General features: G+C 39.1%; 5 protein-coding genes and 2 pseudogenes across 5 annotated transcripts; 4 read left to right on the top strand and 3 right to left on the bottom strand.

Moving 5' to 3' along the window:
• Positions 1-2,175: 2,175 nt before the first annotated feature.
• LOC126079239 (olfactory receptor 52D1-like) lies at positions 2,176-3,144 on the bottom strand (annotated as a pseudogene).
• A 15,841-nt stretch (positions 3,145-18,985) lies between these two features.
• On the bottom strand, positions 18,986-19,942 carry LOC126079195 (olfactory receptor 52D1). The gene has a single exon (XM_049890123.1). The coding sequence runs from the start codon at positions 19,940-19,942 to the stop codon at positions 18,986-18,988; it is 957 nt and encodes a 318-aa protein (XP_049746080.1).
• A 9,560-nt stretch (positions 19,943-29,502) lies between these two features.
• On the bottom strand, positions 29,503-30,459 carry LOC126079196 (olfactory receptor 52D1-like). Its single transcript, XM_049890124.1, has one exon. It carries the CDS (start codon positions 30,457-30,459, stop codon positions 29,503-29,505), a length of 957 nt encoding a protein of 318 aa, XP_049746081.1.
• A 10,275-nt stretch (positions 30,460-40,734) lies between these two features.
• On the top strand, positions 40,735-41,682 carry LOC126080021 (olfactory receptor 51I2-like). Its single transcript, XM_049891348.1, has one exon. The coding sequence runs from the start codon at positions 40,735-40,737 to the stop codon at positions 41,680-41,682; it is 948 nt and encodes a 315-aa protein (XP_049747305.1).
• An 11,184-nt stretch (positions 41,683-52,866) lies between these two features.
• On the top strand, positions 52,867-53,811 carry LOC126079209 (olfactory receptor 51I2-like). The gene has a single exon (XM_049890140.1). It carries the CDS (start codon positions 52,867-52,869, stop codon positions 53,809-53,811), a length of 945 nt encoding a protein of 314 aa, XP_049746097.1.
• A 3,916-nt stretch (positions 53,812-57,727) lies between these two features.
• On the top strand, positions 57,728-58,054 carry LOC126079246 (cytochrome c, somatic-like; annotated as a pseudogene).
• Positions 58,055-68,031: 9,977 nt separating this feature from the next.
• LOC126079208 (olfactory receptor 51I2-like) lies at positions 68,032-68,976 on the top strand. The gene has a single exon (XM_049890139.1). The coding sequence runs from the start codon at positions 68,032-68,034 to the stop codon at positions 68,974-68,976; it is 945 nt and encodes a 314-aa protein (XP_049746096.1).
• The last annotated feature ends 3,113 nt before the right edge of the window (positions 68,977-72,089 follow it).

Genomic DNA, 72,089 nt, shown 5'->3' with positions numbered 1-72,089 from the left:
CTTGGCTCTTCAGCTAGGCTTGGAACTCTCCAATGGCCAGAACTGCAGCTTCTCCTCTTGGGTCCACCATGGTCTTCCTGACTCTTTTTCCTCTAATCTGGTTACTGAGTTGAACACTTTCTCTCTATCCTGATATTTATTCTACATATGCCTTCATCTTGACATCCCCAGTGTAAATGAAAAAAACAAAAATCAAATTACTGACTGTCTACTGTGTTTTCTACTGTGTACCAGATTTTATGCAAGGCATCTGACATACATAATCATTAATCACCCTAACAGCACTATGAGGACCTCATTTATTTATTCATTAATTCAACAAAGACTATTTAAACACATGCTACATACCAGTACAGTCCATAACATTTGATTCATAATATTTATTGAGTGCCAACAATAACATAACTATGTGTAAGGCACACACATGGTGCCTGCTGTGAAGAAGTCTTAGAAAGACAATAAACATTATAAATTATTTTAAATCATCTAAATATAACAAAAATAATATGCCTTTGGTAATTTAAGGATAACCACCCACTGCCGTCGAGTCGATTCTGACTCATAGCGATCCTATAGGACAGCGTTTAAGGATACTTAGCCAAAATATTAAAGGTCATACTTTGGTGTAGGACTGGATAGTGTTTTGTTCTGTCGTACATAGGTCACCATGAGTGGGAGGCAACTCAATGGCAACTAACAACAGTAAACCGAAATATCAGCAACTACTAAAAATCTCGATTGAGTGCTTTCTTTGTGTCAGGCTCTGCGATAAGCGCATTACTCAGACTAGGGGAATTTACGTGGAGTGTCCCAATGCGTGCAGCTAGTATATAAAGAAGTCAAGATTTAACCACAAACTTATCTGGAGCCACAGCTCATGTTCTTTCAATTATAAATTACAAGAAAATGTATGAGACAGCCATATAAATGGCGTAGTCGTAGGACTGTTAGCCTCCTTGAATCATAAAAATCATAGGCTCTTCTAAAATGAAAATAATGGCTACCTTTTTTGAAAGTTGTGAAGAGTGTCTGTGCATTACTGGCGGATTTTAGAACCAAGGTTATTAAGGCAGTGAAAACTGAAGAAAGGCACTGTGACTTTAAGCAGGATCCCCTGCATCCCTAATAAGAAATGCTTTTACGGCTAAAAAGAAACTAACCCCAAAATCGGAGGACTGGAGAAATAATAAGGAGCCCCAGTGGTGCAGTGATTAAAGCTATTGACTGCTAATCAAAAGGTTGGCGGTTTGAAACCATCAACAGCTCTGTGGGAGAAAAGTGTGGCAATTTGCTTCCGTAGAGAATTACAGCCTTGGAGACCCTATCTGGTCACTGTGAGTCAGAATCGACACAGTGGCAGTGGGTTTGGAGGAATAATGGGAGATAAGATATTTTTATTGAGCACTGTTATTTACCAAGTACTGCCTCACTATTATAAAGCCGCTTATAGTTACCACAATAACCCTGTGTGATAATGTAAAATAGTCTTAATAGGTAAAATAACTCGACTAATAAAGCTTACTAAAAAAGCTTAGATAGGTTAAATAACTTTCTTATCTTACATTTATATATTGAACACTAATACTTGTCTGGCACTGCTCTAAGTTTTCTACATTCATGTATTTAATCCTCATCACAACCTAAAGAGTTTGGTATTATTACCCCCATTTTACAGGTGGCCAAACTGAGGCACAGAAAGATTTATTAACTTGTTCAAGGTCACAAAGCTAGTAAGTGGGCAAGTCAAGGCTCAAACCCAGGCAACGAGATTTTAGACACTGTGCTTATATCACTTCTCAAAATGGTAAGAGTTCAGATTCAAATTCATTCCAAGAGTTCTTTTTGTTTTCCACTTGACTTCTAGAGGAGTAATGCCACCTTGAGTGGCAGTGTCTTCTTCAGACCAGGAACAGCCTTCCTTTTTGGTGAAACGGAGAGCTTTCTGAGACAAGAAAGAAAGTGTAAACCATTTTCTGAGAAATTCAGAGTTGCACAAGGAGCCTCAGGAATATGAACATTCAATGTGAGCATTGATATCTTCAATTCATCTCATTAGTTCTCTTCATTCCTAAGCTCTGCCTATGTCAGAAGATTCTATGCATGTAAATTCTATGCATCTAGACAGCTCCCCTACCCATTTATCTTTCTTTCTCATATTCAACCTCTGCTCAGAACTCATACTGAGTCCTCCCTCAGGTGAAGCAGTCTAAGAATTCGACTTTTAATCTCCTTGGTCCTGGCCCCATAGATGATTGGATTGAGTACAGGAGGCATGAGCACATAGAGATTAGCCAGAAAAATGTGCACGTGCTTGGGGACACGGTGTCTGCCAAAGCGGTAAGTGAAGAAGGAGAAAAAGGCAGGGATGTAGAAAATCAGGATGACTGTAAGGTGGAAGCCACAGGTACTTAGAGCCTTGTGCCAAGCATCATGAGATGGTAGATGAAAGACGGCTTGGAGGATAAAGACATAGGAGATGGCATTGAGGATGGAATCCAGACCCATGGCCAGAAGCGCTACAGTCAGCCCATAGACAACATTGACAGTTATACTGGCACAGGCCAGTTGAGCAATGCCCATGTGCTCACAGTATGTATGTGCCATGACACGGTGCCCACAGTAGGGTAGTCGCTTCAGCAAGAAGATAAAAGGGGAAACAACAGCTACACTACGGAATATTCCAACAAGGGTGATTCTGCCTATGACGCCGTGGTTGAGAATGGTTGTATATCTGAGAGGGTTGCAGACAGCCACATATCAATCAAAGGCCATGGCAAGAAGAACTGAGGACTCTAGACTATAGATAGAATGGATGCAAAACATTTGGGCTAGGCAGGCATCAAAGGAAATCTCACCAGCATGGAGCCACAAAATAGCCAGTGTTTTGGGCATGGTGGTAGAGCTGAGGGCCAGGTCGGTGAGTGAGAGAAGGCAAAGGAAGAAGTACATGGGTTCATGAAGAGTATTGTTCATCACAATGACCATTATAAGGGCAACATTTCCAGTCAGTGCCACCAGGTACATGGCACAAAATGGGATAGCAATCCAGATGTGACTGTCTTCAAGCACTGGGATCCCTGTCAGAAAGAGAGTGGCTGGAAGACTGTTATCACTGGTGTTGGAGTTTGACATCCTGCATGGCAAAAGAAGGGGTCTATCCAAGATGTGTTGTTATGCCTATTCTATAACATCAGGTGTTTTGTTCATTCACATAATATGATGACTTCCCTGGGAAATGACCTTTTCAGACTATCACAAAATAAAATAAAATAATAATACCATATACGTATATATCGTTATTCACTTTTTTAAGAATCTGCAAAGTCTCTATCACATATAATCGTTTTTTTTTTTCCATCTGCCATTTCCTACCCAGCTATAACCTGACCCTAGGAATGCCGGTAAATTTCCGTTAGTCCTTAAACTAGCCCAAGCCAGATTTGGCCCACACCACTTGCACAATAGGGCCATCTGTGACTGCTAATTAACCTCAACAGAGGATGAAGCAAAAGGAGGAATGAATCAGAAGGAAAATCATAATCCAGATCCTATTCTGAAGCGAGAGGTCTGACAAGAATCATGTCACCTCCTGTTTCCTGGCTGTCTTCTAGAATTTTCCTTCCCCAGGGCACCTGCACCGTTACCATCTTGCTATCCAAATAATGTATAAGCCCTGCTTCCTTTAGCTCAGGGAGCCGGATCTGAGGAATCTCCTCCCAGCTCCTTTTTCTGCGCATTGCAATAAAGTTACTTTCTCTTAAAGACTGGTGTCCAGATAATTGGCAAGTCTGAGCACCCAGACAAGGATCCACCTTCTAGGGTTTGGTAACACAGTCATATTTTGAGTTCTATATCCCAAGCACCGAGCTAAGCATGTAAGCATTTGCCCACTCTGACCATTCTACACTTACCTCAAACAGTATCTTGCACATAATTTGCTGATCTTTTGTCCACACGCATCTAGGACTATTTCTTGCCCATGTTCTTTAGTCTATGCCATTTCCCATCCCTAGGTAGCCTTGTTTCTTCATTCTCCTCCCTCTCTACTATTTAAATTTCTTGGCAAGTTTTACTGCCTCCAGCAGCCTTCCTTTCTAAAGCTGTTCTTGGTGATCCTTTTTTTCTTTTCTTTTTTCATTACAAAAACCCTTTTGGCTGGAAATATGTCTTTATGTAAGTGTAATCTCCACACTTTCCACGACTATCTCTGTACGTAGATATTACAATCAAAATTCTCTATCAGATCAGTTGGACAACTCTTAGTAACATACCATTAACTTTCTGATTTAATGCCATCACTCTCTTTTCTCTGTTTGTATCTTGTCTGCCCAAATATCAAATAATATCTTTTTACGTCTCACCCGAAGTGCTAGAAAGAGGCTGCACAACCTCACAGATCCTATAATTGGATATCTATATGCACTAACATGGCTACAATAAAAAGAAAGCAAGAGACAGCATTCCCAACAACAGCAAAATCAGCTTAAAACCCTGCATTGTGCACCACTGTTATGGCTGGATGTGACATCCAGATCAGCATGCCAGGTGATGATGGAGGCTAATCAAGGGACAGAGTGAAGTTTCTGGACTTGTTAAGAGTGAAGAAATCCTTAACAGTGAATCGCTTTTTGTTGAGGAGGACTCATATTATACATGCCCTCTGGTGGAGTATGAGCTCAGCTGCTAACCAAAACGTTGGCGGTTCGAATCCACCAGCCATTCCTTGGAAACTCTATGGGGCAATTCTACTCTGTCCTATCGGGTCACTATGAGTCAGAATCGACTTGATGGCAACGGGTTTCATTTGCGTTTTTAAAGTAACACTGGAGTCCCTGGGTGCCACAAACGGTTAGCTGAAAAGCTGGCAGTTTGAACCCACCCAGAGGTGCCTCGGGACTAGGGCCTGACAATCTGCTTCTGAAGGGCCACAGCCTTGAAACTTTAAGGAGCAGTTCTACTCTGCACACATGGTGTTGCCATGAGTTGAAATTGACTCAATGGCAACTAGAAACAACACAATAACATCATGTACTTAAACGAATCCTGGATATGATGCCAAGAAATCTGAATTTTGGTTCTGATTCTGTCATGAGACTGTTGCGTGATCTTGAGCAAACCCTTTTACTTCTCTGGGCTGTCTTAGTTAAGAATAGGCATTTTAGAAGGAGCCTCTGTGTGCTCATCTCAATTGAAAATGGTATCACTGAGCTTACTTACCTCAAAAGATTTTGTGGTCGAGCAAGAGTAAAGTATATGGGATTTAAAGTTTGGGCACAAAACGTAATTTCTTCCCCATATTTACAAACTCTTTATCCCCCAACAGCAGGTTGGAGTTTTCAGCTCACCCACTTGTCTATTTTTATATGGTCAGTTTTTGAATTCCTATCTCTCAAGCAAGGCATTGTGTCTAACATGAGATTCTAATGCTGCCATCACTTTACTTATCCTCTGAACTTGGAAGAGCGAGCAAGAAGTAGGGAGAGCCTCTTATATGCGTGGAGACTTCTGCCGATGGGACGAGCCACTCCTGGGCTCAGCCTGAACACTGGCCTGTGATACTAGAGAAAACTCTTGGGTGGCAGAGGATGAGGAGCTGAAGTCACTATCATCTTCTATTTTCCTTGTTTATTATTCCTATTCTTGCCCTCAGAGGAGGATTTCGTATGGTCATCCTAAGCAAGCTGCCACTCTGTGAGCCTCTGTGTATATGGGGATGACAAAGATTAGGGTGCAAGCTGGACTGGTTTCCAGGGAAAACCATGAGAAAGGAGCACTGAGATGGAGTGTCAGTTTGGCCCTCAATGGGGACACTCTCCCAAACTTTTCCATGTAACTCTTATCTCTGGGTCACTGTAATGGCTGATCTTTTGAAAGCGCTCCCCCCTCCTCCTTTCAGACCGAGACTTCAATAATAAAACTCTGAGCCATTTTATTTTACTTAGTTTTTGGGGAATCTGATCAGAAGAACATACCTGTATGGAGGACAGGCCTTTGCAGATTGAGCCTGCTTGATTCGGAGCTGTGCGAGGCTGTGTAGTATATGGGTGTGTGGTTAGAGTGTGGTGCAGCAATGGCTTGTTTAGGAGAAGTGTTTCTGAACGAAGGTGTGTTTATGCAGGTGAAAGCAATTTTTCTCTGCATGTTTGTGTGGGCATGGCATGTGGGAGGAAGGTGGGTTTAAGTGTGCAGTCTGAGTGGAAATGCCTGATCCTTACTCGGTTTTATGGGCTAGTGAGTGTCTTTAGCTCAACTCTGGATTCCAGCCTCCTCTGTCCAAGACTTGGTAGGTGGGACCATTTATTGACTCTCTCTGTGACTTTCTGGTGTGAAAACCCAAGGGAACTGCTCAAGGGATTTGATTGTGGCGAACAATTAGAGGGAAAGAAAATGAGTAGGAGTGGTAAATAAAAGGGGAGGGAGAGAGGAAAAAAATTCCAGTGACTTTTTAAAATAAGTGGAAATAAATTTCTAATATGCTTACATTTTATCCTCCCTTCTCTTACTTTCTGTCTTCTTTCCTTCTCATTTTTTCTTTCCTCCTCTCCTTTTTCCTGTGTGTTTTCTTGAAACCCCAAATGTTGTGGGTCTATTGGATTTCTGTGCTCATGGGGCAGCAAGGAACAGCAGTAGACATGCACATGTTCCACTCTCCTATCAGACTTCACTAGGAAACACAAGTTCAAAGATAAAATTACTAAGCATTACGAGATGATGACAGAGGGCATTAAACAAAGCACAGGGTCCTTCTGAGAGTGGGGCTTTTGCAATTACATGGAATGTGTGTCCATGAAGCTGGTCTTGCTATTAAAAGACATAAGTTCTCTGGCCAGATTCCTTCATCTCTCTACAACAGCTATCCATCGAAGTGTATAGCGTCAGAGTCCTTCCATCAAGATCCCTTTCCAGTGTACATTAAATTCTCCTCCATGTCTTCAGGTTACATCACTCTCTTCCTTTGTAACACTTAACACCATTTCGTAATAATCCAACCAGTAGTCTTTACATTTTTTCTTGATTACTTCCTAAAGGATTTTGAAAACACTGTAGGACCCTTCAGATACTTTAAGTCAACAAAGGAAAATTGTCATTAGAACCTTAAATAGTAGGAAAGGATGTCATTTCTAGTATATGGTGAAAATTGACACTTTAAAATAAAACTACCATACCACATCCTGTGGAATCTAAATACCCTAGAAATTTCCAACTCATACATTAGTAAGTTTTTCTTAACTGTTAGAACTTACTGCTTTGTCTCCTTGAAGTCAGTTTATTTTCCCACTTTTGTTTTAATGCTTCAAAGTGCTGTAAGGATCACTATTCACACCTGTTTGCAATAAAAATATATAAGCAGGAATTGTTTATTTTGTTTTCTAGACCAAAAGTTTCTTAGTGTTAAAATGTTCTATTATTACAATTATTGTAATAATTATAATGTTATTATAATAACATTATTTTGTTTGATCACTCACAGTAAAACTTTTTTGTATAGATTAAATAGGGAAATATTAATAATCATTATTATTGAGGATCTAGAGAAACTGCTAGATACATTCTATCGATGATCTCATTTGATCCTTACAATTACTTTATGAAGTAGTCACAGTAGAGTCTTATATTTGTTAGGAATATATTTCAATACTTTTGCAAATTCCCAAATTTTTCTAATATGGAAATTTTTTGTGCTGACACCTAGTCTTTAAACCCACATTGATTCCTTTTTTTGGAGTTGTTGAGAATACACACAGAAAAACATACAATTCAAAAATTTCTATGTGTACTATTTAGTGACATTGATTACATTTTTTGAGTTGTGCAAACATTCTCACTCTCCTTTTCAGAGTTGTTCCTCCCCTATTAACATAAACTCACTGGTGAGGGTGCATTATTAAAAGCCATATAAAAATTTTGAATGTCATAAATATTTTGTTGGTGTTGTTGTTAGGTGCTGTTGAGTTAGTTGTGACTCATAGCGACCCTATGTACAACAGAATGAAACACTGCCCAGTCCTGTGCCATCCTCACAATCGTTGCTATGTTTGAGCCCGGTGTTGCAGCCACTGTCGATGCATCTTGTGAAGGGTCTTCCTCTTTTTCACTGACCCTCTGCTTTACCAAGCATGATGTCCTTCCCCACAGGCTGGTCCCTCATAATAATATCCCCAAAGTACTTGAGGTAAAGTCTTGCCATTCTCACTTCTGAGGAGCATTCTGGTTGTTCTTCTTCTAAGATTCTTTCTTGTTGCAGTCCATGGTGCATTTAATATTCTTTGCTAATGCCATAATTTGAAGGCATCATTTCTTATTTGGTCTCCCTTATTTATTGTCCAGCTTTCCCATGCATATGAGGTGGTTGAAAATATCATGGCTTGGGCAGGTACACCTTAGTCCTCAAAGTGAAATCTTTGCTTTTTAACTCTTCAAAGAAGTCTTTTGCACCAGATTTGCCAATGCAATATGTCATTTGGTTTTTTCACTGCTGCTTTCATGGGCATTGATTATGGACCTAGGTAAAATGAATCCTTGACAACTTCAATATTTTCACAATTTATCGTGATGTTGCTTATCGGTCTAGTTGTGAAGATTTTTGTTTTCTTTATGCCCAAGTCTAATCCATCTTTGATCTGCATCATTAAGTGCTTCAAGTCCTCTTCACTTTTAACAAGCAAGGTTGTGTCACCTGCATAATGCAGGCTGTTAATGAGTCTTCCTCCAATCCTGATGCTTTATACTTCCTCGTATAGTCCAGCTTCTCTGATTATTTGCTCAGCATACAAGTTGAATAAGCATGGTGAAAGGATACAACCTTGACAAATGACATTCCTGATTTTTCATCCCCTTGTTCTGTTTGAATGACTGCCTCTTGGTCTATGTACAGGTTCTCCATGAGTACAATTATGTGTTCTGGAATTCCCATTCTTTGCAATGTTCTCCATAATTTGTTATGACCCACACAGTTGAATGTCTTTACATAGCCAATAAAACACAAGTAAACTTTTTTTTGGTATTCTCTGTGTTCAGCCAAGATCCATCTGACATCAGCAATGATATCTCTCATTTCATGTCCTTTTCTGAATCTGGCTTGAATTTCTGACCATTCCTTGTCAATGTGCTGCTGCAATCATTTTTGAATTATCTTCAGCAAAATTTTACTTGTGTGTGATATTAATTACATTTTTCAATTATTCCTTCATTCTGTTGGATCACCTTTCTTTGGAATGGGCATAAACATTGATCTCTTCCTGTTGGTTGGCCAGGTAGCTGTCTTCCAAATTTCTCGGCATAGCATTTTTTCATTGAAGCATCTCAGTTGGTATTCCATCAATTCCTAGAACCTTGTTTTTCGACAATGCCTTCAGTGCAGTTTGGATTTCTTCCTTCAGTATCATTGGTTCTTGGTCATGAGATACCTCCTGAAATGGTTGAACGTCCACCAACTTTTTTTGGTACAGTGATTCTGTGTATTCCTTCCACCTTCTTTTGAAGCTTCCTGTATTGTTCATTATTTTGCCCATAGCATCCATCAATATTGCAGTTTGAGGCTTGAATATTTTCTTCAGTCCTTTCAGCTTGAGAAATCCTAAGCATGTTCTTCTCTTTTTGGTTTTCTAACTCCAGGTCTTTGCACGTTTCATTATAATACTTTACTTGGTCTTCTCTAGCTACCTTTTCAAATCTTCTGTTCAGCTCTTATACTTCAGCATTTCTTCTGTTTGCTTTAGCTACTTGATGTTCAAGAACAAGTTTCGGAGTCTCTCCTGACATCCATTTTGTTCTATTCTTTCTTTCCTGTCTTTTTAATGACTTCCTTCTTTCTTCATGTATGATGTCATTGATGTTATCCCACAACTTATCTGGTCTTCGGTAATTAGTGTTCAATGGGTCATATCTATTCTTGAGATGATCTGTAAATTCAGATGAGATATACTCAAGGTTGTACTTTGGCTCTCATGGACTTGTTTTAATTTTCTTCAGCTTCGTCTTGAACTTGCATATGCACAACTGATGGTCCGTTCCAAAGTTGGCCCCTAGCCTTGTTCTGACTGATGCTATTGAGCTTCTCCAACAACTCTTTCCACAGATATATTCTATTTGATTCTTGTGCATTCCTTCTGGTGAGATCCACATGTATTGTTACCATTTATGTTTTTGAAAAATGTATTTGCAGTGATTAGGTGGTTGATACTGCAGAATTCTATCATGCAATCTCCCATGTGGCTTCTATCACCAAGGCTGTATTTTCCAACTACTAATCCTTCTTTATATTTCAACTTTCATATTCAATGATCAGTAATTATCAATGTATCTTGATTGTATGTTTGATCAATTTCAAATTGCAAAAGTTGGTAAAAATCTTCAATTTCTTTATTTTTGGCATTAGTGGCTGGTGTATAAATTTGAGTAATAGTTGTATTAAATCGTCTTCCTTGTAGGTGTATGGATGTTATCGTATCACTGACAGCATTGTACTTCAGGATACATCTTGAAATGTTCTTTTTAACAATGAATGCAACACCATTCTTCTTCAATTTATCATTCCCGTTGTAGTAGAGTATATGATTGTCTGATTTAAAATGGTCAATACCAGTCCATTTCAACTCACTAATACCCAGGATATCAATCTTTACTTCATTTTTGATGACTTCCAATTTTCCTAGATTCATACTTTGTACATTTCACATTCTTATTATTAGTGGATGTTTGCAGCTGTTTCTTCTTATTTTGGGTTGTGCTTCATGAGCAAATGAAGGTCCCAAAAGCTTTACCCCATCCATGTCACTAAGGTTGAATGTACTTTAAGGAGGCAGCTTTTCCCCAGTCATATTCTGAGTGCCTTCCAATTCGAGGGGCTCATCTTCTGGCACTGTATCAATGTTCTACTGCTCTTCATAAGGTTTTCACTTGCCATTTTTTTTTTTTTTTTCAGAAGCATATCTCCACATCCTTTGTCCCAGTCTGTCTTAGCCTGGAGGCTCTGCAAACCTGTCCACCCTAGATGACGCTGCTGGCATTTGAAATACTGGTGGCATAACTTCCAGTATTACAGTAACATGCAAGACACCACAGTACAACAATACTGGCAGATAAATATTTTACATAAATCAAATATGTTTTGGAAAACATTCCTTAGTGAGATTGATGGAGCTTCTCCTCTCCCTACCTAATCAGTTTATATGTCCACAAATGAGCATTGGTGGAACAAAATCTGACCCACTCTCATTCCTAATTTTATATTTTTAAAAGTTAGCTTAGAGAAAACTTGTTTACGTAAATAACTCTGGAAGTGGAAGTAGTTCTGTGTCTACAATGTAGGGAATATTACCTTAATAGAGATTTACTAACTGCTGCAACCAGTTACTGTCCTAAGGGAGGAAGTTCTGCTTATCAGAACTATAAAGAAGGGTCTTAGACTTCTGAGAGGGGGTGACCATATCTCTGGCACTGTGTGTATGAGGGGCACAATAAGGCAGGTTTGAAGTAAGAAAAAAAAAAAAAAAAACACAAATTGGAATCAACTGCTATTTCCAAGGGAAATTGGACACTGACAGGACAAGAATCAATTGCTATTGCCAAGGGAAATCATCCGTCGGGACACTGACAGGAACAGAAAGCCAACCAAAATCTTGAAACCCATTGCCCTTGAGTCTATTCCAACTCATAGTGACACATAGAACAGAGTAGAACTGCACTGTAGGGTTTCCAAGGAGTGTTTGGTGGATTTGAACTGCAGATCTTTTGGTTAGCTGCTGAGCTTTTAACCAATGTGCCACCAGAGCTCCAGAAAGCCAACAGGAAGAAGGGGAAATCCTCTATCTTCTTTCAGCTTTCCAGTCTGCCTCTAGCACCTCCTACTGGCAGAGTCAAATAGGCAGCCAGCTGGTACTGGAGAGTGGTAATCCAGAACCCAGTGTCACAAAGTAGAACATTGAAAGTCATTTTGGAACTGAGAAACAGTAGCCTAATAATCAGCACAATATTTCTTTGATGCATATGTTAATCCGTGTATATTGAACACGGGGGTGGCCATTTTAGGAATAATTAAATAAAAACCATGTGTAAAAATCAGAAATCAATCAAGTCATTTTGTTAGCCTTCATAATCAAATTTTTCTTTAATATTTAATGAAAGAAAAAATTATGTTTCCAAAAAGAGTGAATATTATATAGACTTTACTAAGAATAGGATTAACTGTAAATTGACAAAAGAAAGTCTTGATATGATTTGACAAAAATAAATTTTAAGTTCCTGTTAAATAATATACACATTACCTAACAAACACACACACTTGCATATGTCTTAAATTTTAAATCCTTTGTTTCATCTAATGAATATTGACAAATTTGGTACCACTTAAAAAATATTTTTAAATATAGTGCTTCAGCTGTTTGGAAGTATTTTTCTTTCTAGCTAATGATAAATATTGTATTATAACCACAAACATTTTCTTAAGTTAAATTTGAGGAGAAAAAATAGTGTTTGAATCTTTCTTTACTCTTCTCTCATGGAGCTCTCCTTAAAACTTTGCCTTATTTAGCTTTAACCCCCATTGCCATTGACTTCATTCTGACTCATAGCGGCCCTATAGGACAGAGTAGAACTTCCCCATAGGGTTTCCAAGGAGCGGTTAGTGGATTAATTCGAACTGCCATCCTTTTGGTTAGCAGCTGAACTCTTAACCACTACGCCTCCAGGGTTTCCTACTTAGCTTCAGGCCAGGGATAAAAGTGACAGAATTGCTCCCACTTCCCTGCCTACTCTTCAATATATCTGAATTCAGAACTTCCCAACACCTGCAAAATACCTTGATTCAAAAGCCACACATTCTTTTTCAAAATACATAAGACAGGAAAACAAGCCCTAAGTAGGTATATGGTTAGTAAATCAATTTTTAAAGAGCTTTGCTCTAAATCAGTAATTAGAACTGTTCCTTCGTCTGTAGCTTAGAAAGGGCAATGCACAGAGGAGAAAACTAAGGAACTTGGAATTTAGATAGTTATGTTAAAAACTACAGAATTTTTGAATTTGTAATCATAATTCCACTAAATTGAGAATTTAAAAACTAATTTTTTTCTACCAGAGATGGTTTATCTGATAGTTTAGACTTTGTTCTTATGTCATACTAACCGTTTAGTCCATACCCTGGATTAACTTTACCACCCAGATTCTCCATTCTTGTCCTAAGACTACTGAATATTATGGACAAAAATCACAAATATCCACCGATTAACACAATGCAGATGCATGGACTCAAATCTCAGCTTTTCGCAACAACTATTTTGCTTGATTCAGTTAATGTTATCTATTTTTTCTATTAACTTCCATTTCAAACAAAAATGGCACCTTGGAACACCTGTACTACTATTTATAGTTGCTGTTGTGGTTGTTAGATGCTGTTGAGTCGGTTCTGACTCATGGCAACCCTATGCGCTACTGAAAGAAACACTGCCTGGTCCTTTGCCATGCTCACAATAGTTGTTATGCTTAAGTCTATTGTTGCAGCCATTGTGTCAATCCATCTCGTTGAGAGTCTTCCTCTTTTTTGCTGACTCTGTACTCTACCAAGCATGATGTCCTTCTCCAGGGACTGATCCCTCCTGATAATGTGTCTAAAGTATGTAAGACGCAGTCTCACCATCCTAGCTTCTAAGCAGCATTTTAGTTGTACTTCTTCCAAGACAACTTTTGTCAGTCCATGGTATATGCCAACACTACAATTCAAAGGCCTCAATTCTTCTTCAGTCTCCCTTACTCATTATCCAGCTTTCACGTACATAAGAGGCAATTGAAAATACCATAGCTTGGGTCAGGCGCACCTTAGTCTTCAAGGTAACATCTTTGTTTTTCAACACTTTAAACAGGTCATTTAGCAAGTAGAATATATAATATTTGGTGGCTACATAAATATGTGGTATAAGTAAGAGTAATAATGTGTAGAATGACACTTGGGTTTCTAGCTTAGTCAACTACAAAAATAACGCCATTCATCAAGAAAAGAAACCTATGAAGAACAATTTTATGTTCATATTTTGGGTGTGTTGATTTTACAATGTTTATGAAGCAATTACAGGTGCCATGTTGTCCGTTGAGAAGTAAGGTATAAATTACAGCTAAATACGTAGATTGAGAGTTGTCAGTGTGTCAGAAGAAATGGAAATTTGATATTTTTTCCCCATAATCAGCCAAGGAGAGTATACAGAGTAAAAAATAAAACACAATCAGAGGAAAAAAAAAATGGAGAATGTTAATATTTAGGAAAAAAAGAAAAGAGAGCTGCTTGTAAAGGGAACTAAAGAGAAATAGCCATGACAGGAGGTGGAGGACCAGAAAAAAGTGATGTTCCTGATCTGAGAGAGGAGAAACTATCAAAAATATATATATATAATAAATCAAAAAAAAGACACAGTTAATTGTATCAGTTGCTGGACTGAGTGTGCATTACATTTAGTGATATTGAGTTCAGTTGTGCAACAATGCAAGCACTGTTTCATGCTGTGATAGTACTAAAATACATCCATTAAGGAGTGAATGAGAAGCAAGAAAGAAGAGACAGTAGGAACCAAGGAAGCGGAAGGCCAGTAAATATGACCATGAGCAGGTCACAGCGTAGTCAATCACTAGAAATATGATTTTCCTTATAAGACTCAAGGAATTGAGGAAGAAATTCAGTGTTCTATCAAAAGGGTTAATAGATCCAAAGAAGTAGAAAGATGAGTCAAGACCAATTCGTGAAGGATGATACATGCCTGAGTAATTTTTGGGGTTTTAGACAAATGTTAATGTGTCCACCTTGAAGAATTTAAGCAGGTAGATTTGGATTTTAGAAAGATCCTTCTGTCAGCCGAGGGAAGACATGGGTGGGGCTGGCACAGTTAGTGCAAAGATCAGTCAGGAGGCTGCTTTGGCAGTTCAAACAGTGAAAGGGCAACTTAGGCAGATACATTATATATGCAGTGGTAAAACAATTTGAGGAAATGTGACAAAGTGGTCTAACACCAGAGATGAAGTAGTGAAAGATGGGTAGAAGGATGTAGGTCAGGACTGAGAATGACAGTGCCCTTAATGAGAAAAGATATGGGGAGAACATACTGGACATTTACTTGTCCTTAAAGTCAGAAGAGCCACCTCATACATAGTGCATTGCTTGAGCACTCTCTTCATTCCTGCTACTGACTAAAGGAAGTAACTCTGATTTCTATACTTGGTGTTTTATCTTGGTACCAAAAGGTGAGGGGTTGATAATAGGGAAGGAAAGTAGCATGTATTATTGCATTCCTGCCATATGTTAAGCTAAGTACAGAATCCATTTTCTATAACTATCCAATGAGGAGGGTTGTAGGATATTATGTCTACTTTAAAGGTAAAAAACCTGAGGTTTAGATTACAATTATTTATATAATTGGTTAGTTAATAAGCTGGTATTTACACCTTGGTCTGATTCCAAAGACTGTGCTTTTCAAACTATACCACACCTCCTCTGTTTTTCTCTAAATATGTATCATTGTTCCTATGTCTGTCACCAAAGAAATCATAGAGAGTAAAAGGGTGTTATCTGAAAATGTGGTGAACTAAAATCTTCTGAAAAATTTCTCTTCAATAAAACAATGAGAAAACTGGCAAAAATTATAACAATACATTTTTTCATTACTCTGGAAATTAAACAAAGGTTGCAGCAATCCAGGGTCAGTAATTCAAGGAAACTGGCCGAAGTTTGATAAGAGTGGTGAGTTTTGTAGTATTTTGAGTTTTCCTAGTCTCATCCTCTAATCTCCAACTTCACCGTAACCTTGAAAATTAGTCCAGATTTGCAGTGGAGATTGATAATCTGACACTAACCAGAGGGAGCAGAATGGGGCTGGAGGTCTCAAAGTCTCCTTCTGAGAGAATTGGCATTAAATGATCTATCTAGGGGTTCTTTAAAGACTCCAGTTGCAAGAGTGAGTATATTTGACCCCATTCAGAACTCATAGAGTACAAAAAGCCTATTCCCTGGGAATGATTGTCAAAAATAATTGTAGGCAATTGATTACTTCGCAGCTGCCTGAGGTGGTGTATGATATTTGGGCAAACAATAGACTAACTAAAAAACCTAAAATGAATATTGGTTAATAGGATGTCCACAGAAGTTTTGAAAAGCTCCAAAATGTTCCTGTGACGTGGAAGAGGTAAGCATGCCCAGGATTGTGCACATGTCCTGGGCACTGGGCATGACTAGAAAACCCCTGTGGAAGCTAAGATCCTATCTCTGGCCGAACTTTAGGCTCTGCACAAGCAGGAAGTGAAAGTTAAGGAAGACTTGTAAACTGCCTGGCTGAGTGTTGACGATGTGCTTCAATATGCAGGTGGAGCACCTCAGCAAAGATTAGGGGGTATGTTGGTTCCAGGCATTTAAGAAGATCTTTGTCCAGTCATTAACTGGCCACTAAGGTAAGCAAGCAGACTCAAGTGTCTACACACAACAAAATATTGATATTATAGAATTAGTTTAGCAATTCACTGAACAAGCAACAATACATAGCAACACCAACATACTGTGAGTAGGAACGGGAAGTCTATTTCCAGGTTGCCACCTTATATCATTTAAAATACACAGGTTTCAACAAAACATCATGACACATGCAAAGAACAAGAAACTATGGCCCATACACAGGGGAACAAACAAATAACTGATAACCATCAATAGAAATTGGGTCTGATGAATGCCAAATATAGAATTTACTTAACCAAGACATTGTCAGCTCTTTTAAATATGTTCATAAAACTAAAGAAAGCCATGTTTGAAGAACAAAAGGAGTGCATGATAATGTTTTCCTCACCAAATACAGAATATCAATAAAGAGAAAGAAGCTATTAAATAACAAATAGAAATTCTGGATTTGAAAATTGCTATAAATGAAATGTAAAATTTACCACAGAGGCATGAGGGAAGATTTGACCAAACAAAAGAAAGAAACAAAAACTTGAAAATTAGTCAACTAACATTATCCAATATGAGAAACAAAAAGTGAAGAAAATCGAAGAGTGCTGCAGACCTATGAGACACCATTATGCATACCAACATATGCATAATGGAAGTCCCAGGAGAGTAGGTGAGAAACAAATAGGAAGAAAGAATATATGAAGAATTAATTGTCAAAACTTCCTGAATTACATGAAAATATTAATCTACACATCCAAGAAGTTCGACAAACTCCAACTAAGACTTCTACTTAGTAAATGAGATTATTGAGGCAGTGGGAGGTATTATAGATTGAATTATGTGCCCCCCAAAATGTGTGTCAACTTGGCTAGGTCATGATTCCCACCATTGCATGATTGTCCACCATTTTGTCATCGGAAGTGATTTTCCTATGAATTATAAGTTCTACTTCTATCATGTTAATAAGGCAAGACTAGAGGCAGTTAGGTTAATGAGGCAGGGCACAATCTACAAGATTAGGTTGTGTTTTGAGCCAATTTCTTTTGAGATATAAAACAGGGAAGCCAACAGGGAGATGGGGGGACCTTGTTATACTTAGAAAGTAATGCCAGGAGCAGAGGAATTCCTTTGGACCCGGGTTCCCTGAGCTGAGAAGCTCCTAGACTTGATGACAAGGACCTTACCCCAGAGCTGACAGAGAAAGAAAGATTTTCTTTGGAGCTGGCACCCTGAATTAGGATGTCTAGCCTACTAGACTGTGAGAGAATAAACCTCTGTTTGTTAAAGCCACCCACTTGTGGTATTAGTAGCACTAGATAGGTAAGACAGGAGGCTATGAGGAAAGGCACCTGGATTTTTAGTATGCTGCCCTACATCCTTGGTAAGGCATTTTGTTACAGCTGAAAGAAAAGGTACTTAAATGAAGTAGTAATGGCAGAAATAACATTTTTACTGAGCACTAATTATATTCTAAGCACTACCTAGCTATTTATAGAGAGTTGTTTGTAATTTATGTATTATGTGTATTACCTGTTATACGAAACAAGGTTAAAAAAAAAGTCTTGTATAAGTTGAATAACAGCTGAGCTTTTAACCACTGTGCCACCAGGGCTCCAATAAATCTTACCCTTTCCTGTTGAGTAAATTTCTACTCCTAGCGACCTTATGGGACAGAGTGGAACTGCTCTATAAGGTTTCCAAGGTGGATTTGAACTACCAACCTATTGGTTAGCAGTTGAGCTCTTAAGCACTGTTCCACCAGGGCTCCTCCAATAAAGCTTAGAGAGGTTAAATATATTTCTCACCTTACATTTATTTATTGATCAATATTTTATGTTGGAGCCCTGGTGCCTCAGAGTTTAAGAGCTATGGCTGCTAACCAAAAGATTGGCACTTCAAATCCACCAACTGCTCCTTGGAAACTCTATGGGGCAGTTCTACTCTGTCCTATAGAGTTGCTGTGAGTCAGAATCAACTCAACAGCAATGGATTTAGTTTTGGGTTTTATTATTTGCTGGGCAGTGTTCTAATTTTCTACATTTATTCATTTACTTATTCTTCACCACAAACTTAAGAGTTAGGCATTATCATTATCATTATTTTAAAAATGGCCACACTGAGACACAGAAAGACTAAGCAATTTGCTCAAGTACACAAAAATAAGTAGAAGAGTCAGGACTGAAACCTGGGCACTCCGATTTTAGACCTTAACTCTTAACTATTACCCAAATTGGTGAAGTTCAGATTTAAATTCACTCCAAGAGTTTTTGTTTTTTCAATTTTCCTTCCCAGTAGAATTCTCTTGAGAACAGGAACAGCCTTCCTCTTTGGTAAATCATAGCTTCTTCTGAGACAAGAGAGAAAATATTACCCCCTTCCTGAGTAATTCCAGCCTTGGGGACATGACAAGTTCAATGCTATCATTGATATTTCTAATTCATCCAGCTAGTCTTCTTCCTTTCAGGGTTCCCTCCCAAGTCAATCCATTCCCCCTACGTCATAGGTTTCAATGCATGTAATTGCACTAGACGGCTCCCCTGCCAATTTATCTTCTTTTCTCATGTCCAGCTTCTATACTAAGTCCTTCCTCAAATGAAGCATTCTTAGAAGTTGACTCCGGATCTCCTTGGTTCTGGCCCCATAGATGATTGGGTTGAGAACAGGAGGAACCAGCATGTAGAGATTAGCCAGAAAGATGTGCACATGCTTGGGGACACGGTGTCTGCCAAAGCGGTGAGTGAGGAAGGAGAAGAAGGCAGGAATGTAGAAAACCAGGATGACTCCAAGGTGGGAACCACAGGTACTTAGAGCCTTGTGCCGAGCGTCATGGGACGGCAGGTGAAAGACAGCATGGAGGATAAAGCCATAGGATATGGCAATGAGGAGGGAATCCAGACCCACAGCCAGCAGAGCCATAGTCAGCCCATAGATAACAGTGACGGTGATGCTAGCACAGGCCAGTCGAGCAATGCCCATGTGCTCACAGTAAGTGTGTGCCATAACACGGTGCCCACAGTAGGGCAGTCGCCTCAACAAGAAGATAAGAGGGGAAACAACAGCTATACTACAGAATATTCCGACAAGGCTGATTCTGCCTATGACACTATGGTTGAGGATGGTTGTATATCTGAGAGGTTTGCAGATAGCCACGTATCGATCAAAGGCCATGGCAAGAAGAACTGAGGACTCCAGAGCATAGATAGAGTGGACACAAAACATCTGGGCCAGGCAGCCATTAAAGGAAATCTCACCAGCATGGAGCCACAAAATAGCCAGCGTCTTGGGCACTGTGGTCGAGCCGAGGGCCAAGTCGGTGAGTGAGAGAAGGCAAAGGAAGAGGTACATGGGTTCATGAAGAGTATTACTTGTCACAATGACCAAAATAAGGGAAGTATTTCCAGCCAGTGCCACCAGGTACATGACACAAAATGGGATAGCAATCCAGATGTGACTGTCCTCCATCCCTGGGATCCCTGTCAGAAAGAGAGTTGCTGGGAGAGTATTATCACTGATGTTGGAAGCTGACATGCTGCTTGCCAAATGAAGGGGTTTATCTAGGGAGTGTTGGTATGTCTGCCCTGTTGGTCTTTGGTTCATTCAGATGAACAGATGATCTTCCTGGGAAATGATCTCTTCAGACTGAGAAAAAAAAAAAAAAAAGACTTGTTCAGCAATCACAGACTTAAGCACATACATTCTTTTTCTTTTTTTGCATCTGCTTTCCTTTCCAGTCATGTTTTGTGTTTTGTATTCCAAGCACCAAGTTAGGCATGTTAGCCCCTGCACATTCTGACCATCCCAGTCTTATTTCCAGTTGTATCTTGTGCATCACTTACTGACCGTCCACGTGTATCTGTGGGTATTTTCACCAACGATCTTTTTCACACCATTGCTCACTCATAGTGAGCCTTCTTTCTTCATTTCTCCCTTTTCTATTTTTTAAGCCTCTGGGAAAATTTTATTGCCTGCAGAAGCCTTCCCTTCTAAACCAGGCCTTAGTAAGATTTTTTATTACTTTCATTCTTCCTTTACATGTCAACATCCTTTTCAGTGAGACCATATGTAGTAACCTTCACATGCTGATGACTAACCTATATGTAGATCTTTTGATTAATGTTCCCTAAAAGAGTCAATTTTGACAACTCTTAGTAATATGTCATTGACTTTTAGACATAAAGCTGTAATTTTGTGTTCACTTTGTTTTCTCTGTTTTTATCTTATCAGCCCAAATATACATCAAATAGTTTCATTTTCATCTCATCTGCTGTGCTCAGGAAAATGCTAGGCATCCTGAATATACTCACATGCTTCATAACTGAATATCTGCAGTGCTTTGAGGACTCACATGAGCATAACAGAAGAAAGCAAGAGATTGTACTCCCAACTATGGCAAAGCCAGTTCACAGCTTTGCATACCTACCACTGTAATGTCTCAATGTGACATCCAGATCGAAATGTCAAGTGGACAGAGAGATTTCAGTATCCTGGAGAGGCCAACAGTAAATAAATTCTGAGAGGTTATTTTTTATTTTTAAGACAATTTATGATATACACCCTCCCTCAGTAACGTAGTGTACTGAATGGAAATCTCTATGTGATGCCAGGCAATCTGAATTATAGGTCTGATTCCTTGACCGAATTGTTTTACTTCTGTTAACAGTATTAATTTAGAAAAATCAATAAAATTCACAATCTCAGCTTTCCAATGTCCTCGTTATGTTGCATTGCAGAATCCTATAAATGTTTCCATCTTCAGGTTTGTCTTCTCTAAATTGGTAACATCTGGCCTACTTACCTCGTAAGGTTTCTGCAGTTTAACCTAAAGTAAAATACATGGGATAAAATAATGCCCAAAATAATGATACTCCCCATTTAGAGGCTCCTTATCGCCTAACAGAATTCCAGAGAGGATAGAATATAATAAGTAATTTCACTTTAGTCTAAACATTGGGAAGACCACCTCAAGATGGGAGGACTGATGCAATCCATATCACAAACATGTTATGGGCAGAACTGAAATGAGGTCTTAGGTCTCCTGATCAGTTTGTTCTTTCTACCTTAACTAACTTTCCATTTACCTTGCTAAGGTTTGAACTCCTATCTTTTTATGCATTGTGTAATATCACTCCCTATTGCTGCAATCACTTTACTCATCTTCTGGACTCCAAAGTGACAAGTACACCCCTCCTGCTTCTAAGACAAGTTCACTGATGACACCTGCTGCACTTGTGCTCAGCCTGAACACTGCCCTGTGACACCTGGGGAAAAATCTTGGACTGTGGAGAGTGGGAAATTGGAGCCGTATTACCTTATTTTCTACCCTCTTCCCATCCATTTCATGCCCCAAAAGGAGGATTTCAAATGGCCACTACAAGAAGACTGCTACTTTGTGAGCATTTATGGGTATGGGGACCAGAATGATTGGGGTATAAGGGAAGTTGCTTTCCAGGAAATGGAATGACAAAAGGGCTTTCAGCTGGGAATTCACTCTGGTCTAGAATGGGGGAAAACTTGCCCCTGTTAGTTTTGTTTCTGGGTCCTGCGATGACTGATCTTTTGAGGCCCCCTTTCAAACTTAAAATGAAAAAAAAAAAAAAAAAACCCACCTTGTTACTGTCAAGTCAATTTCAACTCATGAAGACCCCATGGTTTACAGAGTAGACCTGCTCCATAGGGTTTTCTTCATTGTAATCTTTATGGAAGCAGATCACCAGGTCTTTCTCCCACAGAGCTGCTGTGTGCCTTCAAACCATCAACTTTTTGGTCAGTGGTTGAGTGCAAAAGATTTGCACCATCAAGCTAACTCTTCAAACCACCTAAGTTGTAGGAATCTGATTTCAAGAACATACCTGTGTGGAGACATTCATTTGCAGATGGAGACACTTAGGATGGAGCCCTGTAAGGGTATGTAGTGTATGGGTGGGAACCATATGTGAGCGAGGGTGGTAGAGTCATGGTTTCTGCTGGAGATGTGTATCTGAATGAAGGTGTTTTTAGTGAGAGTAAAGTTGTCTATCTGTGAAGGTTTGTGTGGGTGTGATAAGGGGAGTTATGGAGTCTAAGTGTGTAATCTGTATTGAAATGTTTTATCCTCCCTTGGTTTTCTGAGTACAGTAAGTGTCTAGCTCAGTTCTGCTTCTCAGCTTCCTCTAAACAAAAGGCACGGTAAGTGAGATTATTTATGGCCTAACTCCTGTGTGAAAGCCCAGGAGAGCTGCCCTAGGGATTTGAGTCACTGTGCACTTTTTGAGGGAGAGAAAAAAAAAAACATTGTCATCGAGTCAATTCCAACATATAGAGACCCTATAGGACAGTGTAGAACTGCCTTATAGGGTTTCCAAGGCTGTGATCTTTATGGGAGTAGACTGCCTCATCTTTCTCCCATTGAGCAACTAGTGGGTTCCAACCACTGACCTTTTGGTTAGCAGCTGTGCGCTTAACCACCGTGCCTCCAGGACTCCTAGAGGAAAAAAAAAAAAAATAGGAAGGGTAAATAAAGCAAGGAGTATGGGGTTGCTGTGAGTTGGGGCCGACATGATGGAGCTAACAACAAAATGAGGAAGGAACATTTTCAGGACCACTTTTCAAGGAAAGTCGTGGAAATATACTTCTAGTACGAGTGTTTTATCCTCTTTTTTTCTTCTCTTGCTTTCTTTTCTCCTTCTCCACTTTTTCTTTACTTTTCTCTGTATTTCTTTGTGTCTTCTTGAACTGTCAGTCACTGTGTGTCCACCAAATTTCTCTGCTCACGAGGCATCACAAAATCTGTATGTGAAACTCTAGCAAGGAGTGGTGGAAGACACACACATGCTCCATTGTATCATTAAACTTTATTAGAAAGCACAAGTTTAAAGATAAAATTATTAACCATTTCAAGAAAATGACAGAGCATTTAATAATGCACGGGTTCTTCTGAGCTTGGAGCTCTGTGCCACTGCCTGTGTTGCTTGCCCATGAAGTTAGCCTTGGTAGTGAAAGACACCAGTGCTCTAGCCAGATCCTCATATCTCTTGACATTAGCCATCCATCAAATCTTCTTGTCTAGGATTCCTTCCATCAAGGCTCCTTCCAGGAGAAATTAATTCCACTGTAACACCTATCCCCTCTCATAGTAACTCAGACCAGCAGTCTTCTAAATATTTCTTGGGTACTCTCTGAAAGGATTTTGAAAATATATATATATATATATATATTTTATGTTGTTGTTAGCTGCTGTCCAGTTGATTTCGACTTATTGTGACCCCATATGTTATAGAGTAGAACTACTCCATAGAGTCTTCGATGTTGTGACCTTTAGGAAGTAGATCTTCAGGTACCTCTGAGTGGGTTTGAACTGCCAACCTTTTGGCCAGTAGTTGAGACCTTAACCATTTGTGCCAAATAGCACAGACATTTCTAAATCACCATAATCTATTTAAAACAGGAACAACCTGTTTGACTGTCAGGAATTTAGTATTATTCCTTTGTCTCCTTGAAGTAGATGCCTTGTCCTCTATATCTACTTTTATGCTTAAAATTGTTGTGATGATCACACTTTCATATTTGTTTGCAATATAAATATGTTAAAAAATGTAATTAGAAATTATTTTTCCTGTAACTAATAGGATACAAATGTCAAAGTATTATATTCTTAGTTTTTTAAATAAATATACAGTATTAAAAGCAGTATAAAAATTTAAATTTTATAAATGGTTTATGTAAACCTATTTTGTTATAGAAATATGTTCCTTAGTGTATTGATGGAATTTTATCCTTTTCCCATCAGTTCATATAACCCCAACTCAACATTGATGGAATGAGACAAGGTTCACTGTCAGTTATTCTTGATTTGATTTTTATAAAATAATTTCTAAGAAATCTTTGTTTATACACATAACTTTACTGGGAGTGAATGGGGTCTTGTATCTGCAATATACAGAACAAAGTTATCATACAGAATTAGTAATTCCTGAAATCCATTACTGTCAGAAGGGAGGAAGTTCTGCTTATCAGAACTTCAAAGGAGGGTCCCTGCAGAGCTGGGATAAACACTTCTAAGGAGCAACCTCAAGTTCCTGGTGCTGTACGGAGAGGCATGATGAGGCTGATTTGAAGTAAGGGGGGTGGGGGCAGAACCAAAAGCACAAATTGGAACCAACTGCCATTGCTAGTATCAATTGCTGTTGCCAAGGAAAATCCTTTGTTTGGGCACTGACAGGAACAGAAATCAAATATGAAAGAGCAATCCCTCTGCCCTCCTTCAGCTTTCCAGTCTGCTTCTAGTGCCCTTTACTGGCAAACTGAAAAAGGTAGCCAGCTGGGACTGTAGAGAGTAATCCCAGCTCTGGCTTCACAAAGCAGAACACAAAAACATAGTTTTCAAACTGAAAAACAATTGCCTAATAACCAGCACAGTATCCCTTTGAAGGATTATGTACACATAAGTATGCTGAATTTTGGGTGTGGGCATTTGGGAATTATTAAACAAAGAAACAAACATTTCATAAATTTAGATAAGACTCCAAATGACTATAAATTGCAAAAAAAAAAAGTATTAACATAATTTGATAAAAATAAAATTTAAGTTCCAGTTGAATGATACACACCTTCCCTAAAAACAAACATATACACTTGGACATGACCTAAAATTTTCATCCTTAAGTTTCATGTGGAGTATACCGAAAAATTTGATAGTACTTTAAAAAATTATAGATTATTTTTAAAATATTATACAGTTCTTCAGCTGTTTGAAAGTATTTTTCTTTCCATCTAACAACATGTACTAATGATAAATATTTTATTATAACTGCAAAAGTTTCTTTTTGAATATGTGAATAAATTTTTTGTTTGGAATCTTTCTTCAATGTTCTCTCATAGAACTCTCCTTAGAACTTTGCCTCATTTAAATCTAGACCTGGCATAAAAGAGACAAGATCACTCCCAGTTTTCTGACTGCTCTACAATATACTCAAATTCAGAACTTCCCAAACTTTTCAAAATTCAAAACCACACCTTCTTTTTCAATATGTATAAGACAGGGAAAGCAAGCGCCAGGCAAGCATCCAGTGATTGAATCCAATACGAAAGAGCCTTATTTTAAACCTGTTGTGGTTGAGTTGATTTCAACTCATAGTGACCCTATAGGACACAGTAGAACCACCCCATATGTTGTTTCCAAGAAGCAGCTGGTGGGTTGGAACTGCTGACCTTTTGTTTAGCGGGCAAACTCTTAACCACTGCACTACCACAACATTAGAATTGTCCCCCAGTCTGTAGCTTAGGAAGGGCAAAGCACCATAGAGTTACCTGAGCACTCTCTTCATCCCCACTACTGACTAGAAGAAGTGTCTCTGATTTCCATCCTGTTTGTTCTCTCGCAGTCCTCAAAGATGAGTAGATGATGGTGAGTAAAAATAAATAACATTTATTGCATTCCTGCCATGTGCCAAGCTAAGAATCCATTCGAAGCTTGCAACTACCTGATGAAAAAGGTTGTAGGATATTATCATCTCTCCTTTACAGATGAGGAGCCTGAGGTTTAAATTACAACTGAAATCATACAAAAAAGTAAAACCTGTGAGAGCTGGAACTTGACTAGAACGCCTTGTTTTTCTGGGCCTCGCAAATTTTCTGTCTTAGGGTGCAGTCTTACTACTTTTCTATCACTCATTGTAATGGAAAATTTTGAAGTTTTCCTTCTCTGACAGGTTCCCACCTTATCTAGGTTACGGCATTCACAGGTTTTACCGTAACTGGTTAGTGACCAAGTTGATATTCATACCTGGGCCTGATTCCGAAGATTATGTTTTCCCAACTATGCCACACTTTGTGCATTTTCCCCAAATGGATTTCTCCATTCCCTTACCTGCCATGTTAAGTGTGTCCACTGTGCATCACATTGGTAATGGCCTACCCATGCTGTTCATATCCTCTTGTCGATCCTTTACCTCTTTGTGCCTCCCATGCTCAATCCTATCATTTATTCCACAAAGACCAAGGAGATATACCTCAGGCCTCTAAAGATGCTCTTCAGTGTAAAGGTCTGACTCTCTGGCAGATCTAGAAGCTCTGGATGATCTAGTGTTGGGGGTATAGCCAGCCAGACCCCTAAAGTTCAATGGATCAATCCAGGGATGTTGGTGCTGCACTACAAGTTCTAGTTTCAGGAATCAATCATTTAGTCTAATTCACTGGGCTAGCATTTTCCAGGACCATCTTGGGTCTGATGCAGAAATTAAACTCATATATCAATGCCCTCTAGAGGCAGAAAAATTGTCTCTCTTCAAGAATCACCAGAAGAATGTCAAGTATCACTACAGAGTGGGACTATTCTCTGGAAGAATTGGGAACTAGCTTTAGGATACTTGGTGTTGCGTCTGGACTTTTTGGTTATTGGCCTAGGCAACTCTGAAAAAAGCTGAGGCACAGGTAGAGGAGCTTATGGGCTAGGTGTCACATGATTATCAACATGCACGTTTACCTTGGGTGGTTGATTTCAGATGTTTCCGGGAGCCAGGGTCTTTGCAATCATGGTGTTTGAAAAGTTGTGATGTTTTGGAATTTAACAACTATGATAATTAGGTAGTCAGGATTAGATTCTAGGATTACTGGTTATGTTCCTTTCACATGGAGAAATCGAAGACATCTGCTAATCTGTAACACAAAGTCTTTTGCTTCTCTTCTGTGACTCTTCCTTCAATCCATCATTAGTGCCATTAAGTTCATATCTATGTGCTTTCCTCTGAGGGACTGTTAACTCCCCAAGGCATCAGTCTTGCCTTGCTCAACCCTGTCCATTGATATCAGACCTTCCTAGGCCTTCCACCTGGATAATGTTCAAAGATAATGTTCAAAGACAGTATAATAATAAGGAATGAATAATTGAAAAAAAAAGGAGAAATAAGTGAAGGAAATAATGAGTAAAGAAATTAATGAATGAACATATGAACTAATAATGACTTCTGAAATCAGAGTTTCATATTAGAAAATTTTGTTTCCTTTCCTTCTGTTCCCCATAATACCCCCCACTACATTCCTTAGTTCCTGAATAAGTGGACTGAGCCTCTGTGTTAATTTCCTCACCCATAAAATGGACACCTATCTCTCACCTACCTACCTCATTAAAAAAAAAAAAAAAAAAACCTCATTAGCCTGTTTAAAAGAGGGAATAAAATAAACTGCTCTAACTTATATGATAATACATAAGGTGGCTTACTTACTAATGTTATTCATCAAGGGTAAATGCAAAATATCATTTGCATAAGCCATAGAGTAAAGAAAGGTTTTGTGTAAGATTTTCTTTCACCACAATTAGAATTGTTCACTCCCTGCTTTATATCCCAATATACTTGGAATGTGTTTTAGTCAGGTCAGTTACTTCAGTTAATTAGTCTCTTCTAATTTTTTTACTAGACTGTAAGGAGCCCTGTTGGCACAGGGCTTGGCTGCTAACCAAAATGTTGGCAGGTCAAATCTACCAGCTGATCCTTGGAAACCCTATGGGGTAGTTCTACCCTGTCCTATAGGGTCACTATGAGTCGGAATTGACTCAACGGCACACAGCACTAGATTATAAGAAACTCATGCGAAGGAGTCATATTTTGTTTCTCTTTGTACTCTTCAGGCCCTAACGCAGAGCCTGAAATACACTAGGCATACACACAAAAATAATAGAAGAATGAATAAAAGATTATATTTGCATATAAAAGTGCAATGTATATTTGTGGCACGTTTGAAAATGTCAAGCACAAACCATTTTGTATTCATTGTAGTCATATCCATAATGCATATGTAATTGAGACTATGGGATCTTAAGGGGCTATAAGGGGCCATCTAGGATACTCCACTGGTCTCACCCCTTTGAGAGCAAGGGGTAATGAAGAAAACTGAAGATACAAGGGAAAGATTAGTCCAAACAACTAATGGACAACATCTACCATGGCCTCCACCAGACTGAGTCCAGTACAACTAGATGGTGCCCTGCTACCACCACTGACTGCTCTAACAGGGATCACAGTAGATGGCCCCAGACAGAACTGGAGAAAAATGTAGAACCAAATTTTTACCCTTCAGCCAAAAAAAATTGTTTGAAAAAGAAATAGAAAAAAAGATAATTATTTAACCATCTATTAAAGAACATATATATATATATATTTTATTAAAGAACAGGCACAGTGCTAGTGGTCAATTTAATTTCCTGTGGGTACACTTTGTGCTATTGGCACGCTCTGTGCTATGGGTACACTCTGTAGTACATAAGGTGCAAGAAATAACAAAATTCTCATGTAAAAATTGTTCTTAACTAAAATTATGATCTATTTTAGAGTAGACCATTTTAGGATGTGATTTCTCCTAATTCTTCCAAGTGGAAGAGACAGCTGGGATGGAAATATATGCCTTGGACAAGTTGTGCTAGCTTCTCCAGTATTGTGTACCACTTATCTATTGTCTCTCATTTTGTTTTATGGGCCTGTATCCAGCTCTGCTTCTTGGAAACCCTATGGGGCAGTTCTACTCTGTCATATGGGGTCACTATGAGTTAGAATCGACTCGATGGCAAGGGGTTTGATTTTGAATTTTATTATATTTTGAGCAGTGTTCTATGTTTTCTACATTTATTCCTTTATTTGTTCCTCACCACAAACTTAAGTTAGGTATTATCATTATCCCCACTTTATGACTGGCCAAACTGAGACACAGAAGGACTCAGCAAATAATTAGAAGAGTCAGGATTGAAATCCTGTCTCTTAACCATTACTCAAATTGGTGGAGTCCAGATTCAAATTCACTCCAAGAGTTTTTGTTTTTGATTTTTCCATTTTCCCTCCCAGTAGAATCTCCTCAAGACCAGGAACAGCCTTCATCTTTGGTAAATCATAGCTCATTCTGATACAAGAGAGAAAATATTATCACATCTCTGAGCAATTCCACTCTCGGGAACATGACAAGTTCAATGTGATCACTGATATTTCTAATTCATCTTCCTAGTCTTTTTCCTTTCAAAATTCCTTCCCAAGTCAACCCATCCCTTCTACATCATAGGTTTCAACGCATGTAATTGCACTAGGCAGTTCTCCTGCCAATTTATCTTTTTTTCTCATGTCCAGCCTCTATACTAAGTCCTTCCTCAAGCGAAGCATTTGTAGAAGTTGACCCCGGATCTCCTTGGTTCTGGCCCCATAGATGATTGGGTTGAGTACAGGAGGCACAAGCACATAGAGATTAGCCAGAAAGATGTGCACATGCTTGGGGACACGGTGTCTGCCAAAGCGGTGAGTGAGGAAGGAGAAGAAGGCAGGAATGTAGAAAACCAGGATGACTCCAAGATGGGAACCACAGGTACTCAGAGTCTTGTGCCGAGCGTCATGGGATGGCAGGCGAAAGACAGCATGGAGGATAAAGCCATAAGATATGGCAATGAGGATGGAATCCAGACCCATTGCCAGCAGGGCTACAGTCAGTCCATAGACAACATTGACAGTGATACTGGCGCAGGCTAGTCGAGCAATGCCCATGTGCTCACAGTAAGTGTGTGCCATGACACGGTGCCCACAGTAGGGCAGTCGCTTCAGCAAGAAGATGAAGGGGGAAACAACAGTTATACTACGGAATAGTCCAAGAAAGCTTATTCTGCCTATGACACCATGGTTGAGGATGGTTGTATATCTGAGAGGTTTGCAGATAGCCACGTATCGATCAAAGGCCATGGCAAGAAGAACTGAGGACTCCAGAGCATAGATAGAATGTACACAAAACATCTGGGCCAGGCAGCCATTAAAGGAAATCTCACCAGCATGGAGCCACAAAATAGCCAGCGTCTTGGGCACTGTGGTCGAGCCGAGGGCCAAGTCGGTGAGTGAGAGAAGGCAAAGGAAGAGGTACATGGGTTCATGAAGAGTATTACTTGTCACAATGACCAAAATAAGGGAAGTATTTCCAGCTAGTGCCACCAGGTACATGACACAAAATGAGATAGCAATCCAGATGTGACTGTCCTCCATCCCTGGGATTCCTGTCAGAAAGAGAGTGGCTGAGAGAGTGTTATCACTGGTGTTAGAATCTGACATGCTGCTTGCCAAATGAAGGAGTTTATCCAAGCAGTGTTGGTATGTCTGCCCTGTTGGTCTTTGGTTCATTCAGATGAACAGATGATCTTCCTGGGAAATAATCTCTTCAGACTGAGAAAAAAAGATTTGTTGTTATTCACTTGTTCAGCAATCACAGACTTTATTACATATATTCTTTTCTTTTTTTGCATCTGCTTTCCTTTCCAGTCATATTTTGAGTTTTGTATTCCAAGCACTAAGTTAGGCATGTAAGCTTCTGCACATTCTGACCATCCCTGACTTATTTCCAATTGTATCTTGTGCATCACTTACTGACTGTCCACATGTACCTGTGGGTATTTTTGCCGATGCTCTGTAGTCATGCCATTGCTCCCTCACAGTGAGGCTTCTTCCTTTATTTCTCCCTTTTCTATTTTTTAAATCGCTGGGAAAATATTATTGCCTGCAAAAGCCTTCCCTTCTAAACCAGCCCTTAGTAAGATTTTTTATTTCTTTCATTCTTCCATTACAATCCATGTGCTTTTCAATGGGACCATATGTTGTTGTAATCTCCACAAGCTGATGACTAATCTGTATGTAGATATTTCCATCAGTGTTCACTGTAAGAGTCAATTTTGACAACTCGTAGTGATATGTCATTGACTTTTGAACATAAAGCTGTAATTTTGCATTTACTTTGCTTTCTCTGTTTATATTTTATCAGCCCAAATACAAATCAAAAAATTTCTTTTTCATCTCACCTGAAGTACTTAGGAAAATGCTAGGCATCTTATATGTACTCATAAGCTTCATAACTGAATATCCACAGTGATTTAAGCTCTTACATGAGCATAGTAGAAGAAAGCAAGACTGTACCTCCAACTATGTCAAAGCCAACTCACAGTCCTGCATATTTACTACTGTAATGTTCGGATGTGATGTCCAAATTGGAATGTCAAGTGTTGATGGGAGCTGACTCACAGAGAATTTCAGTATCCTGCAGATGCCAACAGTAAATAAACCTTGAAGAAGTGAGTTTTTTTTTTTTTTCCTTTTGGAGAATTTATGATACACACCCTCCTTCATTAAAGTAGTGTACTTTAAAGAAATCTGTCTGTGCTGCCAGGAAATCTGAATTATAGTTCTGATCCCTTCACTAGATTGTTGTGACCTTGACCAAAATGTTTTACTTCTCTTATGAGTCTTAGTTTAGAAAGAGCAATGAAATTCCAATCTCAGCTTTCCAATTTCCTCTCTATGTAACATTGGACAAACCTATAACATTTTTCATAGTCAGTTTTGCCATCTCTAAATTGGTAATGGCAATGCCTGGCCTACTTACCCCATAAGGTTTCTGTGGTTTAACCTAAAGCAAAATACATGGGATAAAAAGTTTGATGCCCAAAATAATGATACCCTCCATTTTCAGAAGCTCTTTCTCTCCTAGCTGAATTACAGAGAGGAGAGAATATAATAAGTATTCTCACCCTAGTCTAAACGTTGGGAAGACCGACTCCAGAAAGGAGAACTGACGCAATCCAGGTCACAAACATGTTATGGGCAAAACTGAAATGAGGTCTTGGGTCTCCTAATCAGTTTGGTGTTTCCATCTTACCTAACTCTCAATTTACGTTGCCAAGGTATGAATTCCTATCTTTTTAATGCATTGTCTAACATCAGTTCCTATTGCTACAATCCCTTTACTTATCTTCTGAACTCCAAAGTGACAAGAAGAGCACTCCTCCTATTTGCAAGACAGGTTCATTGATGACACCTGGCACTCTTGGGCTCAGACTGAACACTGCCCTGTGACACCTGGGGAAAAATCTTCAACTGTGGAGGGTGGGAAATTGGAATATTATCTTATTTTCCTTTCTCTTCCCATCCCTTTCATGCCCCAAAAGGAACAATTCAAATGACATATGTAAGAAAGGTGCCACTCTGTGAGGCTCTATGGGTATGGGGGCCAGAAATGATTGGGTACAAGTGAGGTTGCTTTCCAGGAAAAACAATGACAAAAGGGCTTTCAGCTGGGAATTCACTCTGGTCTAGAATGGGGGAAAACTTGTCCCTGTTTTGTTTTTGGTCATACACTCACTGATCTTTTGAGGCCCCCTTTCAAACCTAAAATGAAAAAAAAAAAAAAAAAACAACCCAACCTGTTGCTGTCAAGTTAATTTCAACTGATGAAGCCCATGGTTTACAGAGTAGATCTGCTCCATAGGGTTTTCTTGGTTGTAATCTTTATGGAAGTAGATCGCCAGGTCTTTCTCCCACAGAGCTTCTGGGTGGCTTCAAACCACCAACTTTTTGGTTAGTAGTTGAGTGCAAAAGGTGTGCTTCGCCCAGCTACCCCTTCAAACTCCCTTAGTTGTGGGAATCTGATTTCAAGAACATACCTGTGTGAAGACATTCATCTGCAGATGAAGACAGTTCGGATGGAGCCCTCTAAGGATGGGTAGCATATGGGTGCGAGCCTATGTGGGTGAGGGTGGCAGAGTGATGGTTTCTGCAGGAGGTGTGTATCTCAATGAAGGTATTTTTAGTGAGAGTAAATTTGTCTATCTGTACAGGTTTGTGTGGGTGTGATAAGGGGAGTTATGGAGTCTAAGTGTGTAATCTGTATTGAAAAGTTTTATCCTTCCTTGGTTTTCTGAATGCAGTGAGTATCTTCAGCTCAGTTCTGCTTCTTGGCTTCCTCTAGTCAAGAGGTGTGGAAAGTGAGGCTATTTGTAGTCTCAGTACTATGTTTAAACCCAGGAGACCTGCCCTAATGATTTGATTCACTCTGTACGTTTTGAGGTAGAGAAAAACAAACAAAACAAAAGCAACAGAAAAATTGTCATTGAGTCAATTCCAACTCATGGATACCATATAGGACAGGGTAGAACTGCCTTATAGGGTTTCCAAGGATATGATCTTTATGAGATCAGACTGTCCCATCTTTCTCCTGGTGAATGGCTGGTGGATTCCAACCACCGACATTATGGTTGGCAACCTTGCAGTTAATATGTGTGTCGCCAGGGCTCCTAGGAAAAACAAAAAAAAACAAAAAAAACCAAGCCCCGTGCCGTCAAGTCGATTCTGACTCATAGCGACTCTATAGGACAGAGTAGAACTGCCCCATAGAGTTTCTAAGGAGTGCCTGGCTGATTCGAACTGCCAACCCTTTGGTTAGCAGCCATAGCACTTAACCACTATGCTACCAGGGTTTCCAGAGAAAAAACAGAAGGGATAAATTAAATGTAGGAGAATGGGGTTGCCGTGAGTTGGTGCCAACATGATGGAGCTAACAATAAGGAAGGGACATTTTGAGGACCACTTTTCCAGGAAAGTCCTGGAAATAAATATCTAGTAGGCATATGTTTTATCTACTTTTTTTCTTCTCTTGCTTTCTGTCTTTTTTTCCTCTTCACTTTTTCTTTCCTTTTCTCATTATTAAGCTGTTTAAAATATGAAAAACCTCCTTTTGACTGTCAGGAATTTAATATTATTCCTTTGTCTCCTTGAAGTAGATCCTTTCTCCTCCATCTCTATTTTTATGCTTAAAATTGTTGTGATGATTATGCTTTCATATTTGTTTGCAATATACATATACATGTAATTAGAAATTATTTTTAAAAAAATTTTTTTAATAGGATACAAATGTTAAAGCATTATATTCTTAGATTTTTTAAATAAATATACATTATTAAAAGCAATATAAAAGTTTAAATTTTACAAGCCATAACTAACAATGCACAAAGACCAGAAGATAAACTAGATGACTGGGGGCTCTTAAAAGTCAAACACCCATGTTCATCAAAAGACTTCACCAAAAGAGTAAAAAGAGAACCTACAGACTGGGAACAAATTTTTGGCTGCAACATATCCAATAAGGTTTTAATCTCTTTAAAATCTACACAATACTGCAACACTTCAACAACAGAAAGACAACTCAATTAAAAAATAGGCAACGTATATGAACAGACACTTCACCGAAGAAGGCATTCAGGCGGCTAACAGATACATGAGGAAGTGCTCACACTGATATTGCATAACGGTATGTATCGAAATTTTTGTATGAGAAATTAACTTGAGCTGTAAATTTTCACCAAAGGCACAAAAAAGCAATTTTATAAATGTTTTAAGTAAACCTATTTTGTTGTAGAAATATGTCACTTAGTGAGATTGATGGAATCTTACACCTTTCCCATCAGTTCAGATAAATTCAACTCAATATCGATGGAATGAGAAAAGGTTCACCATCAGTTATTCTTGATTAGACTTTTGTAAAATAGGTTCTTAGAAACCTTTTTTTATACACATAACTTAGTTGGGAGTGAATGTGGTCTTGTGTCTGCAATATAGGGGATGATGTCACAGTAGAGAATTAGTAATCGCTGAAATAGTTTACTGCCAGAAGGGAGGAAGTTCTGCTTATCAGAACTTTGAAGGAATGTCCCCACAGAGCTGGGATGAACACTTTTGAGGAGGGACCCTCAAATCCCTGTACAGAGATGCATGGTGAGGCTGATTTAAAGTAAGGGAGAGAAAGAAAACACACACATATAAATTGGAATCAACTGCTGTTGGTAGTATCAATTGCTGTTGCCAAGGAGAATCACTTGTTTGGGCACTGAGGAACAGAAAGCAAACATAAAAGAGCAAACCCTCTACCCTCATCCAGGTTTCCAGTCTGCCTCTAGTGCCTCCTGCTGCAGAGTGACACAGGCAGCCAGCTGGCAGTGCAGAGAGTAATCCCAGCTCTGGCTTCACAAAGCATAGTCTAATAACCAGCACAGTATTCCTTTGAAGGATATGTATGCATAAGTATGATGAACACTGGGGCAGGCATTTGGGAATGATTAAACAAGGAAACAAACATTTTATAGATTTAAATAAGGTTACAACTGACTATAAATTGCAAAAAAAAATTAATATGATTTGATAAAATTAGATTTTAAGTTTCTGTTGAATAATATACACTTTGCCTAAGAAACTAACATACACACTTGTGCATGACTTAAAATGTTTATTCTTAAGCTTCATCTAGCATATGTTGAAAAATTTGATAGTATTTTAAAAAATTGTATTTACAATTAAAAAATATTATACAATACTTCAGCTGTTTGAAAGTAGTTTTCTTTCCATCTAACAACATATCCTAATGATAAATATTGTATTATAACCACAAAAATTTCTTTGTAAATAGGTGAACAAATTTTTTAGTATTAGAATCTTTCTTTACTGCTCTCCTTAGAGCTTTGCCTCATTTAAATTTAGACCTGAGATAAAAGAGGCAAGATCACTCCCAATTTTCTGCATTCTCTACAATATATTTGAATTTAGAACTTCCCAGCATTATCAAAATACCTTGGTTCAAAAGCCACAAGCTCTTTTTCAATACATATAAAACAGGGAAAGCAAGCCATACGCAGGCATATAGTGATTAAATCAAACATCAAAGAGCCTTACTCTAAACCAGTTATTGGAATCGTCTGCCAGACTGTAGCTTAGGAAGGGCAAAGTGCTACAGAGTTGCCGGAGCACTCTCTTCATCCCCACTATTGACTAGAAGAAGTCTCTCTGAATTCCACCATTTGTTCTCTTCTGGCACCCAAAGGTGAGTAGATGACAGTGAGGAAAAGCAAATAACATTTATTGCATTCCTGCCATGTGCCAAGCTAAGATCAATTTGATGCTCACAACTACCTGATGAGGAAGTTTGTAGGATATCATCACCCCTACTTTAAAGCTGAGGAGCCTGAGTTTTAAGTTACAACTAAAATCATATACAGTGAAACCTGTGAGAGATGGAACTCGATGGGACTGCCTTGTTTTTCTGGGTCTCTCAAGTTTTCTCTCTTTGACAGGGTGCAGACTTACCACTTTTCTTTCACTCATTTTAATAGAAAATATTTGGTTTTTTTTTTCTCTGACAGGTTTCCACCTTAAACAGATTCCGCCTTTCACAGGTTTTACTATAACTAGTTAGTGACTGAGTTAATATTCATACTTGGGTCTGATTCCAAAGAGTTGTTTTCCCAACTATGCCACACTTTCTGCATTTTCCCCTAATGGATTTCCCCATTCCCACGTCTGCCACCAAAGGTATAACCACAAATCACCGGAGCTTAAAGGTTCAACCACCTGGGATTCACTTGCTCAAGTGGCAGTATAGAGGCCCAGGCATAAGTCCTGGGCCTGGGAGGGAGGCATGTTAGGGCAAATTGCGGATTCCAGCCGTCTGCCGTGAGCCAATAGTGAAACAGCAGGAGGTAAGCAGCAAGAGGGCTTTATTGAACACTGTGTTCAGGAGACAGAGGGGGCAAAGTTTCCCCCAGATTCTGTCTGCCACAAGAGGGCTACAAAAGGCTTTTCCAGGGAGAGGGTCAGGGTTTAGAAATTCCCAAGAATGTTGATTCTTCTTTGAGGGGGAAATAATGACAAAGTGACTTATTGTTGACGTCTTGCAGGCCTCTTTACGCCATCCTGGTTTCCGTCACTGGATGGGTCTAGGTTTTGCTCAATTATCTCGGGTGCTGGGTGCTGATGGTATCGCTCATTGTTTTTGTCACCTCAGAGAGAAACATGGTTTAATCAACAACAAAAATCTTGATTACCTTGTTTTTCTACAATGGAACAATTGTGAGACAGGTTCCAGAGCAAATAATCGACGTTTTTAAAGACTAAAGATTTTCATCACAGCTTATAGAGCTAAACTAGAAAATATATTCTCTCTTATTTTAACACTAAAACACTACAGAAAATGTATTTTCTCTGCTTCAGATACAGAGGAAACTACCAGGCTTGCCCCCTGCCCCCCCACCCCGATCTTAGCTGATGGCTTAGGAAAAAGCCAGATGTGTGCTGTCGTACAAGATTAGAGAGATTGATTTTTATTTTATTATTTCATTTTCCCTGTTTATTTTTGAGAGAGGTTGTACAGAAAGAGGCAAAGACAGAGAGACAATCAGAGTCAAATAGGAAATTATACAGAACAAAAGAATAGAAATGGTGATGATGAAGAGGTATGTAGGGTACATCCCAGGGTTTCTGCTGGATAGCGTTTCTTAGCAGTGGTTCTGAAAAGTTTAAGTGAATAAATTAATGGTCTATATTTGAATGAACTTTTGGTAGTAGTAAAATTCTGGACTAGTTTGACATTGGGAACTCAGTTTTCTCATTTGTAAAATGGCAAAAAAAACCTCTAAATTTGATTTGTGAGGATTGAAAGAGACAATGCCTGTAAAACTCTTGATGGTTTCTAGGATGTTGTAGACATGGAATATTATGGATGATTATTATGTTTCTATCACTGGCAACAACAGCCCCTCATACACTCTGGCTTCTCAAAATTCCATGAGAAGAGAGCCTGGAGTGGGGACTTCCTGACTGGAGGCTAGGAAGAATGAGTTCTATGCTTGGCTCATCACTTAATAGTATTGCCTTATCACTTAACTAGCACTCAGATTCCTTACCTGCAAGAGGCTCCTTCACAGTCCATTCCTGAGAAAATCTCAGGAGCCAGGAGGACCTGTTACAGGGGCAGGTAAGCCCTGCTCAGCTGGGAGGAGAGGAGGTTCTGCTTTGGCCCTTGCAGAGAGGCCTGGACTACCCATGGGAGTAAGCAGCAAGAGGTATCCACTGGGATCACACTGTGAGGAGCCAGTTCACAACAGGGTTTGGCCTGGAGATATCGTAGCTTGCCATAGCCTCACCACTGCTCAGAGGCTGAGAGACAGCTCCTGTGAACTTTTGTGCAAATGTGGGGGTCTTCTGCAGCCTGGGCCTGGCTTAGGGTAAATAGCCTGTTCTCCCTGGAGTACTTGGGGCAGGTAAGACATTGTCTTACAGCTGTTCTTGATCTTCTAATTCGCCTTCCCTTCCTTCTACATCTCCATTTTCTGTGTTTCTGTCACTTTCTCCCTCAAATCCCTCATCTGGTCTTTCATTGCCCTTCCATCTCCATGTTCTTTCCTCTATATTGTTTACCTCCTTCTCTCTGTTACTTTTTCACTCTCTGCCCTTTTACCTGTCTTCATTTCCCTCTCTCACTGTTCTCACTTTTCTTTTCACCCTCCACTCCCACCATTTGCTTGATATGAACACTGAGAAAAAATAATGAGCAGAAAAAAATGCTACTGTCAGCAAGGAACACTCAACCCAACTCCATTATCTACAAAGAGGACAGGAATGAGGTATTGAAACAGACCTTATTCTGCAGCAGCAGGTACGTATTTTAGATTTAATTTTAGACTTCCTTGTAGTTGTGTACAGAGTGCCTGGGTAGTGCAAATAGTTAACAGACTTGGCTGCTAATCTAAAGGTTGGATGTTCCAATCTACCCAGAGGCATCTTGGAAAAAAGGCCTGGTGATCTACTTCTGAAAAGTTGGCCTTCTACTCTGACACACATGAGGTCTCCATGAGTCATAGTTGATCCAATGGAAACTATTTGTTACTTTTTAAAAATAGTCAAATATGTGACATGGTGGAATGAGAATCAGGATTGTGGTGCTTAGGAAATGGGCGACCCTTTCATCTCTTTGAGGTCAATATTCTGAAATCTTCAGAGTTAGTTTCTTTGTTTGCTGCTAATGGGGGCTTATTACACTGGATGGGAGGTCCCCCGGGGTTTATCTGGCTCATCCTCCCTGACTATTGAAATCTGATGTTGCTGCTCAGTACCCCTGTCCTTCAGCAGTAGCTCCCCGAGCCCTTGTCCAAGACTCGTGTCCTTTCCAGTAGGTAATTTCTCCCTGTTTTTTTTTTTTTTTTTGTATAATATGATTATATTTTGATACAATAGTGAGGTTATGCCAGGGAAAAAGCAAAAACTCTCCCCCAAGGGTCATGCCAAATAAAAAATGCAGCAGTGTCTAATAAATTACTCAATGGTGTATAATTACACTCAAGTGTCAGGAATTATCACCTATGAAGGGAAAAATAGGATTTAATACCTTAGTCACAAAAGTGGGTGATGAATCCACTTATCTGAAGAGTGTGCAAGAGTTTTTGGACATTCTATAGAACAATTACAAAATATCCTTAAATATTGTTCTTTCCAAAAATGGTTGTTTATAAAATTCTACAGCACAAGACAGCAAGGGGAAGGATGCAAAGGGCACCGTGTTATTCCTTTGTCACTACTTTTCTCTCAGCTTCATTTGGGCTGGAGTAAGGCAGTATTCTTCATCTTTCATTCTTGTGTGGAAGCTTAATATTCTGTGAGAGGAAAAACAGAAGTCTGCTATGGAAACGAAAGAATGCTATTCTTTAACAAATTCTGAGGAAAAAATAAAGAAATGTAATTTTTTTTCAATGTTACAGTTTTTCTCAATCTTTTGCCTTTTGCTTGTCTGTATCATAATCTGCTATGTGATGATATACGGTTAGGAAAATGACTATAAACATATACCAGGGCTTTCAGAGAAGAAAGTACGGTATGCATCGCCATGTAAACACGTTTTTGAATAAAATAATAGCAGTACTTCTATAATACTTACGCTAAGCCACACCGTGTTAAAATCTCATTATTGCTCTCTCTTTCCATCCTTATGTCTTTCCAAAAACAACTCTATTTTAACCCTATTTTACAGATAAAGAAATTGAAGCACAGAGAGTTTAAGAAATTTACCTGTCACATAGCTATTAAGTGTTAGCACTGGGACTCAAACCCAGGCTGTTCTGACTCCAGAATCCATGCATGCCCTTTACTAGCACACTACAGTGCCTGAGTTATGAGTTACTGATTTGCTTCCTGCATAGACTATATCAATGTGAAATGTGGGACCCTTGACCATGGGAACAACTTGGAATGGAGTTGGATTACTGAGTTCTGCTTCTGGCCATTTAACTGCTTCTGCATAAAACCTGGGGTAGTTCTCTTCTCTTTCTTGGACAGTTCCTCATCTGCCAGACTGGGTGTAAATGTGGACATCTCTTGGGGATCACCTAAGGTCATGGCTATGAAACTTAAGGCATATGAAAGAGAACTGTGATAGTGGTCATAAGGAGTGCATCCAGAGGGCTACTAATAAGACTGAATGAGCTACCAGCCCTCCCCAACCCCTAAAAAAATCCTAACTTATTCTTCATCTGAAAGGTGTCTAAGAACGGAACTTCTATCTAAACATCTAAAATTTTATGATTTGCTGATCATAATACTGGTGAATTTCAGGAATGAAATCTATGTAGAATCACAATTTATGAGTATTACTTTTTCCTCCCTAGGAACAGTAATAACCTTAGATACATGGCATAATTTCTGCAGAAGATCACGCTCACTGGTGACAAATGTTCCTAGCCCCTCATGGGCAACTTCAGGATCAATGCTTCGGGTGCTCCCAGCTTCATCCTGACAGGCTTTCCAGGGATGGAGGCTATGGAGCCCTGGTTATACCTCCCTTTCCTTCTGCTCTATGCCATCTCCATTGTGGGAAACACTCTGATACTCCTCATTGTCAAGGAGGAGCAGAGCTTGCACCAACCCATGTATTACTTCTTGTCATTACTATCAGTCAATGACTTGGGTGTGTCTTTCTCGACGTTGCCCACTGTGCTGGCTGTCCTCTGCTTCCGTGCCCGGGTGATCAACTTTAATGCCTGCCTGGCCCAAATGTTTTTCATTCACCTCTTCTCCTGGACAGAATCTGGCATCCTGTTGGCCATGAGTTTCGATCGCTATGTGGCCATTTGCAACCCACTTCGTTATGCTATGGTGCTCACCAAAGCTTGCATTGTGGGTATGGGCCTGGGTACTCTCCTCCGCAGCTTTGTCTTCACCCTGGTCTTTCCATTGCTTCTGAACAGACTGCAGTTCTGTCACCCTCAGAACATCCTTTCCCATGCCTACTGCCTTCATGTTGATATGATTAAGCTGGCATGTACTGATGTCTCCGTCAATAGCCACTATGGGCTGTCCATTGTGTTGTTCACCTTTGGCCTGGACTCTGCACTCATCCTCATATCCTATGCACTCATCCTGAGATCAGTGCTAGCCATTGCCTCCCGTGAGGAGCGACTCAAGATACTCAACACATGTGTTTCCCACATCCTAGCTGTGCTCATCTTCTATGTGCCTATGGTAAGTGTGTCCATTGTGCATCGTTTTGGTAATGGCCTACCTCATGCTGTTCATATGCTCATGTCAATCCTCTACCTCTTTGTGCCTCCCATACTCAATCCTATCATCTATTCCATTAAGACCAAGGAGATACGCCGCAGGCTTCTCAAGATGCTCTTCAGGGTAAAGTTTTGACTCTGGCAGATCTAGAAGCTCTGGATGATCTAGTGTTGGGGGTATAGCCAGACAGATTCCCAAAGTTCAATGGATCAATCCAGGGATGCTGGTGCTGCACTACAAGTTCTAGTTTCAATGATCATTTAATCTAACATATTAAAAAATTAGGCTAGTGTTTTTGAGGAACATCTTGGGTCTTACCCAGAAATTAACTCATATATCAATATACTCTAAACCCCTTGCTGTTGAGTCAATTCTGGCTCATAGCAACCCTACAGGACAGAGTAGAACTTCCCCACAGGGTTTTGAAGGAGCATCTGGTGGTTTTGAAAGGCTGACCTTTTGGTTAGCAGCCATAGCACTTAACCACTATGCCACCAGGGTTTCCCGATATCCCCTAGAGGGAGAAAAGTTGTCTCTCTTCTAGAATAATCAGGAAACACAAAATAATAAATGTTGGAGAGGTTGTGGAGAGACTGGAACATTTATACACTGCTGGTGGGAATGTAAAATGGTACAACCACTTTGGGAATTGATTTGGTGCTCCCTTAAAAAGCTAGAAATAGAACTACCATACAATCCAGCAATCTCACTCCTTGGAATATATCCTAAAGAAATAAGAGTCTTTACACGAACAGATATATGCATACCCATGTTCCTTGCAGTACTGTTTACAATAGCAAAAAGGTGGAAGCAACCAAGGTGCCCATCAATGGATGAATGGATAAATAAATTATGGCATATTCACACAGTGGAATAAAATACATTGATAAAGAACAACGATGAATCTGTGAAACATCTAATAACATGGAGGAATCTGGAAGGTATTCTGCTGAGTGAAATTAGTCAGTTGCAAAAGGGCAAATATTGTATGATACCACTATTATAAGAACTCAAGAAATAGTTTAAACTCAGAAGAAAATATTCTTTGAGGGATACGAGGGTGGAGAGGGAGGGTGGGAGAGGGGTATTCACTAATTAGATAGTAGACAAAAACTACTTTAGGTGAAAGGAAAGACTACACACAATACAGGGGAAGTCAGCACAACTGGACTAAACCAAAAACCAAGAAGTTTCCTGAATAAACCGAATGCTTCAAAAGCCAGAGCAGCAGGGGCAGGGGTCTGGGGACCGTGGTTTCAGAGGACATCTGGGTCAATTGACATAATAAAATCTGATAAGAAAACATTCTGCGTCCTACTTTGGTGAGTGGCATCTGGGGTCTTAAATGCTAGCAAGTGGCTGTCTAAGATGCATCAATTGGCCTCAACCTACCTGGAGCAAAGGGGAAGGAAGAACTCCAAAGACACAAGAGACAGAAAGGGTCACATAAATCAGAAACTACATCAGTCTGAGACAAGAAGAACTAGATGGTACCTGGCTGCAATCAATGACTGTCCTGACAGGGAACACAACAGAGAATCCCTGATGCAGCAGGAGAGAAGTGGGATGCAGGCCTCAAATTCTTGTGAAACAAACCAAACTTAATGGTCTAACTGAGACTAGAAGGATCTCAGAGGTCATGGTCCCCAGACCTGTTAGCCCAAGACTGTACCATTCCCAAAGGCAACTCTTCAGACAGGGATTGGACTGGTCTATAAGAAAATGATACTGGTGAGGAGTGAGCTTCTTAGCTCAAGTAGAAAAATGAGACTATGTGGACAGCTCCTGTCTGGAGGGCAGATGGGGACAGAAGCTGACTGAATGGACACAGGAAATACAGGGTGGAGAGAAGGAGTTGCTGTCTTATCAGGGGGAGAGCAGCTAGGAGCACGTAGCAAAGTGTATATAAATTTTTGTATGAGAGAGTGACTTGATTTGTAAACTTTCACTTAAAGCACAATAAAATAGAAAAAAGAATAATCAGGAGAAGGTCAAGGATCACTACAGTATGGGGCTATTCTCTGGAAGAACTGGGGACTAGCTTCAGAACACTTGGTGATGTATCTGGGACTTTCGGTTATTGGCCTAAGCAACTCTGAAAAAGGCTGAGGCACAGGTAGAGGAACTTATGGGCTAGGTGTCACATGATTATCAACATGCCCATTTACCTTGAGTGGTTGATATCTGATGTTTCCAGGAGCCAGGGTCCTTGCAATCATGGTGTTTGAAAAGTTGTGACTTTTTGCAATTTGACATCTATGTTATAAAGGTAGTCAGGATTAGATTTTAGGATTACTAATTATGTTCTTTTCACATTGAGGGACCTAAGATATCTGCTAATCTCCACTGAACGCAAAGCCTTTTGCTTGTATCTCTTCTGTGACTTCTCTCTGTCATTAGTACCATTAAGTTCTCTCTGCTTTCCTTTGGTGGACTGCTAGTTCCCTCAGGCAGCAGCCTTGCCTTACTCTACTCTTTCCATAGACATCAGACCTGCCATAGGTCTTCCACCCAGAAAATGTTCAATGATTGTAGAATACTAATAAAAGAATCATTGAAAAAAAATGGATAAATAAATGAAGGAAATAACGAGGGCAGAAATTAATGAATGCACATAGGAACTAATAATGACTTCCCTGAAATCAGAGTTTCATCTTAGGAAATTTTGTTACTTTTCCCTTTGTTGGGAACCCTGGTGGCATAGTAGTTAAGAGTTTGGCTGCTAACCAAAAGGTCGGCAGTTCGAATCCCCCAGGCACTCCTTAGAAACCCTATGGAGTAGTTCTACTTTGTTTTACAGGGTCGCTGTGAGTTGGAATTGAATCGATGGCAATGGGTTTTATTTTTTTGGCTTCCCTTTGTTTCCCATAATGCCCCCACTCCATTCCTCAATTCCTATGAGGGAAGCACAAATTAGCTATGACCTCCTGAATAAGTGGACTGAACTTCTCTAGGTCTTAATTTCCTCATCTGTGACCTATCTACCTCATATGCTTGTTTAGAAGAGTGAATAAAATAAACTGCTCTAAATTATAATAATACAGAAACGTGGCTTATTTATTATTGTTATTTTTATTTATCAAGGATAAACACGAGATTATACATTTAAATTCAAAATATTAATTGCATAAGCCATAGTCTAAAGAAAGATTTTGTGCAAGGTTTTCTTGCACTGTAAGTAGAACTGTTTACTCCCTGCTTTATGTTCCCAATGTTCTTGGAATGTGTTTTGATCATGTCAGTTACTTTGATTAATTTATCTCCTCTACTAAGCTTTACTAGGGGCCCTGGTGGTGCAGTGGTTGAGTTATGTCATACTATGGCTGCTAACCAAAAGGTTGGCAGTTTGAATCCAACAGCTGCTCCTTGGAAACCCTACGGAGCAGTTCTATTCTGTCCTGTAGGGTCACTATGAATCAGAATTAACGCCATGGTAACGGGATTGGTTTTTTTGGTTACTCGGCTTTAAGAAACTCATGGACTGGAGCCATATCTTGTTTCTCTTCGTACCCTTTAGGCCCTAACAAACACATTGAAATACACCAGTCATACACACAAAAATAATAGAACGAATTAATAAAAGATTATATTTGCATATATTTACACTCCAGCTATCTCTTTTACTTGGAAGAAATAGCAGAAATCACATCCTAAAATGATTTACTCTAAAATGGATCATAATTTTAGTTAAGAACAATTTTACATGAGGATTTTGTTTTTGATCTTAGTCAATACTGTATGCATTATGGATATGACTACAGTGAATAAAAAAGTTTTGTGCTTGACATTTTTAAATATACCACAAATGTACATTGTACATTTATAGTGCTTGGCCCTTACGTACTACAGAGTGTGCCCACAGCACAGAGAGTACCAATAGCACAGAGTGTACCTATAGCAAAGTAAATGAACAAACAGTACTATGCCTGGTCTTTAAAAGGTGCTTAAATAATTATTTTTGAATGGATATTGCTGTTTAATAATTTTGGCTCTATCATAAATATGACTTATAATGAAGTTATTGCTATAGTAAATAAATAGAAATTATGCTTTCAATGCCAGTGCCTTTGTTTGCTTCTTTAAACCTAAGAATTTTGTAGGAACGATTTGGTTCATTTTATGTACTTGTGAAAAGCTGACTAGCAACATCTACTCTAATGTTTTCAATGTCACATTCTATAAGCAAAGGCTCTCAGAACCCTTCATTTGACCTTAGAAATCAGCTCAGTCTAGATGAGGTTCAGCAAACATTGGCCCTTGACAGTCTTCTGCTATTCAGCCCAGCAAACAGAGAGTTTATGACTCTGTCTGGACCTGTAATTTGCCAGTCTGGAAATATATCTCAGACTTTTCCCTAGTTCATTGATAATGACTGTGTGTCTAGAATCTGTCTGTAATTACAACTATAGTCTCACCATCACACACTCTGATTATCAATGTCGTCAGCTATGTCTGCCCTGAGGTTCTTGGCTTCTTCATCCTTTTCCTGTAATTCATGTCCACTCCTCAGGCAGTCTTAGGTTTCATTGCTCATTCTTCTAGAACGACACCATGAATTTTATCTTTCTTTTTAGGAAAAACCAGGGCTATCCACCTGTTTCCCTGAGCTGGAGTAGGGTTGGAGGTAGGTGTCAGGGTCATACAGTCTGTGTTTTTGTTTGAGCTGCTAAAGGCAAATGCAGGGACATTTACTCTGTGGGGCAGAAGGATGAAGTATTTGCCAAGTTGGTGCTGGTGTACAAAGAACCTCCAAAAGCTTTGAGGAGTATAAGTTGTAGAAAGCATTACTGGTTGGCATCTGTGTCTGCTGTGGGGTTGTTTGGTCTCTTGACCTTGGTCAGGTCTACAGAGTTGTAAAGCCTCAGTTCAGTCCTACAACTCCATCTGTGCCTAACTCCCTCAGGCTGTACACAGCACATCTCGCACCATTGTTTGAGGACTCTTCAGTGCCACATTTTAACCTCACTCAGTGTCAGGAAGAGTTCTAACCTGGACCCTCACAAACATACATTAAGGGGCTCCCTCTAATTCTTCTATTTCTAGCAAATCCAAGAGTAGGTATGAAAAAATCAAGACCAAGTCTGAATTAATGATTCAAGCACAATATCCTTGCCTGCTTGCTATGGTCTCTCTTAGAGATGAGGAAATGCCCACAAATAGTCCCTTGATAATAATGTGACCTTATTCATATCCCAAATGGTAAATATCAGTTATAAATATGATCATAACAGTCATCTAATATCTTTATATGGATAATATTCCAGAATAAACTACGACCCCTTTGAGGAAGTCTAGTACAGTGTATGGCACATAAAAATTTCCCTACAAACAGTTGAGGAAAAGGAGAGGAAGACAATATTGCATCAAAATGAAAAACATTGCATCCTATTAAAAATATTTTCCTAAAATAAAGGATGATGGGAAAAGAACCTCAACAAACAAACATAGATGATGAAAAAATGGAAGACATGCAATCCAGGAAACAAGGTTCAACCCAGGTGAGCAGTTAAGTCAAGTCCCTTATTCATCTATACACTCTCACGACTAAAATAGTGTCTAAAGATGAATGAATACCTCAATTTCATAAGCATTTCATGAAATAGTATTGTGATTGAGAAGACAGATTCTGAGGGAATAATAAACCAAGTCAATAATATTATTAATTAGTCCAAATAGTAATGGAAACTCAACACTGGTCACAGATGCTTCCACATTTATTTCATATCGACTCTCTTTTCAAACCACTCATATCTGTTACTCAAACCTCTTACTCTCAGCTGATAACCTTACTTCCTACTTCAAAAGAACGTCAGTGTGGGTTAGACAAGAGCTCTGAACTTCCCATCACTAAGTCTGTTTATTTTCATCCTCCTGTAATTGTGTAAGTCTTTCTTCTCCAAATTATTTGTATCCACAATTGAGACTACACATAGTCTGGCCAGATTACCTTTATAGATTAATTTCTCACAAACTTTTAAGTCATTCTCAAAGCCTTAGCTACCCCTCTCCGTTGTTTACCCCCATTCTCCTCCTTTAGCATTTTTTATCAAGCATTCTTTACCATGTTTATGTTTTTGTCTTTGCCAGAAATGGCCTTTGTGTTATCTTTGCCTATCCTATCCCTTCTGCCTGGTACTCACTAATGATTTTCAACTGCTGCCTCAAGAGATTACCACAAATTCATCATCTTCGAATAACACAAATCTATTATCTCACTATATATGTAAGTCACATATCAAGGTGTCAGCAGGGTTACATCCCTTATTGAAGCCTCCGAGGAAGAATCAGCTTCCAAGATTATTCAGGTTCTTGGCTGACTTCAGCTGCTTGTGGTCGTAGGACTGAGGTTTCTGTTTCCTTGCAGGCTATTAGGGATTGGTCTTTGCTCTTTAAGACTGCCCACATTACTTCTGATGCTTTTCATTTGACTTCCTCCAGCATTAGGGGGTTGAGTGCCTCTCAAGATTTAATCTCTCTGCCTTCTCCTTCCTCACATTTCTCTGGCCCCAGCCTGAGAAAGTTCTGTGTTTTTAAATGCTCATGTGATTAGGTTGGGTCCATCTGGATTTAAAAACAAACAAAAAACTCTCTATATTAAAACCTATAATCTTAATTACATCCAGTTTTGGGGTGTGGATGTCTTTGGGACAATATTTTTGTTCATTTCTTTGACAGTCAGGAGAGATATCACATGATCCAGGTATCTTCTCTGACTGCCCAGGATTGTTGCAAATCTCCCAGCTTTGTTCTCCCCCAGAATCTTCTTGTACCTTTTATCCCTGCACTCACTACATTAGGAGTCTCCCAAATTAATCTAAGGATTAGTATACTTATTCATCTACACACTGTCATGACTAAAATAGTGTCTAAAGTTGAATGAATACCTTAATTTATAGTTAAAGGTGTTAACATAAACCTTATATCATACACTTTGAGAGCAGAAACGGTGACCTTGTCTTAAATGAAAAACTTATTTTTTATTTTTTCATATGGAAGAACTTAAAGGCTTATTAAAAAAAAAAAAAAAACATAGTGTGCCAAAATTTTGATCAATCCATGTTGATTAATCAAGACAGTAATATTCTGATCATTTTCTGTGAGGATTAATGTGACCCTGAGAAGAGGATCAAGTAGTATATTAGGTGATGTACTGAATCCTTTAATCTGACTTAACTATGAGTGGTATTCCTATAAACATACTACTGTTTCAGCCTGGTTAGTCTCAGACAAACTTTAGATATCAGAGAAATTCTTTCTAAAACTAACTTCTTTCACCTCCTTCCTCATTTGTTTCAAGTGTTAGTCTTCTGTTACCAATCACTATTTCTTCCACCTATATGTGCTAGGATTTTTCTAGTAAAATGGGTTGTTCCATCTATTCTAGAAATTTATTGCCCTTGGTGCTGATACATTTTGATCTATGTCCATTCCTAATTGTTTAACTTTCCAATTGGATTCAATGTTTAAGCTTAAACATAATCACTAACATTCATTGAGCGCTATGTGTTGGCTTGTAGGCTACACACTTTGCATGCATTATTTCATTTAATTACCCCAATTATCCTATGATGTAAGGATGATTATTACTTATTTTTCAGGGAAAAAAAATGAAGCTCTATGTCAGTTAGAAACTTCTTCAAGGCATGTAGTGAAACCTAGATTCAAACTGAGGTCCATCTGGCTCCTAGTTTCATCAGCTAAACCCTATTTTCTATCTATAGCACCTTTCTCATAAAAAAAAAAAAAATTTTTTTTTTTATTTTTTATTAAGCTGTTCAATAAATCCTGTGGAGAAGGCAGCACACTGCCATGTCCTCAACACCTTCTTAATCAGGACAAATACGTTCTATAATCTGACCTATAATTACCCCAGCTGTATGGACATCCACAATATAACAGTGCTACTTATCATGTTAGCGTCTTGTTCATGTATGACCCAAGTGGGAATTCCACGTTTTAATAAATTTGAGTGCTAAAATTAATTTTATGGGACTTGAGCACTCTTCATAAGGTTCAGCTTTTTGTGGCTATTGACAGTAGTAATAAAATGGAAAAGCCAGGGCACTGTGTTAGTGGCAGAATGGTAGGTTTAAATACCATTCTGCAACTAACACACTGTGGAAGTTTTTGATGTGCCTTTCCTTTTCCAGGTGTTAGTTACCTTTTCTGTAAAATACAGTGTTCTCCCAGATCCCTTAAGGTTCTGACCATTCCTGCTACTTTGATACCCCTGTGAGTGAGAAAATGCCCAGGTATGGAGGCTTGGAACATCTATCTGTATTCCCAGCAGTCCCTGAGCACATGGGCTAAAATAAGCTCAAGGGATTTCTTGAAGACATCCTTCTATGGCTCAGGCTAGGGAGCTGGCGAAGGTAACTGGGGCCTATGGGCAGGAAGTACAGCGCCCCAGTGCTTATCTCCCTCCCTCTGCACCTTCCATGGGTAAAGCTGTCTCAGGTAGGTAAGCTTGTGTGTAAGGCCCTAATGTACTCTGTCCTTAGCTTCTAAATCCTGGGTGCTATGATGTGACAATCTGAAGGGAGAAAGGCTATCCCTAATGAGTCAATTTTTTCCTCTACTTGCATGCTGTCGTCTTAATTCTTTCCCAGTTCCATATTTTCTATCTGTTGCTCTTCGTCTCTGGAACGCTATTATGCTTTCTGCTTCAGAACTGCTTTCTCAGAAGAGATAACTTGTCAGGCTACACTTTGGATGTAGATGCCTTGGTGTAAGAAACCACTTCCATTCTTTTCTCAGTACAATTTGGGATGAGGGTGTATAAAAAGACCCTAGGTGCTTTAGAAGCTACTTGGTAGGGTCTAGCTTAGTGCTAAAAGACTCCGAATCAGAGTTGTCTGCACACTGCATATAGAGGCAAACAGAAAGTGTAGTAAGAAAGAGCTTACAGTATGGAAATAAAGGAATCCTAAGAATATGAAGTAGAGAAAAAAAATTCATCTTGAGCAGGGAGGATAGAGGAGTCCGGAGTAAAGAAAGAGGAACAAAGACAGATGAAAGGCTGTAGTGCTGGCTTTAGTATTCATAGGAGCAAAGTCCTAAGAATTTTTCCAACTCTCCTCTTTTGGGTGTTCGCAGCCTCATTAGGTAACTTTACAGAAAATGGGATGAACCAGGAGAGGTTCAGTAACTTACAGAGCACCTATCCTGTTCAAGACCTTGTTCTGACCACATCAGGGACTGCAACAATAGATTAAAGTCATAGATGAGTCCTTGGAGCTAATGGGACAGGAAGGAAGATAAGATTAACAAAGCTATAATGCAATGCAGGCATAGAAGTGGACACTAAAGGAGATGCAAGCCCAGGGCTGTGAGAGTGAAGGGAGGGAGAAGTTACCTCTGATGACAGTGACCAGCCAAGCATTCATGAAATAGGGACTTGGACCTGAAAGATGAATTAAATGGGGATGCTCATATGTTGTGGGTAATGGCTGGTAGCTGGGGAGTCAGGTCGGTCATGTTTGTGTACTAGCAAGTATACTTATGTGGGTATCTTGAGATACAGGAAGGGGATTTTGGTAATTGAGGCCAGGAAGACTGATTTAGCACTAACCATGTTGGGACTTTAATTCTAGGGTAAAGAGTTTGAATTTGAATCTTTGGTAATGAGGAAGCATTTAAGGTTTCTAAGTAGAACAGTGCCATTTTCAGAGTTGTCTTTTAAATATGAGAGAATGGATTGGAAAGAGGCAGAAGTTTTATTAGGGAAATGTTATTATAGCACAAAAATGCAATATCTTGGGTCTGAAATATGATGTTGCTAGTGGAATAAGTGGAATAAGATGGAGAAGGGTGTTGACTGAGGCACTTTGGGTTCGATATTTTCATTGTTAACACGGTTTAATGTAGTAAGTAAAGGGAAAGGAGTCAAAGCGATGTTTGGATTTTGAGTATCAATCTTTAATATAATGATAAAAGAGATGAAGAAGACAGAAGGGAAGCCATTAAGATAGAAGTAAATGATTACTAATCCAGTGGGTTTGGGGTACTATGTACTACACCTATTCCCTATTTATCAACTATTTCATTATCTCACATTTTGAGTTTATGACAACAGTGAAAAATCTACTATCTGACTATTTTGTGCATTAGTAGGATACATCTCCTAGTAACGAATGCCAAGGTGTGAGGCAAGAGTAACAATGGCTCTTAATGGTTAAGGTTATGTGTTAACTTAGATGGGCCATGATTCTCAGTGGTTTGGAAGTTATGTAATGATGTAATTTGGCAGCTATGTAATGATTTAGTCATCCTTCATTTTGTGATTTGATGTGGTCATCCTTCATTTTGGCATAATGCTGATTTTTGCATACTGACCTGATCTTTGGAACCTAACCATGTCCATAAGTAAGGAGTATATATATTTTGTTCTGGAAAAAATTATTAAGAAATGACTTGACAACAAATTAAATTGTTCAGCAGTTTGTTGCCATGAGCTAGATGGACAGAAGAAGGAAAAAAAAAAAAAACAACTTCTCTTGTATGGAGTCGTCTCCCTATGGTGACCCCATGTGTGTTAGGGTGGAATTGTGCTCCACAGGATTCTCAGTTGCTGAATTTTCAGAAGTTGATCATCAGAGCTTTCTTCCGTGGTACCCTCAGTGGACTCGAGTGAGTTGCCCTTGAGTGAGTTAACCATTTGCATCACCAAGGGACTCCAGAAGAATGAAAAGGTGGATGGAATTTGGGAAGGAAAAAAAGAACAATAGTGCGTGCCTTAATGTCTGAAAAGTTATCTCTGTGAAGGGATATCTTTCTACTCATCTATCTTCTGTCTGGATGAAAGGCTGGAGAAACTGAAAGATTGTTGAGAAATAGGAGGCTGGCGAGTCACAAAAAAGTAGTGACGGTTCAATAGCCTGAGAGAGAAAATAATTTCATGGTTCAATGAAGAATTGTTTGGAATCTTTTGAGAGACTGCATCATAGTTCAGATAGTAGTGGTAAGGAGATTTTTAAGTCTTAAACATGGTAAAACCTACGGATTGAATTGAAAAAAAAAAAAAGTCATGTCTTTGAATGTGGAGAAGAGTATGACGACAATAGATAGAGGCATTAAGGAAGGCAAAGTGACCTGTCTAGACAGTTGATTAAACTGAGAAAACTCAGATGATTCCAGAAATCTTGGTGTCAGTGAGGGGCAAGAATGAGTGACTTAGGGAATAAAATTGATTTATTTTTATAAAGTAAGAAACTGAGTCACGTAATATGGACTTAAGATATTATTAGGCAGAGGCCATGATGAAATTTTGTTTGTCTTCTTACAGGATACCCGTCCTAGAACCTAAGCAGGATTCCCATCATGGAGGATAACCTTCATAACAGCTCAGAGTTGCCTCCTTTCACACTGACGGGACTCCCAGGGCTAGAGACCTCCCAACACTGGCTGTTTCTGCTGCTTGGTGCTCTCTACACTGTGTCCATTGTGGGCAATGCCCTTATTCTCTTCATTATCAAGGAGCAACAGAGCTTGCATCAGCCTATGTACTATTTCCTGTCCCTGCTATCAGTCAATGACCTAGGTGTGTCCTTTTCCACACTGCCCACTGTGCTGGCCACATTTTGCTTCCACCTAAGGGAAATGAGCTTTGATTCTTGTATGGCTCAAATGTTCTTTATCCACTTCTTCTCCTTCACGGAGTCTGGGATTCTGTTGGCTATGAGCTTTGACCGCTTTGTGGCCATCTGTAACCCGCTAAGGTATGCCACAGTGCTCACTGATGCCCAAGTGTTGCGCATGGGCGTGTCTGTTATCATCCGCAGTTTCTGCATGGTTTTCCCCCTACCTTTCCTTCTGAAGCGGCTACTCTTCTGCAAGGCCAATGTACTCTCCCATGCCTACTGTTTACACCCAGACTTGATCCACCTGCCCTGTGGTGATATCACTGTCAACAATATCTTTGGCCTATTCATTGTCATCTCGACCTTTGGCCTGGACTCTGCACTCATTCTCTTCTCCTATGTGCTCATACTACACTCTGTGCTGACCATTGCCTCCCGGAAGGAGCAGTTAAAGACTCTCATCACATGTGTGTCACACATCTGTGCTGTGCTAGTCTTTTATGTGCCCATGGTTGGTGTATCCATGGCTGCTCGCTATGGGATGCATGCGCCAAAGTATGTACACACACTCTTGTCTCTGATCTACCTCTTTGTGCCTCCAATGCTCAATCCTGTCATTTATTCCATAAAAACCAAAGAGATTCATCGAAGGCTTCATAAAATACTGCTGGGAACCAAATTTTGAGCAGAATGGGACAAGTTTAAAGGCCATGAGTCAGACAATGGTTACTATTACTCTACAAATTTGAATTTCCAAGACCACCTTTAACAAATTTAATTTTGAATATTGTCCTGCATTAGGATTCCTGTCAGCAGATATATGGTGACAACCTGGCAATAGTTAAGATCCAAGCCAACAGATTTCAGAAAGATTAAATCGGTTATGACTTAGGGAGGAAAAAAAAGCTTCTTTTTCCTCTTTTTTAATTGAAAAACGTACAACCTGATAATTTGTCTCTTATTTTTTTCCACAATATATTTCTCTTATCCTTGTTTGAAGTGAATCATCACAAAGGGAATTACATATTATCATGAAAATACTGTATTAATGTCAGAAAGAATTATTTTCTCTATGATATTTCAAAGGAATATTAGTTCAGATCACATGTATATGAACATGTACATACAATAATTATACTCAGCAAGACTTATTTCACCTAACACAGGTACATCATTCCCTTGATCTTTAAAATGAGATAAATTTAATTGCATATAAGTTGCATTAAATGATCTAACTTTCAGTAAAATAAAGCATGGTAAAATGTCTCTTAATAATTCCACCACTGCAAGTGTCAATCCCTTATGTCTTACTGCCCTTAACCATCTTCCCTACCAGTATCAGTTGTGGTTGAATGGAGTCCAACTCATGGCAACGCCATGTTTGTACAAGTAGAACTCTATTCCATAGGGTTTTCAATGGCTGATTTTTTGGAAGGAGATACCAGGCCTTTCTTCTGTGATGCCTCTGGGTGGACTCAAACCACCAACCTTCTGTTTGCAGTATAGTGTGTTAACCTTTTCTGCCATCCAGCAGCTCCAATCATCTTTCCTATCCCCCAATAACTTACTCCAACCATATTAAACAATGTATTGTTTCCGGAATCAACGGGTTTCTTTTTCTGTCTGTTTCTTTGCTTTTATAGCTTCTACTTAGAATATCCTATCCATGCTCATATGCCTGGCTAACATACACCACTCATTAAAAAATAAAATCATTAAAAATATTTATCGAACAGTTATCATGGGCCGTTAAGTGGCTCAGCTTTTGGATTATGTCCTGGAGATCGCATTTCTAGCACTTCCTTTAGTGCCTGCTTTCTCCTTACCTGCTCCCTCCACTTCCAATAATGGCAAAACAGATGTTTTATTAATTTTCTGCATCTAATGTATTTCATGTAGATTTATAACACAACGTGTAGGTATTATTATGCACTTCATTTATTATATATATTTCCTTTTTCCCCCACATGCCTGTCAGTTTGTTGCACTGTCGGGGCTTGCTTGTTGCTGTGATGGTCGAAGCTATGCCATTAGTATTCAAATACCAGCAGGGTCTCCCATGGCAGACATATTTCAGCTGCACTTCCAGACTAAGACAGATTAGGAAAAAGGACTCGGCTGTCCACTTCTGAAAAGAATTAGCCAGTGAAAACTTTATGAATTGCACCAGAATATTGTCTGACATAGTGCTAGAAGATGAGCCCCCAGGTTGGAATGCACTCAAAATACCACCTGGGAAGAGTTGGCCCCTCAAAGTGGAGTTAACCTTAATGACCTAGATGGAGTCAAGCTTTCAGGACCTTCATTGGCTGATGTGGCACAATTCAAAATGAGAAGAAACAACTGGAAACATCCATTAATAATTGGAACATGGAATGTATGAAGTATGAATCTAGGAAACTTGGAAATAGTCAAAAATGAAGTGGAACACATAAACGTCCATCTCACGTACTTTGGACATGTTATCAGGAGGGACCAGTCCCTGGAGAAGGACATCATACTCAGTAAAGTAGAGGGTCAGTGAAAAAGAGGAAGACTGTCAACAAGATGCATTGATACAGTGGCTGCAACAATGGGGTCCAGCACAATAGTGTTTTTGACCAGGCAAAGTTTTGTTCTGTAGTACATAGGGTTGCTATGAGTCAGAACCAACTCAACGGTACCCAACAAAAACAACAGCTTCCTATCTGAATGGAATACTTTCTGAATGAATGGACTGTGTGTTTATAGTAGAAGAAGTGTGAACTTTATGGCAGGCTGAATATAGACTTAGGAAAAAAACAGACAAACCTCTCCGAGTCTCAATTTACTCATTTGTGAAATTACTTTTAAAAAACCAGATCGTTTGGTTTTTATAAACAATATATGTAAGATGGTTGATACAGTGTTTAACGTATAACATTTATTCAATATAGGGAAACTACTATTTTTACAGTAATCAAATTTTTAACCTTAGAATTTTTATTATGCAAATTAAATAGTAGATTTAAATTAATACTTGTGGATTGGATAAACAGATGAATTAGAGTGTACAGCCATTATTTTCAAGTGACATAATTTGTGAAGTAACAAAACACAGAAATACTGAACATTGAGAAAATATGTCAAATATAAATAAACAAAACTAGTAATTTCTCAAGTACTAGACAATATTTTAATGAGAAATTTCATGGCCAAAAATGTGAAAATATTATTGATAGGTTTCAAAGTAAGCTTGAACGAATAAACACAAAAGCATATTCCTTAATGGAAAGATTAAGCAAATATTTGAAAGTGCCAGTTCTCAAATCAATTTAACTAATTCAGGATATTTTTCTGAACCCAACAAAATGATTTTAAAGTTAATTTAGAATTTTTATACAAGTGATATTTCCCTCCTTCAAAAATTCTAAAAAGGTGAGAAATTGTGAACAGGAATATAATACACTACCAAATGTTAAAATGAAGAAAAGAAAAAAAAAGCTATAATGATGGAAATAGAAGACAAGGCTGAAACAAAGACTTATAGAATAGGATAGCTTGGAAAAATGTATAAACTACTACAAAGGAGTATTTTCAAAAAAACTATTATCAAATAGTATTTATAGCACATTTTTTTTTTTTTTTGTAAGCACATCAACATGTAATGTTATTGCTATGCATTTACACATTTGCATAGACATGTTTGAAGAATTTGCAGAAGTTTTATTAGCAGTCTCTGGTTAGTGAGATTTGGGAAGATTTATCTTCCGTTTGTCTGTGTTTTCTATTTTTCTATAATACATATGCATTCTGTTTGTCATGAAATGAGAGGGAGGAAAGAAATGGAGGCAACCGAGAGCAGCCTGAGAGCTCCAAGCTGTGAGCCTAGTGGAGGGGTCTGAGTGTTGGTGGCCCTGCTGGCTCCCCACTGAGGTGCTTTCCAAGTGCTCCTCTCTGTCTATCCAAAGGGATAAGCACTTCCTTTCTCTAGTGGAACCATTCCCTTTCATTTGTGGTTGTTCACCTTTGGCCTAGACTCTGCACTCATCCTCATAACTTATGTACTCATTCTGAGATCAGTGTTAGCCATTGCCTCCCGTGAGGAGCGACTCAAGACACTCAACACATGTGTCTCCCATGTCCTAGCTGTGCTCATCTTCTATGGTACATGCGTCCATGGTGCATTGTTTTGGTAATGGCCTACCCCATGCTGTTCATATCCTCATGTCAGTCCTTTACCTCTTTGTACCTTTCATGATCAAACCCACCATCAATTCCATTAAGACCAAGGAGATACACTACAGGCTTCTCAAGATGCACTTCAGGGTAAAGTTCTGACTCTTTGGCAGATCTAGAAGCTCTAGTGTTGGGGATATAGCCAGCCAGATCCCTAAAGCTCAACAGATCAATCCAGGGATGCTAGTGCTGTACTACAAGTTCTAGTTTCAATGATCAATCATTTAGTCTAACACATTGGGCTAACAATTTCCAGGACCATCTTGGGCCTTATCCAGAAATTAACTCATGTCAATGTCCTCTAGAGGCAGAAAAATTGTCTCCCTTCAAGAGTAACCAGGAGACAGAAAGCAGGACTTTCAGCTTCTGAGCGGTGACCTTCGAATTGTGCATGAGGGGACAGTGTATTCAAAATGGGTGATGTTGAGAACGGCAAGAAAATTTTTGTTTAGAAATGTGCCCAGTGCCACACTGTGGAAAATAGAGACAAGCACAAGACTGGGCCAAATCTGCATGGTTTGTTTGGGCAGAAGACCGGTCAAGGCCCTGGATTCTCTTACACGGATGCCAATAAGAGCAAAGGTATCACTTGGGGACAGGACACACTGATGGACTATTTGGAGAATCTCAAGAAGTACATTCCAGGAGCAAAAATGATCTTCACTGGCATTAAGAAGAAAGCAGAAAGCGCAGACTTGATAGCTTATCTCAAGAAAGCTACTGATGAGTAATCATTGGTCACTGCCTTATTTATTACAAAGTAGTAATATCTCGTGAGTTTTTTTTACATGCTCCATATTTAAATTGATCTCATACACCAGAATTCAGATCATGAATGGCTGATAGAATATTTTTGTTGGACATTCCTGAAGTAAATAAGATTGGCTGTGGTTAAATAAATATGATCAAACTTTTAAAATTTTTACAGTAATTTCAGTTCAGCAAGTGTTATCATCCCTTTCTCCTTCTAAAGATATGTTTGGATTTGAGGCTAGATTGAGTTAGTAATGTTCAGTTTTTCACAAAGATGGTAAAAGGCATCTCACAACCTATAGGAGATTGATTTTATATGTAGATTTGTATAACTGGTTATATGGATATATTTAATAGTGGGGAAATTTCTTCACTGTCTCATGGAACAGAGCAAGGCTTCTCTGTGTTTCAATTTGTATCCATCAGTCTGTTTGAATGCAAGGGCTGGAGATAGGGAAGCAACAGCCACTTTATTTTTTTGCTCTTAACTGTGTTAATCTAATTAAAATTCCCTGTATCTAAAATGCTCCCTTTTAATTAACAAAAAGGCATTTCAGTGTGGTTTGTTTATGATATCAAATAAAGACTATTTCAAAAAACTAAATAAAGACTAAAAAAAAATAAAAGAATTACCAGGAGAATATCAAGGGTCACTACAGTGTGGGTCTATTCTCTGGAGGAACCGGGGACTAGCTTCAGGACACTTGGTGATATGTCTGGGACTTTTGGTTATTGGTCTAGCAACTCCAAAAAAGGCTGAGGGACAGGTGGAGAAATTATGCACTAGGTGTCACAACATTATCAACACGCACGTTGACCTTGGGTGGTTGATTCCTGATGTTTCCAGGACCCATGGTCCTTGTAATCATGGTGTGTGAAAAGTTGGGACGTTTTGGAATTTGACAGCTATGATATTTAGGTAGTTGGGATTAGATTCTAGGATTACTGGTTATGTTCTTTTCACATGGGGGGCCTAAGATACCTGCTAACCTCCATTGAAAACGCCTTTTGTGTGTATCTCTTTTGTGACTCTTCCCTCCATCTGTCATTATTGCCATTAAGTCCATACATATCTGCTTTCTTCTGGTGGACTGTTAGTTTCCGAAGACAGAAGTCTTGCCTTTTTCCACCTTGTCCATTGACATCAGACCTGCCATAGGCCTTCCACTCAGATAATGTTTAATGATAGTAGAATAATTATAAAAGAATAATTGAAAAAAAATGGATAAATAAGTGAAGAAATTAATGAATGAACATATGAATGACTAATGACTCCTAAAATCAGAGTTTCATCTTAGGAAATTTTCTTTCCTCTCCCTTTGTTCCCCATAATGCCCCCACTCCGTTACTCAGTTCCTACGGGGGAAGCTATGAAATCCTGAATAAGTGGACTGAACTTCTCTAGGTCTTAATTCCCTCATCTGTAATTTATCTACCTCAAATGCTTATTCAGAAGAGTGAAGAAAATAGGCAGTTCTAAGTTAAATAATAATACATAAAGGTGGCTTACTTATTTGTTATTTTTATTCATCAAGGATAAACACAAAATTATATGTTTAAGTTCAAAATGTCAATTGCATAGGCCATAGTCTGAAGAAAGATTTTGAGATTTTCTTGAATTTTAAGTAGAACTGCTCACTCCCTGCTTTATGTTCCCAGTGTGCTTGGAAAGTGCTTTAACGAGGTCAGTTGCTTTGGTTAATTTGTCTCCTCTACTAGGCTTTGCTCAGGGCCCTGATGGTGCAGTGGTTAAGACCTAAGATGTGCTATGGTTGCTAAACAAAAGGTCGGCAGTTCAAATCCACCAGCCACTACTTGGAGACCTCATGGGGCAGTTCTACTCTCTCTTACAGGGTCGCTATGAGCCTGAATTGACACGATGGCAATGAGATTTTTTTTTCAGGTACTAGGCTTTAAGAAACTCATGGGCAGGAGGCATATCTTGTTTCTCTTTGTTCCCTTCAGGTCCTAACACAGAGCCTGATATATACAGGCATAAACACAAAAATAATAGAAGAATGAATTAATAAAAGATCATGTTTGCATAGATTTACATCTTAGCTCTCTCTTTCACTTAGAAGAATTAGCAGAAATCATATCCTAAAATATTTTACTCCAAAATAGATCACAATTTTAGTTAAGAACAATTTTTACATGAGGATTTTGTTTTTGATCATAGTCTCAGTCATGTGTGCATTACAAATATGACTACAGTGAATAAAAAATGGTTTGTGCTTGACAGTTTCAAACATGCCATAAATGGACATTACACATTTATAGTGCTTGCACCCTATGTACTACAGAGTCTACCCATAGCACAGAGCATACCAATAGCACAGTGTGTACCCATAGCAAATTAAAAAAACAAATAGTACCATGCCCGGTGTTTAAGTGTTGCTTAAATAATCATTTTTGAATGGATGTTGCTATTTAATAATTTTGGCTCTGTCACAAACATGACTTATAATAAAGTTATTGCCATAATAATAAGGGAAAATTATGCTTTCAATGGCAGTACCTTTGTTTGCTTCTTGAAACGTAAAGAATTTTGTAGCAATGATTTGGTTCAATTTAGGTATTGTGAAAAGCTGACTAGCAACATTTAAGCTAATATTTTCCATGTCACGTTCTATAAGAAAGGAGTCTCAGAATCCTTCCTTCGGCCTCAAAAATCAGCTCAGTCTAGATGAGGCTCAGCAAACATTTGTTCTTGACAGTTGTCTTCAGCCCAGCAAACAGAGTTTATGACTCTGTCTAGATCTATACGTCGCCAATCTGGAGATGTAACTCAGACTTTTCCCTAGTTCATTGATGATGACTGTGAGTCTAGAACCCCTCTGTGATAACAGCTGTAGTCTCACCATCACAGGCTCTGGTTATCAAGTCCAACAGCTATGTATGCGCTGAGGTCATTGGCTTCTTCAGCCTCTTCCTGTGATTCATGTCCACTCTTAAGGCAGTCTTAGGTTTCATTGCTCATTCTTCTAGAGCTGTACCATAAAGTTTGGCTTTCTTTTTAGGCAAAGCTAGGGCTATCCACCTTTTGCTCTGACCTGGAATAGTTTTGGAAGTAGGTCCGAGGGTCATACAGTCTGTGTTTTTGTCTGAACTTCTGAAGACAAATGCTGAGACATTTACTCTGTGGAACAAAAGGATAAAGCATTTCCCAAGTTGGTGGTGGTGTATGGAGAACCTCCAAAAGCTTTGAGCAGTAGAAGGTGTAGGCAGCACTACTGGTTGGAATCTGGGTCTGATGTGGGGTTGTTTGGTCTCTTGAACTTCTTGGTACAGATCTACACAGTTGTGAAGCCTCAGTTCAGGTCCTCCAACTCCATCTGTGCCTCTCTCCCTCAGGTTTCACACAACACACCTCGCACCGTGCCACAGTGCCACACGTTCAACTTAATGTCAGGAAGGGTTCTAACTTGGACCCTCACAGACATGTCTTAAGGGACTCCCTCTTATTCTTCTACTTCTAGCAAATCCAAGAATGGGTATGGAAAAATCAGGATCAGATCTGAATTAGTGATTCAAGCACACTGTCCTTCCCTGCTTCGTAGCGTCTGTCTTATAACTGAGAAAAAGCCCATGATTTGTCCCTTGATAACAATGTGATTGTATTTCTATCCCAAGATGGAAAATATCAGTTTAGAAGAAGATCATAACAGTCATCTAGTATCTTTTTATAGATTAATATTCCAAAGTAAACTATGCACTCTTGAGAGTGCCTAGTACAGTGTATACCATTTAAAAGCTTCTCTACAAAGAGTTGAGGAAAAGGAAAGGAAAGCAATGTTGCATCAAAATGAAAAACATTGTATCCTAATAAAAATATCTTCCATCTGATAAAGGGTGATGGAAAAAAGAACTTCAACAAACAAACGTAGATGATGAAACAATGGAGGACATGTGATCCTGGAAAGAGGGTCCAACTCAGGACTGTAGTTATGTCAATGGCCTTGATGACAGCTGTACAATACTTTGGGGAAGAAACTGATCCAGATTGAAGCAAGAGAACAGAGGGTTCCAGGGGAGGTTGCCAAGGAAAATGAAAAGCATTTAATAGAATAGTAATGTGATCCAGAAGATAGATAGACTTTGATGGAATAATAAACCAGGTCAATATTAATCAGCCCAGATAGTAATGGAAACTCAACAATGGCCACAGATGCTTCCATGTTTCTTATTTCATATTGTCTCTCTTTCAAAGCTCTCATTACTCCAACATCTTATTCCCAGCTGATAATCTTACTTCCTACTTCCGAAAAATGTCAATGTGGAGTAGACATGAATTCTCAAGTCTCCATCACTAAGCCTTTGCTTATCTTCTTCCCCTATTTATAACATTTGTGTAAATCTTTCTTCTCCAAATTATTTGGCCCCACAAATGAGACTATGTGTAATCTGCCCAGATTACTTTTATAGATTAATTTCTCATGAACTTCCAACTCACTCTTAAAGCTGTAGCTATCCCTCTCCCTTGTTTTACCCCCATTCTCCTCCTCCAGCATTCTTTTTCAAGCCTTTCTAACTGTACTTATGTTTTCATTTTTCCCAGAAGCAGTCCTTTTTTCTTTGCCTATCCTCTCTCTTCCACCTGGCATTCATTATATTATTTCTTACTGCTGCTACAGGGGATTACCACAAATTCATCAGCTTCAAATAACACAAATCTATTATCTCACTATTTATGTAGGTCAGAAATTAAGGTGGGCTTTTTTTTTGACTAGGTGCTCCATTAAAATCTCTCAATGCTGAAATCAAGGTGTCCGCAATGAGGCATCCCTTACCGAAGCCTCTGAGGAAGAATCGGCTTCCAAGATTATTCAGGTTGTTGGTTGAATTCAGCTCTTTGTGGTTTCTATTCCTTTGCAGGTTATTAGTCAGGGACCGGTCTTTGCTTTCTAAGGCTGCCCACATTACTTCTGATGCTTTTCATTTGTCATCCTCCAGCAGTGCGGGGTACAGTGCCTCTCAGGCTTTAAGCACTCTGACTTCTCCTTCCTCACATTTCTCTGGCTCTAGCCTGAGAAAGTTCTGTGCCTTTAAATGCTCATGTGATTAGATTGGGTCCATCTGGATTTAAAAACAAAAACTCTCTGTGTTAAGGCCCATAATCTTAATTACTTCCAGATTTTGGGTGTGGACATCTTTAGGAGGATATGTTTGATTATTTCTTTGATAGTCAGGAGAGATCACAAACTCCTGGAAATTTTCTCTCATTGTCCTTGATTGTTGCAAATTTCCCTGCTTTGTTTTCCCCCTGAATCTTCTTATATCTTTTATCAATGCACTTACTGCATTAGGACTTTCCCAAATTAGTCTATACTTACTCATCTATACACTGTCATGACTAAAATAGTGTCTGACATTGAGTGAAAATCTCAATTTATAGTTACTTATGTTAACATAAACTTGATATCATATGCCTTGAGGGTAGGGATTGTGACTTTGTCTTAAATGAAAAACAAATTATTTTATTTATTTTTTCTTATGGAGGAACTTAAAGAGAAAGGCTTGTGACAAAGAAGTAATGGGTCAAAATTCGGATCAACCCATGTTGATTAATCAAGACTCAAATAATTTCCTGACCTTTTTCTGTGAGGATTAATGTGACCTTGAGAAGAAGATCAAGGAGTGTATTAGGTGATGTACTGAATCCTTTGATCTGACTTACCTCTGTGGTATTCCGGAAAACCTACTACTTTTTCAGCCTGCTTAGTCTCAGTCAAACTTCGGATGTCAAAGAGATTCTTTCTAAAATTGACTCCTTTCACTTCCTTCCTCATTTCCTTCAACTCTTAGTCTCTTGTTACCAATCACTATTTTTCCAGCTGTATCTGCTAGGATTTTTCTAGTGAAATGAGTTGTTCCATCAATTCTAACAATTTATTATCATTGGTGCTGTTACATTTTGATCTATATCCATTCTCAATTGTTTCACTTTCAGTATCCAATGTTTAAGAATTAAACATAACCACTAACATCCATTGAGTGCTATGTGCTAGCCTGTAGGCTACACACTTTGCAAGTATTATTTCATTTAATTATCCTAATTTTCCTGTGATGTAGGGATGACTATTGTCTATTTTTCAGAGAAAAAAGCTCTATGTCAGTTAGAAACTACTCTAAGGCACATAGTGAAACCTAGATTCAAACTAAGGTCCACCTGGCTCCAAGTTTCCTCAGCTAAACCCTATTATCTGTCTATATTGTCTCTCAAGTAGGTGTTCAATGGAGAAGATAGGACATGGCTGTGTCCTCAACACCTTCTTAATCAGGACAAACATGTTTTATAATCTGACGTATAATTGCCCTGGCTGTATGGACAGCCACAATATAACAGTGCTACGTATCACGTTGGGATCTTGTTCACATATGACCCAAGTGGGAATTTCACATGTTTTAATCAATTTGACTTGTAAAACTAGTTTTATAGGACTTGATCACTCTTCATAGGATACAGCATTTTTTGTGGTTATTGACTATAGTAACAAAATGGAAAAGCCAGGTCACCGACTTAGAAGACGTTGGTTTAAATATCATTCTGCCCCTAACATGCTGTGGATGTTTTTAATGTGCCTCTCCTTTTCTACACTTTAGTTACCTCTTCTGTAAAATACAGTGTTCTCCCAGATCCCTTCAGCTTCTGACCATTCCTGCTATTTTGATACCCTTATGAGTGAGAAAGTGCCCAGGCGTGGAGGCTTGGAATATCTATCTGTATTCCCAGCGATCCCTGAGCACATGAGCTGAAATAAGCTCAAGGGATTTCTTGAAGACATCCTTCTGTGGCTCAGGCTAGGGAGCTGGCAAAGTAACTGGGGCCTATGGGCAGGAAGTACGGTGCCCCAGTGCTTATCTCCCTCCCTCTTCACCTTCCATGGGTAAAGCTGTCTCAGGTAGGTAAGCTTGTGTGTCAAGCCCTGAGGTACTCTGTCCTTAGCTTCTAAATCCTGGGTGCTATGATATGACAATCTGAAGGGAGAAAGGCTGTCCTTAATCTGAGTCAATTTTTTCCTGTGCTTGCAAGCTTTCACCTTAGTTCTTTCCCTGTTCTATATTTCCTATCTGTTTCTTCTCCTCTTTGGAATGCTATTATGCTTTCTGCTTCAAAAGTGCTTTCTTGTAAGAGGTACCTTGTCAGGCTATGGTTTGGATGTAGATGCCTTGGTGTAAGAAAGCACTTCCACCCTTTTCTCAGTACAATTTGGGATGAGGGTGTATAAAAAACCCCTAGATGCTTTGGAAGCTACTTGGTAGGGTCCTACTTAGTGCTAAAAGACTCCAAATCAGAGTTGTCTGCACACTGCATATAGAGGCAAACAGAAAGTGTAGGAAAAGCTTACCGTATGGAAATAAAGGAGTCCTAAAAATATGACATGGAGAAAAAAAAAATTCATCCTGGACAGAGAAGATAGAAGAGATCTGAGTACTGGTAGATGAAAAAAGACAGATGAAGATGTAGTGCTGGCTTTAGTATTCATAGGTGCAAAGTCCTAAGAATTTTTCCAGCTCTCCTCTTTTGGGTGTTCACAGCCTCATTTGGTAACTTTACAGAAAATGGAATCAACCCGGAGAAGGTCTGTAACTTACAGAGCACCTATCCTGTTCAAGACCTTGTTCTGACCACATCAGGGACTGTAACAATAAATAAAAGTCAAGGCTGAATCCTTGGGGCTAGTAGACAGGAAGGAAGATAAGATTAGCAAAGCTACAATGCAATGCAGGCATAGAAGTGGACACTAAAGTAGATACAAGCCCAGAGCTTTGAGAGTGATGGGAGGGAGAAGTAACCTCTGATGATAGTGATCAGCCAGGTATTCATGGAATAGGGACTTGGACCTGAAAAATGAATTAAATGGGGATACTCATACATTGTGAGTAATGGCTAGTCGCTGGGAAGTCAGGTCACGTTTGTGTACTAGCAAGTATACTTATGTAGGTATCTTGAGATACAGAAAGGTGATTTTGATACTTGAGGCCAGAAATATTGATTTAGCACTAACCACATTGGGAGTTTAATTCTAGGGTAAATCCAAAAAACCAAACCCTGTGCGGTCAGGTTGATTCCGACTCATAGTGACCCTACATGACAGAGTAGAACTGCCCCCATAGAGTTTCCAAGGAGCACCTGGTGAATTTGAACTGCTGACCCTTTGGTTAACAGCATAGCACTTAACCACTACTCCACCAGGGTTTCCAATTCTAAGGTAGAGAGTTTGAATTTGAATCTTTGGTAATGAGGAAGCATTTAAGGCTTCTAAGCAGAAGAGTGCCATTTTCAGAGTTGCCCTTTAAAGTATGAGAGAATGGGTTGGAGAGAGGCAGGAGTTTTATTAGGCAGATGTAATTATGGCAGAAAAATATATAATATCTTGGATCTGAAGTATGATGTTGCTAATGGAATAAGATGGAGAAAGGTGTTGACAGAGGCACTTTGGGTTTGATATTTTCATTGTTAACACAGTTTAATGTGGTAAGTAAAAGGAAAGGAGTCAAAGTGATTTTTGGATTGAGTCTCAATCCTTAATGCAGTGATAAAAGAGATGAAGAACACAGAAGAGGAGCCATTCTAGCTAGAAGTAAATGATTATTAATCCAGTGGATTTGGGGTACTATGTACTACACCTATTCCTCATTTATCAACTTTGTCATTATCCCATGTTTTGTGCTTATGACAACAGTGAAAAATCCACTGATTATTATGTGCATTAATGAGGTACATGTGTTAGTAATGAATGCCAAGCTGTGAGGCAAGAGTAAAAATGGTTCTTAATGGTTAAGGTTATGTGTTAACTTAGATGGGCCATGGTTCTCAGTGGTTTGGAAGTTATATAATGATGTAATTCGGCAGCTATGTAATGATTTAGTCATCCTTCATTTTGTGATTCGATGTGGTCATCCTTCATTTTGGCATAATGCTGATTTTTGCATAACAACTTGGTCTTTGGAACCTAACTATGTCCATAAGTGAGGAGTATATATATTTTGTTCTGAAAAAAATTCTTAAGAAATGACTTGACAACAAAGTAAATGGTTCATTAGTTTCCTGCCATGAGTTAGATGGATAGAAGAAGGAAAAAAAAAGAACAAAACTTTTATTTGTTATTGAATCAGGTCCCACTGATGGTGACCCCATGTGTGTTAACGTAGAACTGTGCTCCATAAGATTCTCAACTGCTGAATTTTCAGAAGTCGAACACCAGACCTTTTTTCTGTGGCTTCCTGGGTGGATTTCGACTTCCAACCTTGAGTGAGTTAGACATTTGTATCACCAAGGAACTCCAGAGTAATGAAAAGGTGGAAGGAATTTGAGAAGTGAGTGGGCGTCAACTTGATGGCACATGACAATAACAAGAACAATAGTGTGTACTTTGATGTCCAAAAAGTCATCTCTAAGAAGTGATATCTTTCTATTCGTCTATCTTCTGTCTAGACGAAAGGGTAGAGAAATTGAAAGACTATTGAAAAATAAGGAAGCTGGTGAATCACAATAAAGTAGTGAATGATCAGTAGCTTGAGAGAGTAAATAAAGGAAAACTTCATGGTTCAATGCAATGTTCTGAGAGAGGGCATCATAGCTCTGGTAGTAGCAGTCAGGAGAGTTCTGTCTTAAGTCTTAAACACAGCAATTCCCATGGATTGAATTAAAAAAAAATCATGTCTTTGAGTGTGGAGAAAAGTATGAAGACAATAGATAAGGGCATTAAGGAAGGCAAAGTGACCTGTCTGACCAGCTGAATAAACTGAGAAAACTCAGATGATTCCAGAAATCTTGGTAACAATAAGGAGCAAGAATGAGAGACTTAGGGAATAAAATTGATGTATTTTTATAAAGTGAGAGACTGAGTGATATAATATGGTCTTAAAACATTAGGCAAAGGCTGTGATGAAATTTTCTGCTTGTCTTCTTACAGGATAATGGTCCTAGAATCTAAGCAGGAGTCCCATCATGGAAGATAACCTCCACAACAGCTCAGGGCTGCCTTCTTTCACACTGACAGGGCTCCCAGGGCTAGAGACCTCCCAACACTGGCTGTTTCTGCTGCTTGGTGCTCTCTACACTGTGTCCATTGTGGGCAATGCCCTTATTCTCTTCATTATCAAGGAGGAACAGAGCTTGCATCATCCTATGTACTATTTCCTGTCCCTGCTATCAGTCAATGACCTAGGTGTGTCCTTTTCCACACTGCCCACTGTGCTGGCCACATTTTGCTTCCACTTAAAGGAGATCAGCTTTGATTCTTGTATGGCTCAAATGTTCTTTATCCACTTCTTCTCTTTCACAGAGTCTGGGATCCTACTGGTCATGAGCTTTGACCGCTATGTGGCCATCTGTTACCCACTGTGGTATGCCACAGTGCTCACTGATGCCCAAGTGTTGCGCATGGGCATGTCTGTTATCATCCGCAGTTTCTGCGTGGTTTTCCCACTCCCTTTCCTTTTGAAGAGGTTGCTCTTCTGCAAGGCCAATGTACTCTCCCACGCCTACTGTTTGCACCCAGACTTGATCCACCTGCCCTGTGGTGACATCACCATCAACAATATCTTTGGCCTATTCATTGTCATCTCTACCTTTGGCCTGGACTCTGCACTCATTCTCCTCTCCTATGTGCTTATACTACGCACTGTGATAGCCATTGCCTCCAAGGAAGAGCGGTTGAAGACACTCAACACATGTGTGTCACACATCTGTGCTGTGCTCATCTTTTATGTGCCCTTGGTTGGTGGATCCATGGCTGCTCGCTATGGGAGGCATGCCCCAAAGTATGTGCACACACTGTTGTCTCTTATCTACCTCTTTGTGCCTCCAGTGCTCAATCCTGTCATCTATTCCATAAAAACCAAAGAGATTCGTCAAAAGCTTCATAAAATACTGCTGGGAACCAAGTTTTGAGTAGAAAGGGACATGTTGAAAGGCCATGAGTCAATATTTACTATTATTCCACAAATTTGAATTTCCAAGACCACCTTTGACAAGGATTTTTAAGTTTCATTTTCGAATATTGACCCACTATTAGGATTCCTGTCAGCAGTTAGGTGATGACAACCTGGCAATAGTTAAGACCCAAGCCAACAGATTTCAGAAAGATTAAATGGGTTATGATTTAGGGGAAAGACAGCCTCATTTCTCTCTCTTTTAATTGAAAAGCATACAACCTGATAATTTGTCCGTTATTTTTTTTCCACAATATATTTCTCTTATCCTTGTTTAAAGTGAATCATCACAAAGGGAATTACTTATTACCGTGGAAATACTGTATTAATGTGGGAAAGAATTATTTTCTGTATGATATTTCAAAGGAATATTAGTTAAGATCACATATATATTAACATATGCATACAATAATTATGCTCAGTAAGACTTATTTCACGTAATGTGGGTATATCATTCACCTGTCCTTTAAAAAGAGATGAAAGTAATTGCATATAAGTTGCATTAAATGATCTAACTTTCAGTAAAATAAAGTTTGGCAGAACGTCTCTTAATTCCACCACTGCAAGTGTCAATCTCTTATGTCTTACTGCCCTTAACCATCTTCCCTACCAGTATCAGTTGTGGTTGAATGGAGTCCAACTCATGGCAACGCCATGTTTGTACAAGTAGAACTGTATTCCATAGGGTTTTCAATGGCTGATTTTTTGGAAGGAGATACCAGGCCTTTCTTCTGTGATGCCTCTGAGTGGACTCAAGCCACCAACTTCTGTTTGCAGTATAGTGTGTTAACCTTTTCTGCCATCCAGCATCTCCAATCATCTTTCCTATCCCCCAATAATTTACTCCAACCATATTAAACAATGTATTGTTTCCGGAATCAACAGGTTTCTTTTTGTGTCTGTTTCTTTGCTTTTATAGCTTCTACTTAGAATATCTGATCCATGCTCATATGCCTGGCTAACATACACCACTCATTAAAAAATAAAATCATTAAAATATTTATGGAACAGTTATCATGGGCCGTTAAGTGGCTCAGCTTTTGGATTACGTACTGGAGGTCGCGTTTCTAGCACTTCCTTTAGTGCCTGCTTTCTCCTTACCTGCTCCCTCCACTGCCAACAGTGGTAAAACAGATGTTTTATTAATTTTATGCATCTAATGTATTTCGTGTAGATTTATTACACAACATCTAGGTATTATTATGCACTTCATTTACTTATGCATCATTTCTTATTTCCCCCACGTCTTTCAGTTTTTTGTACCGTCGGGGCATGCATGTTGCTGTGACGGTCGAAGCTATGCCAGTAATATTCAAATCCCAGCAGGGTCTCCCACGGCAGACAGATTTCAGCTGCGCTTCCCAACTAAGACTGACGAGGAAGAGGGACTCGACGGTCTAGTTCTAAAAAGAATTATCCAGTGAAAACTTTATGAACTGCACTAGATTATTGCCTGATACAATTCTGTAAGATGTGCCTCCAGTTTGGTAGGCACTCAAAATACCATCGGGGAAGAGTTGACTCCTCAAAGTAGAGTTGGCCTTAATGAGCCAGATAGAGTCAAGCTTTCAGGACCTTCATTTGCCAATGTGGCACGATTCAAAATGAGAAGAAACAACTGCAAACGTCCATTAATAATTGGAACATGGAATGTATGAAGTATGAATCTAGGAAATTTGGAAATCGACAAAAATGAAATAGAACATGTCCATATTCTAGGCTTAGTGATCTGAAATGGACTGGGATTGGTCATTTTGAATTTGGACAGTCATATGCTCTCCTATGCCAGGAATGACAGCTTGAAGAGGAATGGCATTGCATTCATCATCAAAAAGAACACTTCAAAATCTATCCTAAAGTACAACACTGTCAGTGATAGGATAATATGTATATGCCTACAAGTAAGACCTGTTAATACCACTATTATTCAAATTTACACACCAACCACTTAGAAAAAAGATGAAGAAATTGAAGATTTTTACCAGCTTCTGCAGTCTGAAATTGATCAAATGTGCAATCACAGTGCATTGATAATAACTCGTGATTGGAATGCAAAGCTGGAAACAAAGAAGAAGGATTGGTACTTGGAAAATAGCTAACTGGCCAACCACCTGGAAGGGAGCCATATTTATGGCTATTTCCAAGAAAGGTGACTCAACTGAATGTGGAAATTATGCAATAATATCATATGCAAGTAAAATTTGCTGAAGATCATTCAAAAGTGGTTGCAGCAGGGTATTGGCAGGGAACTGCCAGAAATTCAAACCAGGTTCAGAAGAGGACATGGAACCAAGGATATCACTACTGATGTCAGACGGATCTCGGCTGAAAGCACAGAATACCAGAAAGATGTTTAGTTGTGCTGTATTAACTATGCAAAGGCATTTGACTATGTGGATCATAACAAATGATGGATAACATTGCAAAGAATGGGAATTCCAGAACACTTAACTGTGCTTATGAGAAACCTCTACATAGATCAAGAGGCAGCTGTTGGAACGGAACAAGGGGATACCACATGTTTTAAAGTCAGGAAAGGTGTGCATCATGGTTGTGTCACTTCACCATACCTATTGAACGCGTATGCTGAGCAAACATTTCAAGAAACTGGACTCTATGAAGAAAAACGGAGCATCGAGATTGGAGGAAGATGCATTAACTACCCGTGGTATGCAGACGACACATCCTCATTTATTGAAAACAAAGAGGACTTGAAGCAGTTACTGATGAAGATCAAAGACCACAGCTTTCCATATAGATTACACCTCAATGTAAAGAAAACAAAATCCTCACAACTGGACCAATAAGCAATATCCTGATAAATGAAGAAAAGATTGAAGTTGTCAAGGATTTCATTTTACTTCAATTCGCAATCAACACCCTTTGAAGCAGCAGTCAAGAAATCAAAAGATGCATTTTATTGGACAAACCTGCTACAAAAGACCTCTTTAAAGTGTTGAAAAGCAAAGATGTCATCTTGAAGACTAAGGTGTGCCTGACCTAAGCCATGGTGATTTCGATCGTCTCATACGCATGCAAAAGCTGGACAATGACTAAAGAAGACCGAAGAAG

Source organism: Elephas maximus, chromosome 7 (genome assembly GCF_024166365.1).
Source record: "Elephas maximus indicus isolate mEleMax1 chromosome 7, mEleMax1 primary haplotype, whole genome shotgun sequence".
NCBI lineage: Eukaryota > Metazoa > Chordata > Mammalia > Proboscidea > Elephantidae > Elephas > Elephas maximus.
Note: the sequence above shows the minus strand (reverse complement) of the source record. Positions and strands in the feature narration are given on the sequence as shown.

Excerpts from the sequence above, each read along its gene's own strand:
- LOC126079208 (XM_049890139.1), top strand. The coding sequence starts at position 68,032 with ATGGAAGATAACCTCCACAACAGCTCAGGGCTGCCTTCTTTCACACTG.
- LOC126080021 (XM_049891348.1), top strand. The coding sequence starts at position 40,735 with ATGGGCAACTTCAGGATCAATGCTTCGGGTGCTCCCAGCTTCATCCTG.
- LOC126079209 (XM_049890140.1), top strand. The coding sequence starts at position 52,867 with ATGGAGGATAACCTTCATAACAGCTCAGAGTTGCCTCCTTTCACACTG.
- LOC126079196 (XM_049890124.1), bottom strand. The coding sequence starts at position 30,459 with ATGTCAGATTCTAACACCAGTGATAACACTCTCTCAGCCACTCTCTTT.
- LOC126079195 (XM_049890123.1), bottom strand. The coding sequence starts at position 19,942 with ATGTCAGCTTCCAACATCAGTGATAATACTCTCCCAGCAACTCTCTTT.